This window comes from Pyxicephalus adspersus, chromosome 7, assembly GCF_032062135.1.
Source record: "Pyxicephalus adspersus chromosome 7, UCB_Pads_2.0, whole genome shotgun sequence".
Classification (NCBI taxonomy): Eukaryota; Metazoa; Chordata; class Amphibia; order Anura; family Pyxicephalidae; genus Pyxicephalus; species Pyxicephalus adspersus.
Window position 1 is genome coordinate 15,789,841 of NC_092864.1, and position 72,089 is coordinate 15,861,929.

At 40.7% G+C, this 72,089-nt stretch overlaps 2 protein-coding genes across 3 annotated transcripts in view; both read right to left on the reverse strand.

Moving 5' to 3' along the window:
- Nucleotides 1–3,831, reverse strand: part of TRAP1 (TNF receptor associated protein 1) — an 18,585-nt gene extending 14,754 nt beyond the window's left edge. Inside the window, exon 1 of the mRNA XM_072417605.1 lies at nucleotides 3,689–3,831. Within this exon, the coding sequence (XP_072273706.1) occupies nucleotides 3,689–3,782 (94 nt within the window). The 5' untranslated portion in view covers nucleotides 3,783–3,831. The remainder of the gene's footprint in view (nucleotides 1–3,688) is intronic.
- Nucleotides 3,832–19,188: 15,357 nt separating this feature from the next.
- Nucleotides 19,189–53,280, reverse strand: CREBBP (CREB binding protein). Of its 2 annotated transcripts, none has more exons than XM_072417608.1 (31): nucleotides 52,255–53,280; nucleotides 38,229–38,920; nucleotides 34,585–34,761; nucleotides 33,870–34,119; nucleotides 33,353–33,466; nucleotides 32,772–32,996; nucleotides 32,549–32,648; nucleotides 32,218–32,364; nucleotides 31,998–32,115; nucleotides 31,655–31,847; nucleotides 31,515–31,568; nucleotides 30,770–30,876; nucleotides 30,271–30,450; nucleotides 29,576–30,004; nucleotides 29,326–29,490; nucleotides 28,748–28,931; nucleotides 28,543–28,661; nucleotides 28,111–28,350; nucleotides 27,929–28,017; nucleotides 27,201–27,281; nucleotides 27,023–27,079; nucleotides 26,722–26,799; nucleotides 26,453–26,520; nucleotides 26,143–26,293; nucleotides 25,830–25,976; nucleotides 25,437–25,550; nucleotides 25,135–25,300; nucleotides 24,475–24,642; nucleotides 24,165–24,326; nucleotides 23,269–23,550; nucleotides 19,189–22,874 (listed from the first exon to the last, which is right to left on the reverse strand). In XM_072417608.1, the coding sequence occupies exons 1-31, from the start codon at nucleotides 52,340–52,342 to the stop codon at nucleotides 20,772–20,774; spliced, it is 7,248 nt and encodes a 2,415-aa protein (XP_072273709.1). In that variant the 5' UTR covers nucleotides 52,343–53,280; the 3' UTR covers nucleotides 19,189–20,771. The 2 variants fall into 2 exon arrangements, with proteins under 2 accessions (XP_072273709.1, XP_072273707.1); XM_072417606.1 differs by having other exon boundaries at nucleotides 29,576–30,007.
- Nucleotides 53,281–72,089: the final 18,809 nt, after the last annotated feature.

Here is a 72,089-nt window from a genome sequence, read left to right on the forward strand (position 1 = left end):
AGCCAACACAAAACAGCCAAACTAAAAGCTTAGGCAGCGGGTCAAACAATCTCTGATGATAAGAGGGTTACCAAATCTGAGATTTGTTAACCCTTTATTTTGTCATGCCTACATTATAAAGATATCTGCAGAAGCATCTCCTCCAAGAAACTGAGATTCCTCTATTTAGTTATTGTTAAATATTCCAAAAGCAAAACTGTTCATAGAGATTGCATTAAAGGGGAACTGAACTAAGAATCCACCATCACACCTGTCATTACTGCAGAAAGATACAGGTGATGTTCCTTCTGCAATAATCCCTCCTGCCTGTTGATCACTCTAAGTAAATGTCAAAAAACTGACATGCGCATGCGCAGCTTTAGTTGCCTGGATACCTGGTAATCCCGGCTTCCCCTGCTCATGCCGGGAATGAATAAAGATTGTCTACAGAAAGAGAAGAAAGGTGGCGCCCTGCAAGGGAACAGGGACAGATGAGTATCGTGGGTTCAGTTCTGCTTTAACGTCCACCTACAAATGTAGGAGAGGATAACTGGCCGGCATTTCTGCAGTTTGCGGATTTGTTTTTAGAGGTGGGACCAAACATGACTCAAGTTGCCATTTACAAATAAGAGCTGCCAAGGTATCAGTGCCAAGAACTACAAGCATTTTAAACAGGAACTGAATTCTAGAAGCTGTGCCCAAAAAAAGACATCAGAGGGCAGATGACTATTGTCAGTATTGCATGTTCTCTCTTTGGAGATGACCTTTCCCCAATTACTAATATACCTTACTATGATCTGCATCGCATCTCTGTTTGTTGTGGCCATCTTGGTGAAGGCAGAGATTTGCTTCCTCATATCAAAGCCTCCAGCAAAGACGGCAACGACAGTTTTCAACACAGTATTTGTTTTAAGCTGGGTGGGAAGAAATTGTAGGTGGGTGGCACCCCCCTGTATTGTGACCAAACTCTTCAGTAATCACCCAGAGACAGGCGGTGGTTACTGAAAAGTGCCGGGTGGTGCGCCTGGCTAAAAGGGTCTGGGGAGAACACTGAACAATTAGCAGCACTGTACTGACATCACCAAAACTACTAGGACGTGAAATGAGGATGCAGATATACAGCAACAGGCTAATGATCAGGGGTGCCTAAGCAATCCATACAATGGGGAACAACTTTCATATTAGGGCACAATTAACATTTTTAGATATTGCATATAACGTTGCAAACCTTTAAACTTTAGGCTCAGTCCCACTTTAACTACAGATAGGCCGCAATAATGAAAGCTCCACAACAAATAGTATACTGAAGGTAGCTCACACGATAGATGTTGTAACTCTCTGACCTTGTCCCGACTGGTGGGGTCAGCATGCCCAGTGAAGCAATATGTACAGATCAAATACCTAACGGGACAAATGTCTGCCTATCCAATGTACGCACACTTTTACAATTCACATTTAACATGTTAAGATAAAAATAACATTACCAACCTGCAACTCGATCTCTTTTATTAAACACTGAGCACCAGACTGACCTGTCTGCCATTACTACTTTACATTCTTGTTCCTTACAAACTGCCCAGTGGCAGCTGGAATTAATCCAAGTAGAGTTGGAAAGGGTTAAAAATAAATAGGTCAAATTAATTCTTAATAATTAGAGGCGATCCGTAAGATCCAATAAACTTAACTTTCATGCAAATCACATGCAAATTGGCTCAGTTTCAAGTTGGAGCAATTTGCATAAAATGGCATCTTTACCAATACCTGACACAGCAATGTAATGTTACTATGGTTCCCTAATTAAATAAAATCTAAAAATTATTAAAGTAATTGTGTAAAAGTAGTAAAACCCACTTTATTACAGGCACAATGGAGATTCAAACCCCTTTAGTGGGGATAAAAAAAAAGTGATAGAGAAACCCCAAATAATAATCAAGTTCCGCATTCAAAAATCAGCAGCAGGCAGGGCTTTTATTGTAAAAGTGGCAGACGATGTCTCTGTATTATAAAACATAACAGTGTCCCAGCATTACCCGGGGCCGGGACAGAATGATCTCACACACCTATTCACAGGAGTCATTCCAGCCAGAAAAGGACTGGAGGACGGTATGGTGCCCTTGATGGAGCGATAACAGGTGACAATAAGTGTAAATAAAACAACTTCAAACAATCAGGTAAGTTTATTTTATTGCAGCAGGGACATCACCTGTCCCTAAAAGCCCCAGCCTGGTCATGATTTTTACTTTCAAGCCCAAATGTAATCTTCTTTATAAAATATTCTGGGCAGAAAATTCCTATTGCTGCTCTGGACAGCATTGATCTCTGTACAACGGTTATGAGGGTACCTGAACTCCCATTGATATACAAACACAAATCCCAGCCATGGAGTCATGCTGCAATCTCTGTACTGTAGTAGGTCAGCCAGCTGATATCAGGTAGCACAGCATGCTGCAAACATCTGGAATCCAATATATAGCCGGCTGTGTATGGCAAGGCATGCTGAGACCCGTAGTACCAAGGCAAAAGTGGCACATGAGAGCGCCAGGTATCATTTCTCCTAGATTGTAAGCTCTTCAGGGCAGGGTCCTCTCCTCCTCCTGTGTCACTGTCTGTAATCTGCAACCCCTATTTAATGTACAGCACTACATAATATGTTGGTGCTATATAAATCCTGTTTATTATTAATAATAATAATATACAAGGAGATCGGATGAACCAGCCCTGGGGGTCACAAATCTTAACCACAACTTCTCTCCTTGTGCCAAAATCTCCACCCACCCTTTTCCTAGGTTCAGCAGCCCTCCTGATTAGCTAGGATAACAAACGGCCACAGATGATACACGGAGGTCATTGGTTGTGGGGTACACATGGGGCCTGTATGTACACAGGTGAGCTGCGGGCTCTGTCCATCATACCGCCATTATCATATTTCTGATTGGCTAGGATAACAAACGGGCACAGAAGTTACACTGAGGTCATTGGTTGTGGGCTACACATGAGGCCGCTGGCTCTGTCCATCATACCGCCATTATCATATTTCTGATTGGCTAGGATAATATACGGGCACAGAAGTTCACTGGTTGTGGGGTACACATGGGGCTGGTATACACACAGGTGAGCTGCGGGCGCTGTCCATCATACAGCCATTATCATATTTCTGATAAGCTCAGACTACAAATCCTGATTTCTACCATCCAATGAAAACGGAAAATAACAGTCACATGACTATAAAACAGCAGGCTGAGGAGGTGTCATGGTAACCGATTCTTCATCATGGCCCCATGCTTTATGCTGTCCATAGGGAATAAATGGGGGCAGTGGCTGGTGACCGGCCATTAAAACAACCCTGACACTGGGGGGCGCTATGTGTGACCTTCACCTTAGGCCGTTGTCATTGCTTTGTGACTTTGTAAACCTGTTAGAATGAGAGCACTGACACCTGCAGCAACAGGAGCGAGACTCACAGAGAGGGCTTCTCCCTGCTTACCTTATCATTAAACCCCCCAAGGTCAATATAAATACCCAGTCCTAGCTGGAGCCTGTAGAACTACAACCCCCAGCCTGTCATTGTGTCTCTGACACACAGCACACCATGGAGGACACTTAGATGACAGACCATGGACACCACGTGGGTGTCACAACCCGGCTCCCCTTCGTAAAAACTATATATATGACGTCATAACAGAGAAGGTCGTGACGTCAGGAGACTTACCGCTAGGGCTCCGCCCCGAGGCGAGGGGCACAGGCCGGCCCCAGGCTCTCAATGCCCGGCTTAGGTTTCCTCTCAGCAAAGCAGCAGCCGCCATGTTGCTTCTGTGCCTGTCACGTGACTGACGTGTATTGTGCGCGACGCCGGCGCAGTGATGATTTACCAGCTGTGGCAATGTCATTGGGGTGGTGGAGGGGAACTGCAGAGGACAACATGTACCCTGCTCACTGTCTGCCCCATTATAAGGCTGCTGTTATGTAACCAACATACTATGCATTGTAATCACAATAAAACCTGACTTGCTATGAAATTGCTGGGTGTGACAAGAATTAAACAGATTGGAGACCCAGTGTAATATAGGCAACCTCACAATATCTAATGTGTGGAGAAATTAAGAATTTATTGCTGTGTCCCCATTAGGGAGATTTAGGACCCCTTAAAGAGAAAGTAAACTGAAAAACACTGACAAAAAAAATCCACATACCTTCAATCCCGCAGCGCAGCCAGTCTGTACGGAGGTGTCTTCCATCTGGTCCCGGCATCCATCTCTGAGCCAACGCTCCGGGCACCGCCATCTTCGCCTCTTCTTCCTGGTTCTTCTTCCTATGTCACCTGACCTAGGTGATTGGGTGATGTAGGTTGGAAAAAAAACTTGCCAATCTCACTGCACATGCGTGAGATCGGCAATTTCTTTTTCCTTTTGACAAAAGAGCTACTTCTGCGCATGCCTCAGATGCTTGGGTATGCGCAGAAGCTTTGCGCTCCCATTCATTCTCAATTGCTTAGGCCAGGGCTCGGCAATCTTTTTGGACTACTAGGCCATTTCAGGAGGTCAAGAAGGCACACTAGGCCAGAAGAAACAAGGTGTCCAAGGAAAGGTTTTTTCCAACCGTGACTGCAAGGGAGCAGCCTCAGTCTTCCGCTCATCAGCGGTGTAGTATCTGTATGTGTGCGCGTGCATGGGATCAAAATGCCCCTTGAGATTCAACCGCTTGAAAGTGCTGTTGGTGTCGTTGAACACTAACACAGGGCTTTGTTGCCGCGTTGGGCGAAGAATAGTTCTCCAGTCCATTCGAGGTTGAAGACACAACGTTCGAGGTCAACCTTCCGGAGACTGGTAGCTGCGTGTTGCTTCTGCTCTTTAGGCATAGTAATTGGGGTTACTGTGCGGGAACTCGATGATATCGGGGAACTCGCGATAACACGACAATTCAATTAGGCCGGATCCAATAATAAATAATTAGGTGGGCATTAGGCCCGACTCGAATACTGGCTAGGATGTATCTGGCCTAAAGGCCAGAAATTGCCTACCTCGATCGAGAGTTAGGGGGCGGTGCTGCACCCTTTTTCTATTAAAAAAAAAAGAGTGTTGATTTAAAAAATAAACAGAATTTTTACTTTACATAAAAGGGTTGTCTACCCTTTTATGTAAAGTGAAATTTCTGAGTCTAGGTACGCTTTAAAATGGAAGGCAATTTACGTCACTCACCTCTCCGAGATTGCCGGGTTACCCTAGCAACCAAAGCTGGTGCTGCACATGGGCATCTCAGCTTTTTTACATTTTACTGGCATGTTCAGGCTGGTATGTTGGGGTATTGCTAAAAGGATATTGCCAGTCCCTTTCTGCAATACTCACCTGCCTGATCCTTTCTTTTTATATTGAAAAATTAACATTAATTTCCAACAATATAAGGGAGGTAAAAGCAATATTATTAAACAGGATATACATATACAAATAACATGAGTAGGTAATGTGAAATAGGTAAGTAAACCAAATACAACACATTTAAAAATCCTTGAGATTTGAAATAAAGAATGGAAACTTCCCTGTTGGACTGGACTTTTATTGCCTATCATGGCAAAGAGTTTGAAACTCTGGAAACTCTTATTGTCTCGAGAAGAGTGAATAGGTTCCTCCATCTCTGCTAACCGGTTAATTTACATTTACAGTGGGAATTGTAGTAGATTCCCAGAATCTCAGGACTGCCTGATCCTTTTTTTTTGTAAAGTGTATTTTTAGTTCCTTTTTACTGTCAACCACAGGGTCAGACATTCACTTTGTCATCCAGGTAAGGTTGCAGTGAATGAAAAGCATAGGTGCAGACAGAAGTGACTTTTTGCTTTCAGGAATTGCACTGTGCAACCTCAGCTATTTGCACAAATTGTTTTCAACTGCTCCCATTTGGTCCCATTCAGCCTCATCCATTGAAATTGTCCTTACCCTCCCTTGTTGGGAAATCCAAAAATCTGCCCCGGGTCATGATATGGCAGGAGATTGTACAAAGGGGGCACATGTCTGGGTGACACCTATGTAAGATGGAATTTTTCCCCAGTTAGGTGAGATCTCCACTAATTCCTCCTTATCTACCAGGTAGAGGATAAAAGAAAACCACAATTTACATATGCAACCAGGGTTGTGGGGTCAGAATTGGATAGTATTGTATACTGCATCCATATTCTTAATTTTGGCTTCTCCCTTGTATTACCCAACCTCGCACTGTGCAGGATCCGGTGATGTGTCTTCCTCCAACTGTACAAAAACAGTGCTGGTCTATTTGCACATGCGTCCGATTGAACACTTAATTTTTTTTTAATTAGGGGAAAGCCCCTCCAATCTCCGGCATGCACTGAAGGATGAAGTATGGATGAGGAAGTAGTGGTTTAATAATAGTTAGTGCTGAAGATGATAAGAGTGGGGTTAGAGACAAAAGATGAAGGAGAGGAGTGGGCAGGGATGAGAGTTGTTTGGAATGAGACTGTTAAAATGTTAAGTTGAGGCATGGGGTGGTGGGACTCCTGTATGTTCTGTAATATGACGCAAGTATCCCAGGAGTCAGGGGGATTACCCTTCAGTCTATACCACCGCAGCGGTAGACGCGGGGACCTTCAAAAAACATTTAAAAAAATCATTAAACAATAAAAAAATTTTAAAGAAAAACACATTTTCCTCATTGTGTAAAATGGATAGACACCCTATTACATAATTTTGAAAAATGTGACATAGTTACATAGTTAGTATAGTGACATAGGTTCGATTTAGGGTGGTTCTACACAGCTTTTTTTTTGTTTTTACTTTTTTTTGTTTTTTTCTACACCCCAACCTGGTAATTGGCTACTCCAACACCCAGCACTTCGTCATGGTGCATGAATAGGAAGGTCATGTGGTACCCATAACTTGTATACTAGAAGTATTGGGTCTGTCAAAATTGCTTGAGGAAGCAAAAAGATTGGCATGGAAGTAACGAGAAGAAGTATTATATAACATATAATATATTCCTTCAAATCCCTCCACAGTTCTTGTCCTACTTACCTTTCCGACCCGGTAAAAAAAAATACTTCCCTAGCCACTTTTTTCACTCCACCAATGACTTCCTCACTCATAACCTCATCACGCGCATGGCTCCAAGACTTTTCGAGAGCTGCCCCCACTCTCTGAAACTTTCTTCCTCGTCCTATTTAGCTTGCTCCTACTTTCTGCTCATTTAAAGAGCACTCAAAACCCATCTTTTCATACCTGCTTACCCATCTTCCATCTCCTTAACCCTCATCAATTACCCACCACTACATATCTCCCCACCTATTGTGTGATACTTCCTCTACCTCCTAGATTGTAAGCTCTTTGGGTTCTCTCCTCCTCCTGTGTCACTGTCTGTATCTGTCTGTCATTTGTAACCCCTATTTAATGTACAGCGCCGCGTAATATGTTGGCGCTATATAAATACTGTTTAATTATAATAATAATGGGATCATACATCATTACTGATAGAGTCAGAGCAGAAGCTAAGATTTTAACACAAAGCATTTTTTTTTTTGTTTTAAAATGCCAATAAAAAGAAGTTTCAAAGTTTGAAAGCATATCACTGGTAAATCCATGCGGTGTTTTAATAAAATACATAAAATATCAAGGGTATGACATTGCAAATGTCCTTCAAACCATTACAAACAATGTTTAGATTTGGATGTTGATCTCAAAATACCGTCTGTGAGTGGTCACCTTCAGTAAGGTATTGTCTCTGAACATTCCAATGCTTTCCACAGATTTGTTCCTCTGCTTTCTCAGGGGGGCAATATTTATTCTTTGGGGTTGTCTGGCCAGTTTATTAGGTACACTGAGCTAGTAGCGAGTTGGATCCCCTTTTGCCAGAACTGCTCTAATTCTTCATGGCATAGATTCAACTAGGTGCTGGAAATATTTACCAGGGATCTTGGTTCATATTGACACAAAAGAATCACACAGTGGCTGCAGATTTGTTGGCTGCACATCCATGATGTGAATCTCCACCACAGTCCAAAGGTGCTCTGTTGGATTGAGATCTGGATCATGGAGGCGATTTAAGTACAGCAAACTCGTAGCCATGTTCAGGAATCTGTTTTGAGATGATTTGAGCTTTGTGACGTGCATTTTCCTGCTGGAAGTAGCCATCAGAAGATGGGTATACTGTGGTCATAAAGGGATGGACGTGATCAATACATGGCAATGACAAGCATTAAACAATGCTCAGCTGGTACTAAGGCACCCAAAGTGTACCAATACCCCCCCCCCCCCATCCCCCACATCATTATACTGCCATTAAGACAACGAATGAAAGGAAAATGCCATCACCCCCAGCCTGAACTGTTGATAAAGAGCTGGATGAATCCCTACCTATATGTAGCATTCTTTTATTATTCTATGACTCTCAGGTATGTTGAAATTGTATGATTTTATTAGGGAAATTGCATCTGTGAGCTAACTTTGTAACATATATAAAAAAAAACAGTCCTCACTCCGAAACTTAAAGCGTACCTAAACTCAGAATTTTCACTTTACATAAAAAGGTAACAACCCTACTATGTAAAGTAAAAATTCTGTTTGTTTTTGTTATATTAACCACCTGAGCGTTACACTGATTTCTAGATTTCTGTTCCAAAAGCGTCACAGGTTTTCATTAAATTTTTTTTTTATTAGCACAGCGGGACCAGGTAAGTGGGGATTTTAGTGTAGGCGAAAAAATACGGGGTTATCCAAAAGAGCAAAAATATTTAGTGCGAGAAATTACGGGCTTAGCGGTTGGGGGGTTAAGTGCAACCCTCTCTTTTTTAAAAAAAAAAAACACAATGGTGCACCACCACCCCCTTAATTCCTAGTCGATCGAGAATAAATGGGAGTGCAGAGTGTCTTGGGCATGCGCAGAGGGAGTCCTTTCGTCAAAAGAGAAATAAAAGTGAGGATATCACACATGCACAGTAAGATCGGCAAGTTTTTTCCCTAACTACGTTAGCCAATATTGCACCTGTGTTGGGTGACATAAGAAGAACCCAGAAGAAAAGGAGAAGATGGCGGCGCTTGTCGCTCTGGCCCAAAGATGGATACCGGGAGGACGCGGGACTTGATGGAAGAAACCTCCGCACTAATCCACTGCTCTGTGGAATTGAAGGTAAGTGTATTTTTTTCTTTGTTTTGGGTAGGTTTTAGTTACTTCCCTTTAACTGGATAATGGTGAACGACAAACTCACCTGCACCTTAGCGGACATTCCCCATGCTTTCAAACCCCTGAATTGACTACTGCTCTTCTACACAAGGCCCTTCTGACGTGGACTATACATCCCCGCCTCCCCATACACCTACCCTCTTATTCCCTCTCTTGGTTCTATGTATGTTCTCCATTGTATATGACTTACATATGTTATACAATTGTTTTTCCAAACTATCCATGTTATTTTTGCACTGATCCCATTCCCCCATCCCCGAAATGTCGTTGAATAAAAAATTAAGTAAAAAAACAGTTCTCAGCGTTAAGAACACAACAACAGCAGCATTTTGGCAGTGAAGAAAGTGGTCCTAACATACTAGGGTACTGAAGAGGAAATAGATCTTCCAACATGGCTTGGCCTTAAGTGCTTGCTCAGATGGAGCATTACAATAACTCAACATGGTCCAAGGGAAGAGAGATCAAACATGGCTTCAGCTAGCCAGTTTGAAAATGAAATTCCAAAAATACAAATATATTAAAAGGTATTGAAAGTCCAAAAAGTAAGGGGTCATTTGCAAGGTGAAGGTCTGGAATGTGGAAATTGTGACCAGATGGGGCACCCAATTACTGCAGTGGGTTGCAATTAGTTGGCCTGGTGGAATTCATGTCGAAGCAGTGGACTGTTGGCTGCAGCCATCTGCTGCTTAATCAGTTGCTGAAGTTCTAATGCCCGCTGAATACTTGAGCTCAATCTGTGCTTTGCCTTGGCCAACCCATCTGCTAATTGTTTTCCCATAACCCTTGACTGAGGGTATCATCTTGCCAAAATGCCCACAGGAGGCAAACCTGATGGCTTGCTTTGTGATACAACAATAAAAGGTCGAATCATAGTCACATTGGGGAGAAAGGTGAGGTAATGCCTTTCCTCCTCTTGGAAAAGGTTGAGGAGCAGGCTGAGGCATCTCCAAGGTCCTGGTTATCTATAAAAGTGCACCAGGACTTGTAAGCAAAGAAAAGACAAGTTCCCCTCTTCCTAGATTGTAAGCTCTTTGGGGCAGGGTCCTCTCCTCCTTCTGTGTCACTGTCTGTATCTGTCTGTCATTTGCAACCCGTATTTAATGTTCAGCTCTGCGTAATATGCTGGTGCTATATAAATCCTGTTTATTATTAATATTAATAAATAGGTGCCAAGTCTATTGATGCCACAACTTTTGTTTGATATCAATTCAAGATCCTAGCAATGCTTGACATGGTAACAGCATAATGCCATCACCTGCTTGTGGACCAGGAAGACTCTTTTGGTATTGGATATTTTTTGACACCTTGTAACAACCTTTTTTGCATAATAGTGGCAAGCAGTTTTTTAGGGTATTGATAGGATTGTAAGAGTGATAGCATGCAGCACTGGAAGCTCAGGTGGTGGGACTCCTGAGGACTGTTGGACTGAGTTGCAGTAACATTAATGGAGAATGTTGGGGTCATACGACCTGCAAAGTCTATGGGGTACTAGTTTCCTATCCAATCTGTGCCTGATTAGAAGGGACTGTACCACTGTAAGAACTATGTATGTTCTAGGGGTTTTTCATTTGCCTACTGATTTTAAAAATGTCCACCTTTCTGATTATTATTATTACACAGTATTTATATAGTGCCATCATTTTACTCAGCACTGTACAAAGTCCATAGTCATGTCACTAACTGTCCCTCAAAGGAGCTCACAATCTAATGTCCCTACCATAGTCATATGTCAATAATACAATCTAAGGTAATTTTTTTTTTTTTAGGGAGAAGCCAATTAACCTTACTGCATGTTTTTGGGAGGAAACCCACACAGACACAGGGAGAACCTGCAAACTCCATGCAGATAATGTCCTGGCTGGGAATCGAACCTCGGACTTACCGCTGCAAAGGCCAGGGTGCTAATCCCTGAGCCACCGTGCTGCCCATATTCTGATCTCCGGAAGTTGGAAGATATGGGCAGGGCCTCCAGTTCCAGCAAAAATCAAGCTCCTTGTAATTGGGACCAGTACAGAATTACCTTTTGTCCCTGCCTTAATGTCGGCCCTGGATTTGGCTATGCCGGGAACAGGAGTTAAATAAGCACACGGAAGCTGTTGTGTAACTGTGGATGTGTTTATGTCATATGCCATCTTATCAGTTGGTCCTTCTGTATTGGATGCAGGATCTGCGGGTGCTGCTGGCACTTAATTTTTGTGTGGAGACAGAACATTTCTAGGCACTTGTCCACCTGGCATGGTACCATCAGAGCACAATGAGCATGTTACGACCATCTTGCATTTTTATTGCTGTTAAGATGTTGACTCCTTTCATTTTCTGCTATAATAGCTTTCTTCTGGTCAGCATGTACCAATACCTGAATGTAGTGCTGGATGGTCAAAGGATAAAATTCATGAGGGCTCTTGGACCTGGGGGACCTAATACGGCCATACCATCCTGAGAAGTTTGTGGAGCAGACAGGTAAATTTGACAAATGGCTGCCATTTCTGAACAATGTCCATATTTTGTTTGTATTCTTCCCTGCTCTTCCCTATCCAGTTACATGATTCAGAAAAGTCCCAGCCAAGCTTCCAGCCCTTTCCCCACCCTCTCCATGCTTCTCTGATGTTATTTGTGCAACACTGAAGGTATTTATCCATTCCATTCCTGGTTTTATGTGCTCAGATTATTTCTTCCATTAAAGTAACATAAACTGACTTTTTAGATATGTTTTATCGTTGTTTTTTGTACAATAAAAGCAACGCAAACATGGGGTGGAGTTTTACTTTTTTTTTTACTTGCTCTTTGTTTTATTAAGGTATTCATGACTTTTTAACCCTTTAGACCTCATTCACACAATAACTCATTTGGTGTTGTGCATTTTACATGATGCACGGACACCTGAGCTGGGTTCTATTGTGATTTTGACCCTTTTCATTGCATTGAACAAAGCAGCATGCAGAAACAAACACAATATTGCATACAATGAAAACATCAGGCATTGTTTCAATGGTTGATGCTCCAATGTTGCAGATACTACAGCTGCATACACACGTGCAATAATTATTGTTGGAAACGTATGACCTACGACTGTTCGTCTGATAAGTGTTAACAAAAAAAGTCCACAAGGATGCAAACGAACAAGGAAAGTAGCTGGAAACGAACAACCGCTCGGGAAGATCTGGTTGGGTGAGGATCGTTTTCTATCTATTCTGTGTACAGTCAGACAGTGATCATGAATGGTTCTGAGCATGCGCGATCAACGAACGTTCATTGCACGGTGCTTCACTGTGTGTATATGTATTTATGTATAGTATATATGCATAAGTATACCTTGTGTGTGTATGTTTATATATAAATATTATGCATAAGCATAACTTGTGTGTGTATGTATATATATATATATATATATATATATATATATATATATATTCCTCTGGTACACGTACCTCACTTCCCTGGTACACGTGACGCAACGTTCAAAGGATTGCATCCAGCGTTTGTACACTATCTTTGAACGATCGTATCGGTACAACATGTACAGAATCGGGCACTATACGATCGTTCACAAAATTTAATTAATAACTTGTTAATGATCATTGATCGTTCCTTTTCAAACGATAGGAATTGCAGGTGTGTACCTAGCCTAAGAAATGCACATTGTATTGCACTGTTGTCTGGCTCCAATCCCCTTGCTCTGGTGCCAACTCTTTTAGATTTTTTCCTCACTTTCTGTTGTTCATGCTGATGAACAGTGAGACAAATCAAGAGGGCAAATCTCTCCAACGCAAACACGAAAAGCAATGAAACCTTAAGACGACTTACACCTTACAACATTTTATCCAAAACCTGAAAAGAATTTCGCTATTACAACTTTAATGCATAGCTGCCTATTCCTGGGTGGTGTTCCTACAGCTCACCATCCAAATTGCCATTTGTAAAGTGTTTCCTTCCTGCACACCCCTGGCTATAATAACAGTCACATGACTCCAGGAACGTCCCCATCCCCCCATGCAGCTCTTAAGGTAGTCTTTTCTTTTCTGCTGCTGCCCTGGAGGCATTTATCCATTCTTCTGCTTTTAAGCTACGTACACACTTCCAATTATTATCGTTGTTAAACGAACGACGAACGATCCTGCACGATATCTACCAACGATCGTATAGCACCGATCTTGTACATACAGATAACGACACGATCGTTCGTAGATATTGTACACACAATAGATACGATCGTTTGAGCGATAGAGGGAGTGACGTGCACGACAGGAAGTGAACGAACGATCGTACACACGAACGATGGTCAACGATCGTCGTCCAATCCGATCCGCCGGTCCGGTCGTTCGTTTCCAACGACTTTCCTCGTTCGTCGGCGTCGTTGGTTACTTTTTTTACGAACGATTTTTGCCCAATCGATCGTTCGTCGTTCATTTTGAGCGATAAAAATTGGAAGTGTGTACGCAGCTTTAGTCTTTTTACTTGTCTCCTTATCTGTTTAAATGTCCAGTAGCAACACAAAAAAATAATTTTCATTGTGCCCAGGGCTGCATGTCTAAAAAATGATTCCACAACTGGGCTTTACAGTTTATTATTAGGTATGATAGGAAATAGAAGGTACACACAGATATACCTGAGAAAGACACGGACAGGGCTAAAACAAAGTTTGGCAATTTAAGTCCACAAAGGCACATGGTCTTTTCTTTTACAAAGGATAAAATGTATGGGGTGCGTGAATTTGTTATTGCAAGGCCTCGAAAGGGCTTAAATTAGGAAAAAGTACAGGAATTGTGGAGATGGTTTTTGTTCCAAAGTTTGCTTTAAAGAGACCAACAGAACCGTGCTTAGTGGTTAGCTTTCTGGCCTTTGCAGTGCTAGGTCCTAAGTTTTATGCTCGGCCAGGACACTATCTGGATGGAGTTTATATTGTCTCTCCTTGTTTTGCGTGCGTTTCCTCTTACATTTCAAAATCATGCAGTTAGGTTATTTGGCTTCCCCCATAATTGACCTTAGACTGTATTAAAGACATATGATAGAGGTAGGTACATTAGATTGTGAGCCTTTGAGGGACAGACTAGTGACATGACTACCGACTTTATAAAGCGCAGCACCAGCGCTATATAAATACTGAATATAAATTTTTGGCATTTTTATTACCTATTAAAGCTTAGTTTGTGTAGACATCCCAAAACCCTGGGGCTGCTTGGATGTGATGTCAGAGGTCCCAACAGACCCGGAGTAGGTATTCTACAACAAGGTTTATCAGCCAGGGTTCCTTCAGAGTTTGGTTGGGATTCCTTAAGCAAAAAAAGATTTATTATTATTTCACACAGTATTTATATAGTGCCAACATATTACACAGCATTGTACAAGGTTATAGCTATGTCACTAGCTGTCCCTCAAAGGAGCTCACAATCTAAAGTCCCTACCATAGTCATATGTCATTAATACAGTCTAAGGTCAATTTTTTGGGGGGAAGCCAATTAACCTTACTGCATGTTTTTGGAATATGGGAGGAAACCCACATAAACATGGGGAGAACCTGCAAACTCCATGCAGATAGTGTCCTGGCCGAGATTCGAACCTGTGACCCAGTGCTGCAAAGGCCAGAGTGCTAACCACTGAGCCACCATGCTGCCCAATAATCAATTCAACTGTCTATAGGGGTGACAAATCTTTAAGTTACCTGAGGAATTCTTCTAACCACCTAAGGTACCATGACCCGGGCATATCATAAATATTGGCAGGGGTCTCTATCCCCCAGTGCAGCTCTTAAGGTTGTCTTTTCTGATGCTGCCATGAAGGCATTTATCCCTTCCTGTTTTTATTCTTTTCTATGAAAATAAGACTATGTACACACATCAAATGATTCTCATCTGATAATCGCCTCACCTTGATATCAAACAAGAGTCTGGCATGTGTACAGGACATGTCATCTGTGCGGATCCATGAACAACAGATGAGGAGCGATCGTAAAGAGAGTGAAGGGGAGAGAGCGCAGCGGGGTGCTGCTCTGTCATTCTCTTCCCTCCCCTCTTCATAGAGCAGAACAGCGCTCATTCATGCATCATGCAGTCTTCTGTCATTGAAAGGCATCATGAAAGATTACACATGTGTACGTAGCCTAACCTTACTTTTTTCATGTGTCTCCATTTGTTTATATGTCCAAAAGCAACACAAAAAATGTAACATTGTCTCCTGACTTGCATGAGTACCTTCATTCCACTTCTGGCTGATTGGACAGGAATGAAAATACTTTGCACAAAAGATGTCATCCTTACTAACTGCAATAACCCCAGCTTCCCCTTTCAGCAGCATTATTTCTTTTGTAAATCCATAGCAGGTGCTTTGGAAAGAGGGGGAGTTGGTAAAGTGGTTTTAAATGAATGAGGGAAGTGCTTTTAATGTAGTGGATAAAATAATAATAGCTATCTTGCTGAGGTGGGTACAGAACCTGTTTATAGATTATAAACAGGCCAAGGTGCAAGAGGAAGGAAAAGTGAAATCTGCTACCCCCCAGCATGCAATGTGACTGACCATACAGCTCCTTCTGGAAAAAGTGAGTACATTAATTTGTCACTTGGGATTTTAGGGAGCATATATAGTTTAAAGGGCTTGGGGCTTCAGATTTATTCACTGATGGAACACGTTTTAATGACCAGCACTACAGAAATGGACATGACTATGGACTTTGTAAAGCATTGTGTAATATGTCAGTATTAATACAAGTATATTAGTACAAGTTAATATTAAGTCAATATTAAAGTGGTGGATTGGGACCGGCTCTTAGCTTTACTACTTTCCTACTCCCCAATCTAGATGGGGTGGTACAGGGTAGCAAAAGGCTAAGTAAGACCAAATACCTATAACAGATAACCAAAGGACTTTTTTTTTTTTTACAAATAAAGCCATAACTGGATTTTATAGCTTTTTTTTTAGGTATGATAAGAAATAAAAAAATACACAGATGTATCTAAGAAAGACATGGAAAGGGCAGATACTATGTTTAGTAATTTCACTCCACAAAGGCACATGGTCTTTTTACACTCGAGGGTTGAGTAAATATCTAGTGGAAAAACAGGTATTGTTATTGCTTCGGCTTAACGTTGGAAATAGTTCAGGTTGTACAGAGGTGTGTTTTTTGTCCCAATGTTTGCTTAAGTCACCAACATTTTTATTACCTGTAAAAAAACAATTTTATGTAGACATCCAAAAGCCCTGAGACTGTTGCTGGTAACGCCATTGTGGATGTGATGTTAGAACCCACAGCAGACCTGGAGTATTTACTCTACAGCCTGGGTTACTGGTTTCAGAGTTTGGTAGAAGTTCGTTAAAAAATAAACAATTTGTGATTCGCAGGTCAGTTACCATTAATGATCTTTTTGGCCATGTGTAAGGGTGCCATTCTTTCCAGCTCTATAGTATTCCCATTTAGTGTTCCCTCCTAAAGTTCCGCAGTTACATAAAACAAGGGATGCAAACGAACCTGACCAGAAGTTATATAAACCCAAAACAGGAGACAGCTTGACGTGCAAGTAAGCAGAGGGGGTGTGCCAAGTAACTAGTCAGTTTTAAACGAAAGTTTACCACATTTCAGGTAAATAAATTTTTTTTTTAAAGGGAAAAAAACTGAAATGAAAATCATTGATGTTTCTCTGCTTTTACCTGTAATCTTTTACAATAGAGATTTTACCACACCATAGCTAGGAATGGTCACCCCTCACTGTGTTAACAATATTTATATAGCACCAATACATTACACAGTGCTGTACATTAACTAGGGGTTGCAAATGACGGACAGACATGGGAGGAGCAGCCCTGCCCAGTATGACCATTATTATGGTGCTGTGACAAGGTATAACTAAGAATATTAAAGGGTCTTTACTGAAGAGACCACCCTGGAAGTTTTGTGAAGTGAGCATACATTCACCCAGTCATAATACACCCATATAAACCATACATACATCCCTCCCAGTCATTCAATACAACCACCACACAGCCACCAGGGTCAATATTTAAGAATAGCCAGTCCACCTTTTAATAGTTAGAGATTCATGAAGTTCTCAAATGGCACTGCGGGTGATAATATTTAGAACCTTTTATCACATCAAGTCAAACCGGCGGGTTATTTTGTTATTTAGAACCTTTTATCACATCAAGTCAAACCGATCCAGCATTTTATAGAGGACAACTTGACAGCACGCTTTCCAAAACCATGTTGATGCATGGACCACACTTATATATCGATAGTGATAGTGTTTACTGTTCTGTTACCAATCAGCACTTGTAATTAACTCTTTAAGTTGTCTAAAACAGTTCACAGTTTTATAAAGATGCCAACACTTGTGGTATCTGATTCTAATTACTCAGTCATTTGCCACTACATATAGTTCCTCAAAGTGCTGTATTGGAGTGGACCATCAGCAAACAAAATATTGTTTTAGGAAACACAAAAGAGGATAAGGACCAGACTGTACTGTAAGGGAAGATCAAGCCTATGAACGTGGGGTGGTTGTGTTTTGATGGGACAGTAAAACAAATACCTGGATGATGAAAAAAGCCAGTTTAAGGCTTTGTTCACATGAAGCACTGTGTCACAGAAAACGCTGCATGCATTTTATCAGTTTCTGGATAATGTAACTTATTAGAATGGACATAAGGACACATTGTCATATGTGTTATATAAATATTTGAAATGCATAGCCACTAAAGACTGCTTTAAGGCACTCATTAATAAGGAACAGTTGTGCTACAACAAAGTATTCCCTAATAAAGAAGTCAGCATGCTAAGGCTGCAAACCCCATTAAACTAAACCAAAACTCTATTATGTTGTAGCATACCAGTCCTGTTGTGCTAATGGAATACATTTACAGGTACCTATTCTTGGAAATAAGCCTAAAAGGCAATTTTAGTTTAGCTAACAGAACAAGAAACCATTTCCAGGTAGTTTCTGTACTTTCTAGAAACCTTTACTTGAAATACTGAAAACTAGTGATGTCACCATATATAAGGACTGGTAGGCCAACTTTTATTTATGGGTCTAGATATCTTTTAGAGTATATATGCACTGAATATCTAGCACAGGGCTGCTTTCATCTCAATGCTCCGTAGAGTGTAAGGAAATGCTGCATGGGGGATAACAAATTAGGGGTTATGCATTACCATATCAATAAATAGGAATATAAGTATGTGGGTTACTCTAAATATCTTGATGAAACCTTAATCTGGCCAAAGACAACACATAATATCTAAGCAACTGTAAAAAAAAAATCTTTTGTTTCAGAAACTCTTGCCAAGGGCAGTATTTCACAGTTTTAATTGTTCGTCCATCTGATTGTATACGCTGTTAATATGGCCTTGCCACTCCTCAAATCATAAAGCTCTCTCTTCTCTACGGAGCACTTCCATAGTTTGTGTATTTTTAGAGAATTGCCTGGAGTTCAGTTTTATCATCAATCTAAACCCCTGAACATAAATGTAATATATTTTCAATCACCAGATGTCATGGCTGCATTAGTTTCCTTTTTAAAAGACATTTTTCTTCCTCTTCCATGCTTCTGACAATTACTTTCCACCCAAGAGTGACAATGCTCACCCTACACCAGTGCTATCCAAATACAGATCTGGATTTCTGTATCAGTCATTTTCTGAGTTTGTAAATCACACCCTAACTAAATTTTCATTAATTTAACGTGAAGATCATGGCAACTAGAGTGAATTAGTTCTGCCCTAGGCTGACCACAAACACCTCCCGTTTGCCCCTGCGTTCTCACAAAGGACAAATCACTTAAATTTCACTTCAGTGCACAAAAAGTGTCATGGAGAATGCATTACTAACGAGATAAACAGGTATTTACACAAAATGGTCTGAAAAGAAAGTAAATGCAGCCACCAAACCTAAAGGACTAGTAATATGCATATATTACATTTCTGTTATTGGGCCTATGTTTACTTCAAATGACATTTTTCAGATCGATAAGACATCATTGTCATTCCTAAATATTCACGGCAAAAAGCCCTAAATGATCTAGGGGCTGTAAGAATGAACTACATTGTAAAAATTTCAGTAATTTATATCAATTTTAAGCAATACTTTATATACAGTTAAAAAAAAAAAAAACATGCATAGTCCAGCATACAATGTTGAAAACAGCATTTTTCCATAACAAAACAAACGGGAAAAAGGAAAAAAAAAAAAAAATGAAAAAACCCAGAACACTGAAGTTTTAATACCATGTACACTTTTACTCAGCATGAAAATAGCTGCTGTCAGACAGTATTCCCACCCCTTCCCTGCCAGAGGGGGTCAAAGGAGGAGAATAACTCGCCCCCCTCTGACAGCAAAGTGGTTAACAATGTCATATCATTTAAGAAAAGCTCCCAGACGTTCTACCGGTCTGTACAATGATTCAGTCTCAGATTTTCTCTCTCCTTGGTGCCTCTTATTTATATTGGGGGGGGGGGGCATGATTTACACTTTTGATTGCTTGTATTATAAACAAAAAAAAATTGATTTCGTAGTTTTTCTTTTTATAAGCAGTTCCAGCGTTTGGTGGGAGCCTTTTTTCTTCCGTTTTCACACCCCCAACCATTAAAAAATACAAATAAGAGGGGTGTGTGGGAGGGCGGGATATTTCAACAAGATGGCAAAAATCAAATTGCACAGGTTCTCCCTCTGGCTTCTGTGAAAATTCTCTGTACAACGAGGGATCTGTCTGGTGGGTTTTGGTGGAAGAGCTTTCTTGCTGCCTGGGATTTTTATTCGATCTTTTTTTATATAAAGGAGAAGAAAAAAAATATATATAACCATGGGGATGACGGTTTCTATACAGCATCCTTCCCCCGAAACCCTCTGTCTTTACAAATGTCTTATGGAAATGCCTCTTCTTGGGTTTGAAGAGGATGATGTAGTTACAAGTGGTAAAAAGGACCCCAAACCTCCTCCCCTAGTTTTTGTTTCAGGCTCTGTAGCTGCAGGAGAGGAAAAAAAAATAAAATAAACCCGGTAAGACAGTCCTTGTAGATGAAGAGAAAAAAAAAAAAAATAACTGCACACATATGAGCGTATTTGATGAGTTCACCCCTTCCCTGTCAGACGCAAAACTGCACCAGTCTGCCAGAGAAGGAAGCAGCAGTCCTCACTGAGCACAGAAGAAGGGATTGACCCTCAAACAAAGGTCAGCCTGCTGTGTTTTGTGAGGCCGGGCAATAATTTATAACAGCCCAAGGGAAGGGAGGTGTCTAAATTTGGCCGCCTGAATAAAAAAAAAAAAAATTCCCAAAAAAACAAAAGCATTGAACGTCAGAGCAGCCACTGACAATGCTAGAGAAGGGTGAAGGCGATGCTCAGCAGCGCTTATGCCAACCTCTCCGACAGTGTAGGGTTTAAATCTGGCAAATGGGTGGTGGTCTCAGTCCAGACTGAGGCCCTGTGTCCCTGATGTGCAGACCAGCAATGAGTACGCAAACAAAGAAAATATTAAAATAAACGTTCATGGTAAGGTGGAAGGAATGGGAGGGATAGATATTTATATATTTATATTTATATATAACAAAAGGGGGCAGGGGGCAGATGGAGTTAAAGAGAACCCCTTTCCCTCCACCACTGTAGTTCTCCAGTTCACTGCCGGTTCTGTGGATGCTACAATCCCTCAACAAATTTTTCCAAGGTGTCCCCTGAAGTATCTCCAACAAGAGACAAGTCATTTGTGAGGGCGCCACGGTTGGGAGGGTTGAGTTGGGGAAGCATGGCGCTCTGATCAGGGTTTCCCAGATGACCCTGGTCTAAGGAGGTGCCCATAGAAGCTGCCAAGCCTGGGTGAGGCGATCCTGTCTGTGGAGACACATGGTGAGGAGAGGGCTGAGGCTGTACGCGGGGGGAAGGACTGGAATGTGGAGGTTGTGACTGGGGGCGGGGTGACTGGACGGGGGCAGGTGAGCGCACCTGGTTGCTTAGGGAAGTTGCAATTTGTTGGCCTGGGGGAAGATGTGTAGAAGGCGGTTGGCCTGTCAAAAGATGTTGCTGAGGACTCATAGGGTTAGGCTGCCCAGAAGAAGCCATCTGCTGCTTGAGCTGCTGTTGAAGTCGTAATGCCTGCTGGATGCTTGGTGGTGTTCCGTCTGTGCCTAGTCCTGGCTGTCCCATCTGCTGGATTTGTCCCATTGCCGCACTTGGTATGGGAAGATGTTGTTGCATACGCTGCTGCTGCAAAGCTTGTGACTGTGGGTATCCTGCTGGCGGCTGCTGAAATTGCCCATGGGCTGGCATTCCACCTGCCATGCCCGCAGTGCCTTGCTGCTGCTGCTGTTGTTGCTGCTGCATTATCTGCCGCCGAAGCATTTCTCGATATTGTGGGTTCATGTTTGCTAAGCTGGTATTGTGAGCTGAATTCATGAGGTTGATGCCTTGGTTCTGCGGGCTCATACCTGGCTGTTGTTGAGGGACATTGGGCCTTTGCACCCCGACCTGCATGGGGCTCATACTCGGCAGGCCAGGTTGTGGATGCATACCAGGCTGCTGAGGAGGCGGTTGGGGTGCTTGTTGTGGCTGCATTCCAGGCTGGTTAGCCACATATTTGGCAGTTCTTTGCTTTATAAAAGCAGCCATTAGCTGAGGGTTTGATTTCAAGATGTTGAGCACTTGTTGTTGCTGCTGAGGAGAGCTGGGAGATTTTAGGGTGCGCAGAAGATCTTGGAGAGCATTGGGTGATATGTTACGAGCCTGCTGCTGGGGAACTCCTTGCAATCGAGGGCCCGCTACAGCTTGCTGGGCTGCAGTCATTTGGATCACTGGACGTTGGATATTCTGCTGCATTGAACTCTGCTGAGGCATTGGAGCCGTGGACCACTGTCCTGGCTGCATGCCTTGCATCATAGGAGGAGGAGCAATTGGACCTGGGCGTGGCACATTCATACTCATTTGCGGTAATGGATTAACAGGTCCCACTGTTGGATTTACCATGCCTGGACGCACACCGGTCATTCCATCTATGTTAACCCGATAGAGTTGCTGTTGCAGTGCCTCCTGCTCTATCTGTCGAGCAGCTGCAACAGCAGCTGGTGGGGGCTGAGTAGGCTGAGCAGGAGGAACCACAGGAAGTGTACTCGTAGGCTTGCCCTGTGATGCCACATTGGGAGGCTGAGTCCTAGCCACATTGGGGAAGCCTGGCGAGGCCATACCACCTGGAGAAGGTTGAGGAGCAGGCTGAGGTGTCTGTGGGGTGCTGGGTTGTTGCGTTGGTGTGCCAGGTGTCGCAGGAGTCGGGGAAGGCAAAGACTGTTGCGGAACTGTACGCGTGTTCATAGTGGCCATACGCCGCCTCATCAGCTGGGCCTGCTGTAGCCGATGCTGGATCTGCTGCTGTCGCAACTTCTGTTTGATGTTGAGACAGAACGGTACAGGGCACTTGTTCTCCTGGCAGTGCTTTGCATGATAACAGCATAATGCAATAAGCTGCTTGCAAACTGGACAACCTCCATTTGTTTTGCGCTTGCATCCTTTTGTATGCTGCACAACCCTTTTCATCTTCTGGCATGAAGGCAGCGAGCAGTTGGCATTGCGGCACTGGCAGGCGTGTACCAGTGACTGGATGCAGCGCTGGATGCTCAGCCGGCGAGACTCCTGAGGGCTCTTGGACTGCGCTTCTCCTTGACTGTTGCTCTCGTCGTCTAGTCCCAGGCCCCACTTCACCATCTTGTGCTCATGGCTCTTGGTGTTGTAGCAGTTCACACAAAGATCATAATCCTGAAAACAAGAGGATATTATTTGCATACCATACTACTAGAGATACAGGAAATCCAACACAGTTTAAAGTTTTAAATATAAAAGCTGAAGAAAACAAATATTCAGAATGAACAGGCTGCATTTAATCACACACTACAGTAGCTCATTTACTGTATAATTTACTTTGTCTAATATCTTCCTGCTGTCTACCCATTTTCTCTCCACCAGGATCATCTGCTATTTGGCCATAAAAAGGCAAACAAGCAGTATACCAAGATAAACAACCCATTGATGTGGAGAGCTTTCTAAATAGTGCAAAACAAAAAATAGATTTGTAGGATTTTTAGTCAACCCTATTTCAGCTAATTAGTTTAATTGAACATACGAAAGGATACAAAAGTCCAGGAACACTTACCTCACAGACAGTACAATGCCAGCGTGTCTCCACGTGGTGCTTGCATTCATTGCAGGTGTAGACAAACCGGTCTTGGCCTTGTGTGTGCAGTTCCACCAACATGCATAGCGTGGACCATTTGGAGCGACGTAACGAGGAGAACTCCCAGTGCTTATCCCGAGCAAGGGTGAGAAACGCATCTCGCCCATCCATCAAATCACAGCTCAACAAAGGGTCTGGATCCACAATAGGTGGAAGGGAGTTGATCATTGGGCCCGCATAAAAGTGGATCACAAAAAATACCTACCAAAAAAAAAAAAAAAACAAACGAAACACATTTAACAGAGAAAACCAACACACAGATATAAAAATCAATGTAGAGAGATTTGTTTGGCAGAAGGAATATCTTTTAGATGTGGATAAATGATTTAAATTTTTTTGTTTTGTTTCCCTAAAGTGCAAAATTTTGATCATAGTACATGTCCAAAAACACTTGTGTGTTTACTTGAAGTAGATATCCATGAAAATTGAAATAACAGATCACTTTCCCAAGATTAAAAAACACAGATATTCCTAAGGCCCATTGCATTTTTGTTATCCTGTAAACCTAAGAATCACAATACACCTTCTGCTTAAAATTTAGCTTAGAAGCTTTTTATGGCGTATGCAGTGGAATAATTACTTATCTTGTTCCTGGTATTAAATATAAAATGAAATAATATGGACCAGCATGTGTATTGTGTCTTATCTTCTACAAGGTCCATACTCCTACAGAGATCCATGATGGGTATTTATCCATATAGTACATGTATCGTTTTACTTAGTGTCCAGCTGCCCAAGATTGTGTACCCAGTGCTCTTCTTGCAAATCAAAATCTGGACATACCTGCTCTTAACTAAACAATTGGATCTTCTTACCTCTTTATGTTTCTCCATGGTGGCATACAGTTTTTGGCTCAGATCATTACACACGTTGGGCATGCTGGTTTTCTTCTTGTTGGCTCGGCTCATGCTGCTCTTATTCTTGTTGGTTTTCTTGTTGTTTTTCTTTTTGGCGTTCTTGCTATCACCTTGGCAGCCCTAAAAATAAGTCAAACCAAAGTCAGCTTGAGTGCCCCAAATGCTGCAACCTTTAACCTGGATGTCCCCCAAATAGTTTTTGTGGGCTCCCCTAGGATTATTAGAAAAAGCAAAACTTTGGTTAGCATTAAAAGCAATGTAAACTCACCTCGGTGGTCTCACAAGCTGCTGTGCTCTCTTCCTTTTTTCTCTCCTCTTCCTCCTGCTCCAGTTCCTTGATGCTTTCTTCCAGCACATTAGGCCAAAAGTCACCTTCAAAATATGGAAGCTCCTTGGCACTTGTTAGTCTGTCCTCAGTTGCTTGTTTAAATATGTCCTGCACAGAGAGACAATTAGAAATGTTAGTCATACTTGACTTTTAATTTACTAATCCAATGCTTTTAAAGTACTTGTTTTAAAAGTAAGATTTACCCCCGAAAACTGCCCTTTCTCCTCTAGAGAGTGTCAGATTGTTTTTTTTCTCTTCTGCCATATTCCTATAACACTAAATCAGTCCTTTTTCAATGTGATATCACCAGTCTACTTGTCTCACGAGACCTTTCCCTATGTACTGTGTGTAGCCTGGTTGAAGATTCAACATGGTAAAGTAAGAATGTGGAGATAGGTAGGGTTCTGTAGTTTAGTAGAAGGAAACACCATAATGACTTACAATTCTGCTTGGAATTTTAGTACAGCAGGGCAGCTTTACCAGCTGATCGTCAGATTCTTCTGTATTTGCAGACTTTTAAGGGGATAAAACATGGGCAAAGGCGAATGTACTGCACATGCATTTTTATTCATTCTATACATACACAAAATATTTACTTACTTTGTAATCATGAATTATGCGCTCTGCAAAAGCTTTGTCCAGCATCTTCTTGTACCATTCCTGTAAACGTTTGGGTTTGGGAATCTTCTGATCAGGTGGGTGGCAGTGAAAGATGTAGTCATCTCCTTCACTTGGCGGGCAGGCCCAAATGTGTCCCGTCACATAGCTAAATGGGATATTCAAAGATCTATATTATCTTTATTCTATTAAATATCTAAATGAGTAGCTGGTTATTCAATTTTACATACAGACAAGATTTCATCTAATAAGTTCTATATAAAGATACAAGAACAGACACTTACCCAAGCTTCTTCACATATTCCAAGTACCCAATAAGAATCTCATGATAAACTGCTGTACGGAGGCTTCGCGGTCGGAAGAAGTGAATACTGTCCAGATATGAAATATATACACGTCTGCAGAAAGACAGATTCAAATGTTACAAAGCATATTATGGTGGAATACAACAGATAATGTAGATTAAATAACATCAAAAGCAATGAGGTACAAATTCAACAAATTTTTTTTTTTTTTTTGCCAGCCTTGATACTATTACTACAAATATTAGTAAAGTGTATGGCCTTTCTGCAATAGGAAGAACAGATTGTGCACATCACAAAAATGTAAGGATCCAGAAAGTTATTTGGCATTTTATTCAGCTATACTATGGGCCAGTTTAACAGAAATATACATACCTGGTATTAGGAAGAGGACAATCTGATCCGTATTCTTGAACGTGCATACCAAAGAAGCACACATCTACTCCATCAATCTCCTCAAAGGCAAAAAGTGCCTTTGTGCGGTATGGAAAAGATTCTGGCATCTCACCCGTGTCAACAAACCTGATAAAAAAAAAAAAAAAAAGATTAGAAGATAACTATCAAGGCAAACACTCCAGAAGCATTTACTGACATAACATAGAAGAGTAGCAAAGTACTGCAGTAATCTCAGTCAGTGCTTAATAGCAATATTCACATTTCATAAATATAGTTCTGGGCCGACACATACCTGGATTTCATGCCAGGCTTGACCTCCACCGTCTTATCAGAACTGGCCACCACCCTGACTGACACCTCTCCAGATTCAGGGTGGTTCTGCCGCCTCAGAAACTTGTTCACGCGGTCTTCAAGGTGATTTCCTAGTCGGGTTGTTTGAAGCCCTGGAGAGAAAAAAAAAATTAAAGTTAGAAAGCTTGAAACAAGATAACACACACAAGTTCTAGGGCCAAAAGGTCCAACTAAAGAACACAACAGCAAACTTTAGCAAGCAAAGATCAGCAAGCTAAAGATGTGAAAAGATGAAAAAAAGAGCTACTCACTCTTTGCACAGAATTTATTTTCTTTACGAGTCCGTCCAGTTTTCTTCAAACAGTTATCACACACAAATCTATGAGAAAAAAAAGAAGCCAATTGTTTTTTCTGTATTTGCAATCCTTTTGTGAGATAAAACGAGAAGCAGAGACAGTAGAAAAACAGCAAGGATTTAAAGCTGAACTGCAGCCTTATGTTCTATTTTACAGATGCCTCGCCTGTAAATAAAATTTACTGTTTCCATTACACAATATAAGAATAGAAGAGAAAAATTTACCCAGATGGCCATATGATATCATAATGAAGCACACAGATCTGATGCATTTTCCTTCCGCACTCTTTGCAGTCCACAAACCTGGTATAGACAAAGTACAATACGTTAATGTACCTCAGAAACTTTTAAATAGTTTTATCATTGACTCCACTCCATAAAGTGGCAAGTGGGTGTAGATGTACACTTAATGCATAGATGACCAAAAGCCTAAATGATTAAACAGAAAACATAAAATAAACTTTAGCTCAGGGTTAACATAACACAGAACTAATTGCCAAAGACAGTCAAAAGACACGTTACTTACGGCTCAGGGTCCAGCATGTCATTTTTCTTTTTCTCAAACTGATCTTTAGAGATTGTTCTATGTAAAGAAAAAGTATTATTAAATATACAATATTTATTTACAAACCAAATCCTGAAAAAAACTAAACAGGCTGGCTTAGATAAACTGCATTAATAGGCTTAGAGGGGGGGACACTTACGTTTGAGGCTGGGAAGGATCTTCGCCTAACATCACATTATCCCCTTGAATCTCTGTGAAGCACTTTTCACAGAAGTGATACCTGAGGTAATAAGAAAAAGAATGTTAACACATGCACATTTTAAAGGCAAGTATTATGCAAATTTCCAATCAAATCGTGCATAGTGAATGACTAGTCTGAGACTTTGCATTACTTTAGGTGCAGCAGGTTCTCCTATGTGTCTGCATAAACACATCACCAGATTCTATAGTAGATAAAATATGCCAGTCACTCTGTTACCAACATACCAGAACACACACAGTATATTTTTACGTTTATATTACCTGGGCTATAAAAATCAGTCTGTCTGTCCTTGGGAAGCTTTTCACTCTAAAAAATTCAGGTTCCTTAACTACTACCTATCAATAAAAATTATTTACTAGCCTACAAAAACCTGGTGAGTCCAACAGACTTCGAGGAAGTCAGCATACTCAGAAACACATTTTGGATTGGACAACACTTTCATCAAAATTATTTTAGCTTTAAAAAGTTAAACACGGAAGCAAAGCAGTGAAAGTATTGTAACCAAGCTTTAATCCTTATGGCCTTTGCCCCTGGCCTTATTCACCACTCCATAGCCAATGATTTAGGTGATATTCCTTTTTCATATTTTATGTTATTTAAACACAGAATTATATTTAAACCCTGTTCAGATGTTTTGACATGTGTATATAAACACTGATGGTTACCTGTTCTGATAGCTGTAGTAGGCAGCATCACGAGGGATGGTACACAGCTGCTTCCCATAACAGCATAATGTCTGCGGTGAAAACTCAAACTGGCAACAGAAACAAATGTAAAATAAGTTCAAGTCAACTCGGTCTTCAGTACATTCAAACAAAACATGCATTAAAGTGTATCTGGGTCTTACTTTTCGGCCACAGCAGTAACCAAGGGACTGCATAACAGGATCGATCTCCTGCTCAAACACCTCTGCAAGCTTGGTGCAGTACTTGTAAACCCGGGAGGTCTTGCGGTTATATAACCAGGCATTGTTAAACATCAGCCATACATCATCCACATACTGCCAAGGCTCTTGGTATTGCCCAGTGTCAAGTTTCCTCTTGATGGTGGATAAGTCCATGGGGTTTTTCACAATATCAAAGTAATCCTGAAATACATGGAGAAATCTGCCATCAGCATACTGTAATCCTAGATGAAAGACATGATGGACTCTAGGGACATCTACAGGTAAAAAGAAAGCACTACCCTGCAAAGCCACAAAAACATCACAAAAGGCATGCAACTAAATGCTACACAGCTATCACTTTTTAAAACCCTATTAAAGATATGATCTACTCACAGGGATTCCCAGTAGCTGTGGATCAACAGGCTGTCTAAAAGGAAGAGACTCTGGATCTTGTCGATATAGCGCTTCTAAAGTGGGCATCAGGGCCTGACGCAGCTCTTCTGGCTTAAATACTAAAAAAAAAGAAAATATGTCAGATGCTACTGCAATTCTAATGATCGATTATTTTGAGATACAAGGAAACCAAGCAATAACTTACTCTTCTTGCGTGGCTGAGAAGGTGAAGTGGATGGAGGGGTATTAGTGTTGCTGGTGTTCTCCTCCTCCTCTTTAACCTCAGTTTTCACCTCTGGCTTCTTTTCCTCAACCTCCATTGCTTCTGCTTTTACCTCTGTACCCTCAGATGGGGCTTCTTTTACTGGTGCAGGAGCCTCCTCTTCAGGCTGCACCAAAACAGATAAAGAAGTGCATTAAGTGACAAGCGGCCAATGGGTCAATATCAAAGAAGATCATGTTCCACACAAATTGCACAACAACTAATTATGATATGTTGCAATATCTTCTACTAGACTTGCTACAAAACATACATGTAAAATTGCAACAATGTATGAAACATTGTGTATACCCATTACACTGTAGCAGGTCACACTAAGTGCATGTCATAGCAAGCAGATATCAACACTGACAAAAGTTAAAATGATCCAAGGGAATACTCACAGAACAGTTTATTTAAACAATTCTACTCAAGCAAATGATAACATTAGAATATTTTATTAACACTTGCTGAATACAAAGGCAAACTATGTCAAAAAATGATGCACTGTTTCCACTATTCACCTCAGGTTTGGGCTCTGGCACTGGTTCACAAGGCTCTGGTTCCTCCATCTTGATCTCTTGTTTGACCTCTATCATTGGATGATCAGGGGCTGACTGGTTGTCAGTGCTGGCCACTGAAGCAGGTGTGGGCACCCGGTTGTCAACACTTGCGGCAGGCTGAGATAACTAGATTTGAAAAAATATTTTTTTGTTATTTATTGTTAACCATCCTGGCGCATTAAGAATCACAGCTAATAACAAATTAACTTACTGGAGTGCCAGGGGCCACTGCATGCACTGATGCTGGCTGCAGAGGAGCTGGTTGTGGTGTCGGAACAGACTGACTAGTAACAGGAGTGGGAGGCTGCGGAGTGAGCTGAGCCTGAGCAGCTGCTTGTACAGTTGGGGTGCTCTGCGTCTGCATAGCATTGGGGACGGAGCCAGGTGTGGGTGCTGGTGTCTGTCCAGCTGGGGGCAGCGGAGTGGAAGGCTGTGCAGGTGCTGCTGGCTGTGGTGGGGTCATGCCAGTCGGTGTTGGATGCTGGACAGGAGGCATGCCAGCAGCTGAGGCATTGACTGCAGGTGGTGTCTGATGGAGGGGAGACTGGGAAAGAGCTGGCCTTGGAAGCTGGCTTGTTTGCGGACCCAACATATTCATGGAGTTGCTGATTGGCAAAGATGCGGCAGGAGCCTGTCCCTGCTGCTTAGGGAAAAAAAAATGCATATTTGTTATATCCCACATTAAAACACTGCTAAAGTATTATACTTCATGCACACACATTACATTAATCTCTGCACCATAAAAGGAGGAGCCTACAACTACATCTATACCAACCCTACACTCTAGGCGCCACAAAAATAAATCAATGCTAGGAACTATACAAAGGTCTTAAAACACAGCTGACAAATATCCATTCCATCACTAACTATTATTCCTTCTCAAATAAAACTAAGAAATTTCCTTACTTGCGATACGGCCGCCGCTGCTCCTGTCTGTCCGAGGGCCACTCCTAATCCTCCAGAATTGGTTTGGAACTGTCCTTGTTGCAAAAATTGATTCTGAGTCTGTGCTGGACCCATCAAATTATTGGCATGGGTTCCCATCATGCTTTGAGGCTGGGACATACGTGAGGGAGACATCGCCATCTACAGAAAAATAACCAACAGCTCTTTCAAAATAGAATTCTGCAAGCTGAAATATTTAGTGTGGTCAATCATGCTACCAACCCATGTATTTTAGCAAAATTCTTTCAAATCTTTGTGACAATGTCTAAGACTGAATCAAAACGTCAATGTCTGCACTGTTTAACCTTGGAGCCAGAAGTCATTTTTTAATAAGACAAGAGATCCAAAAGCATGAGAACAGACTAACATGAGAACAGACCACCACCTTTTTTACCAGTCCATAAGGATCTACTGGGTGCTAGTCTAAGCTACTGTATGATATTCTGAAAGGGGTACTCACAGCTGGCACTGAGCTCATGTTGTTCATCTGCGTAGGGTGGTTGAGAGGGGATACCGCACGAGGTCCCATTGGGCCAGAAGGAAGCATACTGTTGAACTGGTTCATTCCTGTGTTTGAAAAGAGAAAAAAATATGTAAAAAATATAAACATTTCGCACAGAGATTTGATGGTAAGGATGTTGTGTGTCATAGTGAAGATGCGCAAACATGCCCCCCAAGCCATCTCTCTTACAGCATCATCCTAGGCTATCACTTCTGTCACCCACTCATACTGAAAATTAGCGTTTAAAACTTTGGGATAAGCTGATGTTGTTTAAATACAAGAGGAGTATATACATTTGTTAAATCTTTGCTGTATCTGGCCCCCTCCAGAAGTTTTGTGCAGGCAGCCTGTGCTGGATGGACCTCTTGGGTCCCTCTCAAAGCTCTGCTTTCTGCATAGGCTATAAGAAACAGCAATGTCACTGCTACTTTACAAGATAATATTTGTGTTTTCAAAGACGACTGTTGATCATAGAGTGGGTTTATATCTCTTTTGTTAAACATACATTTAAAATAATTCTAAAAATGGAAATTATTGTGTCTCAAGTCCAACTTTAATTTAGCAGCTACCAAAAGTCAGCAAATTCCCATTGCCTAAACCAAATTTCTACAGCCAAGAAACAAGGGTTAATCAAGGCTAAACTTGTAAATGCCTTCTTTTTCAATATAGAAAAAACAAAAAAAAAAAAAAAACACATATATACCTGGAGGTATTGGCACTCTATTCATAGACACCGAAGACATCTGAAGAGGGCCATCTAAAAAGGTAAGAGAATGGTAAATACAGAACTTATTAAGAAGAACTCCACTTCCAATGTAACATCTTTAACCACGTTCTACTTACTGGCTGGTCGGACAGTCTGTGCTTGGCCCAGTGCAGCAGCCGCAGCCTGTGGAAGAGCGGGTGCCTGTGTTCCAGATGTCTGTAAGGCTTGATTTCCCATAATCCCTTGTTTTTGAAGACGTGATCTTCGCTTCTCCTCCAGTTCCTTTTGGATTTTGTATATTTTCTCTGCCAGTAAATGGTAGTACTCATCCTGGATGAAAGGAAATTAGAATGAGGTGAGTAGATCCATACATAAGCTAAAAGCTCAAGTTAAATATTGTTACACTTTCATCATGCCTTACATTCAACTTCTTGGTCATATTACATTTCTGTACATTGATCTCCCCTGGATAATACATACCCTGCTGTTCGCAGACTCATACATGTCACCCTCAACTTTCCTGGCGTAGGCTACAAGGTTTTCCATGCGCCGATCTTTAAGGGCTGCTGGGTCAGGAGTAGGGAAGATCGCTTGTACGCTATGGTGAAAAAAATATAAATGTATTTAGCATAAACACTCTAAAATAGCATAATACTTTGATACAACTGCCCATGTAACCTTTCCCTTGCGATTTACTTACAGTTTGTGGACAAGATGGTTTCGGAGATCCTGAGTCACATGTTCATGCCAAGCTTTTCTCACCCCTGTTGTAGAAGGTGGTGCTGCTGTAGGCATGGTACCCAAGTTACCAACACTGCTGGGGTTGGTGCCATCGTTTAGTAAAGAACTGTAATAATGGGAAATTATTATAATAGTAATAATGGTGCTTTTTTACATTACCATTTAAGTGGAAAACATTTTCATCCTTCCCCCTGATAGGTATGCAGCATATAATTCACAGTTACCCAGAAGAGCATCTCACATCATTTTACAACATTCAAACTGCATGTTAACAAAACCTCATAACTTACTTTGTGTTTGCCAGAGCAGTGGGAAGAGCAGCTTCACTAATCAAGTTGGCTTGTTGATCGGCAGCCATTCCACCAGCTGAAAGATTCATTTGAGTACCACCTATAATGTTAAACAGAATATTACACATAACATAGGATTTACATGAAACCTTGTCATTTATAAAGATGGCCAAGGTTCTACATCTGCCAGTAAACATCCGCTGACTACCAACCAAGTACTCACCCAGTGTATTGAGGCCACGGATCTGCTGATGAACTTGAGTCTGTGTTGGTTGCTGCCCAGGGCCCTGAGACTGGTTACCATAAGGAAGCCCCAGTGCAGCATACGCCCTTTGCATGGAGCTAGGATCGATAGGATTGGGACTACTTAATGATGGAGCAGTCTGCTGGGCACCACCTACTGTCCCGATTGTGTTCTGCACCCCACTGGACGGGGAACCTAGAAGAGCTGTAAAAGAATAGATTATAAGTACATGTGTAGACAATAGAGACAAACAGTATAATGAAAACACCATGCTACTAAAACTGATAGTTCTTGAATTCAAACATGCTCACTTAATCTTGCTAAAAAAATGGACAAGGGACCAGCAGGTTTCAGATACCAACTGAACCATAAATGAAGACCTGAAACTGAAATTGAAGGTGTCAGGAGCCATGCACTTCTGCTGCCCAATACTTAAAAGACCTAAACTGCATGTGACTAATATTTTATCTGCAACTGACTCCTGGCAATTGCTCCATACTAAACTAAGGTTTTACAGTCCTAAAAACACATTTTGCAATGATAACGTAAAAGACACTTACGCTGCTGGTTCCTTTTGTCGCTTGCATTCTTTAAAGGTAGGCATACAGGACAGTCATGCCGCGTACAATTTTTCCAGTGAGAGATTATCTGTCTTGAGGAAGCGCAATGAGCAACTGTAGGAGAAAAATATTACACATTTGCTAAGCAGATAGGCAATATATGAAGTTCGATTACTACATGAAATAAAAGATATGTAAGAGACCCCAAAACAATAGTTTTGTTATTATTATTAGCGTTATTGTGCTTTGAAATCTCAGGCTAACGAACCTGAAATTGATGCATATTACAAATAGTGAGCAGTTAGTTGTAAAATTATTATGTCAATCATAAAACAGCATTCACTTTAGAAAGCAAAAATGCAAACACTACAGTACATAAAGTGATGCCACATTCTTCAGCCAGTAACAACCAACCAGTCTAACCTAATACTTATCAAAACAAAAGAAAACGAAAAATAGATGCACAGGTGCCAAGGAAGAAGTAAAGTTGTAATAAAGGGTTTTTCAGGTAACATACCTTGACAGGCTTTCCCAGCCTGGCAGTGCGTCATGTGATTCAGTACGTTCTTCATGGTACGGCAGTGGGGAAGTGCACAATTCTGCATTTCGCCATTTGACTGTTCTCGTCGCTGACACTTATGTGCATGGAGCAACAACACCAGCTGCTGCTGAATGAGTTTGCGTTTTTCTGGGTCGGCAGTGGGCCCAGTTCCCATTGATGGAGTTGCACCTATGCCGACTTGCTGAACTTGTCCTTGTAAGGGAGACTAAAAAAAAATTAAAAAAATTAAAAATCATAGAACAGATTTTAGACAGCTGGGCACTGCATGTGTATTTTCCTTTTGCAATCATTTTAAATTACAGTGACTGATTTGACTGAAGTCAATGTCACATTCAGAATGTTATAAAAATTCCTTTAAATATCTATTAGGCCACAAAAGCCATTTTTCACTGTCTGTACATAGTTTGCCACACGCGTGCAGTGCAGCAAACAGATGAGAGGAGTTAGGATATTTTGGTGTCTGGATAAAGAACGGAAGTTAAATCAAATGACTGATGACATAAGACCCTAATGGAAAGCGCAGTCCTCAAATACAGGGTACACTATAGCCAGACACACTTTTATATTGTAACAAGAGCTCTGGAACATCAGTTTTAAAAAATCCCCCTCCATTCAGAAAACAAATAATAGATTCATCTCCATTCAGAAAACAAAACATAAAAACCTTTACCATGCTGGTCACATTAGCGACAGGTGAGCTCTTCATATCTGAGGGGAAGGGAGGAAGGCTGTTGGCCATGCCAGGCTTGGTGGGAAGCTGAGAATTTACTCCCTGGGCTCGAATTTGTTGTCCAGGGCCTGGGTTAAAAGTTTGTCCAAAAGGGCTGTTGTTCCCTTGAAGTCCCATCTGTAGGAGGAAGATTATACACAACAATTATAAGAAATGAAATGAGAACAGTAGTATATAATAAACTCAAAATAGTTTTAAGCCCAAACACACCAGAGTATAAAACTAAATACTATGCTATCAATCTACTTCCAATGCACACTGATAAAGTGGCTCCAAAACTGACCACCAAAAGAACTAGAAGTTTGGCCATGACTTGTATTAGGACTGTGGCAACACAGATAACATGTATTGTCATTCAATTGGAATACTTTAACACCCTAATGCATGTAGGATTTTAGACAAGTCGGGGTGCGTTAACACAACACACATTAGTGCATTGATAAAAACGCATTTTAACTAACACATAAGAATTAAAGGGGCCTTAAATTAAGTTACTTTAAGAAAGCATTGGAGCTAGACAAAGTTATTAAACAGGGAAAAGGATATCTAAAGATAGAAATTGTTCTGACTTCCATTTAAATTGATTTCACTTGGTTACAGATGCCAACATTAGCAGTTTTCAGTAGTTATTAGTTACAGGTATTCAAAATAGAAAAGAAAAATAATATATATTTATGTACAGATATAACTACAAAGACAGCCTTGGACCATTGGTGATCTTTCCCAGCAGCAGTAGGAAGGAATGAGCACCGCACAGACAGCACAGGGTAGGGAGGATGATTGGAAAATGTTCGGCTGCATCCTCCTGTGTAGGAATCGGTAGCCGTCCTTAGCGGTGGTTATTCAGAGATTGTTCAGGTTAGATCAGCGAGTGATGCTGGAGAGACAAATGTACAGACGCTTGTGGTCGGGTAACAATCTACCATCTGTACTTACACCTGCTGCATTGGATTCTTACTCATCAGCAACATTGAACCTTTCATCCAGTTTTTATAATCCACCACCTATGTGATGATGCCGGTACAATCATGTTTATAACACTTTGTGATAATAAATAAATAAAATGTGACATTGTCCAATGCTGCCGAGTTTTGTTTCATTACTAACTTGTCAAGCAGACTTTTGGCTAATGCACAAGGACAAAATTGCAACTGGAAAAGAATAAGTATGAGAACGCTACAGTATATAACGGGACATAAACCTGATGCCAAAATCACATTCAAGTATTCCATAATGATTTAGTAATTGATAGTTTTTGGAAGAATTTATTTGGGAGCAACAAACCTTCAAGGCAGTAACATTCTGAATGTGTTTTTTTTTTAAAAAAAAAACCCAATTAACAATGCTGCAGCAAGGGTGGTTAATGATGATTCTGTAACATGGGGGGTAGGTACACAGGTCAGACAGAGATCAGTTCACCCTTTTTTTCTTAACCAAGCAGCCAAAAACAAACGTGTTCTTTAAAAGTTTTAAGTGTTTTAACACTTAAAACTTTTAAAGAAAACTTTGGTTACCCTATTGGAATGAAAAACTAATATGACTTCCGACCATCAAGTTAAATAAGCAGTGAGCAGGCTTTTAAACAACCTTTAAACAGTGCTGAAGCCCAATAGCAGCTTGTTAAAAATGACAGCATTACTTCCTTGAAGACCTTTCAGACCTCCTTTACCTTTTTCAGTTTTGCTATGTTTGCAAACTTTTGCACATTTTGAATCCCGGTGAAAGCATTGCAAATGCCTGAATATTGATTTCCTATGGAGTAGATGTACCATGCATAATAAAAACTAGAAAACCTGTCCTAAATCTGAGCCATTCATAGAATATGAAGGTGAAACAAATGGAATCCACTGGCACAGACTAAGTTCTGTCTTTTTTAATAGTTGAAGCTTATCTCTGAGAATCCAATGTTCTCCCTTTATATCTACCTTCTGCCTATACCTAGGTACTTGGCATTCTATAATCAACATGCTGCAAAATGTTGGTGTCTAAAGAAACTCCTTGCTTGACTATTAATTATGGACTAAAAACAATGGTGTACATAGAATTATTCTGGTTATAAACCGCAGCCTTAGTGAGTGATCGCAGGGCAAGAGGAGACTAGGAAAATGATTTCATTCGTTTGCTACAAAGTGATGACATTTTCCAAAGGCTCTCCAGACCCAGGATCAGATATACCTGAATCAAGGGATGCTTTTTAAATGACAAACCTACTGTTACTGTATATTGTCAGGAATTTATTTGCACAAACATGTGCGGCCACACACACACAGGTCCATTTTAAAACTACAGACTCAAGAGTTGTCAATGCCTACCTGGACAAATATGCCTTCTGACATCCCTGGCTGCATGCTAGTTTTAGGTCCGTGACTTACAAAGAAAGGTGGACAGGATCCAGAAAACAGCCCTAAAAGTTGACAACCATCCCTATAATACCCTGACAAACAACACCTATGTCTCCATCCCTAGAATACCTTGTAGTTTGTATATTTAAAACATAGAACTTTCTATCTGATCACTTGCAGGGCATCAAAATGAACTGTGTGAAAAAGCAAAAACCAGACAAGTACTTTGAAGAAATAATAAAAAGCTTGTACAAGTAAATCTTTTACCTTTTGCCATACATCTGCTCTGTTCTGCAGCACGAATGCCTACTTTGATATAAAGCTAGCACCTCTATTGCCATTTAATAAATTCAAAGAGTATAAAGGGGGCAGATTGCACAAATACAACACTAATGGTAATATGCTACACACAACGAAACTCAAATTAAAAAAAAAAAAAAAAAAAGAAGAAGTAGTAAAGACTTCACCAGTGAAGTACAAAACATATCACAGTTACTAAATGGCAAAACACACAAAGCAACCACTTCAAAGCAATCTCAGCTCTAGTAACCGAGACAAAAAACCCACAAGAATACAGCAATGAGACTGTGAAATTTGGCCCTTTCTGTAGCTGTAGTAGGCAATTTAACCATTGGGATAATATTGGCGCTATCTGCCAGGCTTTACCCATAACCATGACTAATAGAGGCACTGGTCCTTATATTAATGAGAAATGACAAAAGGGCACCAAGTACATTTCTGCTGGCTCGAGCCAATAAAACGGTAAGGGGTCACTTACGCTGAATGCAAATCCTGTAAAAGAGGTGGCAATGCTTATCTTTTAGGTGGGCCCGATGTTAAAACGCCTCCCTGACCAGTAGAGGTATTTGACCCTTTGAGTATGAATAATATCTGCTCCCCTGCAGCTAGCTTTGGTTCATTTTGCTTGCCTGTACATTACTACAGAATGAATGAGCCAGCGGGAGGAACCAAAATATGAAGCAAGGGTAGCGTGTTTTCAACCCACCCCAAGTGCCAAATACCCGCAGGGAGCAGAGAAGCAAATTGGCTAGATGACAAAAACAGGTGAACTCTGACAAATCTTATTACATATGCAAGAAAAACCAAACTATGGTATTAGGATGTGACTGAAAAATTAATAAATACTATACATTTGATATTGGAGACCTTTATTTCTTTGTCATCTTTAAACGGTAAATGCGGTTTAATGTTATAAGAACAAAGTAATTGGGCTGCACATACCTTTGTCATGGGTCCTGTCTGGGCAGTGGTCATGCCTGTATGGGGTGGCATAGCCGTCGCCCCTTGTGTCAACGTTTCAGCAAGGGCACTGGCAGGGGTGGTCTGTAAAGTTGAAGTATTATACTGCAGGCCTGCTCCCCGACCTCGGCTTCCGGATCCCAGAGAGCCATTGAGGACTTGTCCCTGTGCAGGCTGGGCTTGGCTCATTAGTGCATGCCCAGAATTGTTATTCATCAGTGCTTGGTGGCCTTGGTTAAAGTTGGAGTTGATGCAAATTCCTGCAGAGGCCTGTGGGGCAGCCGGGCTGCCGGCCACCATGCCGACTTGTTTTTGCGACTGGGATGTAGGTACAGACGAACCAGGCGTGCCAGTAGCTGGTTTATTTAATCCAGAGGGTGGCGTGCCAGGTAGTCCCTGGTTGAGCGGGCTCTTGTTAAGGCCGCCGAGGTTGCAGAGGCCTGGGCTGTTTTGCTGACCCTGGCCTCCCATGCTTTGTTGCACAGGGCTGCCCGAACCTCCTCCTCTTCCCATGCCTGCGCCCAGTCCTGTACTTCCTCCACGAAGGAGATCGGACAGCTGCTTGTTTTGGGAAGCTGCATCTTGTCCCAGCCCTCCACCTGTGCCCAAGAGGTTCAAATCTCCATTGGGAATTAGCTCATCAGGAAGGTCATTTTCCAAGTCAAAGAAGATATCTGGAAAGGTAAGAAAACAAAAAGTTAACATGCGAATACTATGAGGCTGATTTACTAAAAGTTACAGTTTTAAGTAATGAAAGGCTTGCATTAACCCAAGTGAAATAAATGTTTATAATGTAATCTGCATCTAACCCACGCTGCACAATATTGGGAACTTGGAAGTTCCCATTAAAAAAAAAATCTATTAAGTAGCCCATCTTTTGATAAACAATTAAAAAATCGCCCTGTAAGTACATTGATAGAGGTTGGTGAGATTTTATTTGATAGGGAAAAGAAAGCTGAGAACAAACTCCGTTTGGACAAAGACTCCTCTGCCGAGTGGACAGAAGCCCAGTAACATGTAATAGGCCTCAGTGGTTACTAATACTAGGGTTGAGGGCTAATGTTGTGTATATTAAAGCGATTAGTGCTAAATGCAATATCCTTTCATCATAACACGAGATTGTAAGTACTACATGCCTAATCCTAACCCCAAACCCGACATTAAGAACCACAAGAGTGTGGTAAGCTTGCAGTACTATTCTTCCAACACTGAGAAAACATCGCAGATAGGGAAGACAAGCCTGGACATTTACACTGCCTAAAGCAAAAAAAAGGAATACAACATCAGCACTGGAGATTGTGCCAAAGCTTTGGTCGTTTATAGGTCACAAAAGAACATTATAGTAACAGCATGCCAATAACTACCTATTTCAGAGAGAAGCCACCGAAATCTGTTGTCCAAGCTGCACTACAATAGCACCAGTGGGACTTTTACTGCCCACACACAATCTTTCTAGGTCTAGAAACTAAAATGTAGTATAAAACAAGGTCTGACTAAATATAAAATGAATGGATTAAACAATTTTGGTAAATCCAAAGGCGATTGTACAGGTTGTAACATGAGAAGCTTTATTTAGACCTCATCTCTTAAGAGTCTGCAGCAATACAATGAATTGCTTCAACCAGTTAGCTGAAGCTGCACGATCAATTGTCAAATCATAGCAAAGTGTGCACTACACAGAATGAGTTGACCCAAACTTGAAATGTAACCGTCTTACTTTTACTATTGGCAGATTTAAGCAGGTGGTTATTGCAGTAAGGGACAGACGATGTCACTTCTGCAATAACTGTTCTTACATGTCTAATCGCTGCACAGATGTCAAATTTTGCCGAGCTGCACATGTGCATGGTTACCAGGAAAACAGGGCAATCCCAGCTTCCCTTGCACATGCCGGGAGTAAATGAACTTCTGTGCACCTAAGCAGGAGTTTCTTCATCCTGGCACGGGCAATCAAGATGTTAGAAGATCACCTTTGGGAAGTGAAGAAAGATGCCAGAGCCCCGCGATGGAGCAGGGATAGGGGAGTAATGGGTTTAGTTTAGTTCCCCTTTAATACAAAGGCAACTGAACCATAATAGGCACTAAATCAAAAAAAGGGATGCTGCATTGTAAACACAAAATAAAAAAGCACACTTATATGGAGTAGAAAGCACCAAGACATGCATACAGATATTGCCAGTTTTTCCAATATGCAGGTTTACTTTACACTAAGAAGTAAAATTAAATCTTTGCATGTTATCTGCAGCCTATAGAAACCAACAGTCCAATATCTAATAATTAGGACTGCCATTACCATGCAGTGGTCTTTAACTGAAAAACCCACTGGTCTGTTGTCTTTTACTGTACTAAAACCAGAAGTTGTTTAGGACCTGTAGGCATTCTAATATGTACACGTCCATTTACATACCAATTGTAACAAAAGAGGGTGTCTCCTATACAATGATGTTCCTGTGCAGCATGCAATACACAGATATGCCATTACACAATAGACTTAACCCAGTCCATTCCACAGGAGTTCTGCACCCCTGGGGGAGGGAAGGAGCACGGGAGTTACAAGTTAACCACAAAAAGTTATTCGAGTATAGTATATCTGTTCACTTCCTCAGCTGCCATTAAATCATCAGGTTTTGTAAGAACCAGACAAGATGACCTCAGGAAACTCACAAAAGGTGAAGCAGGGATAAGCCAAGATCATTTCATGTAGAATTCTCTCGCTGTATATTCCTTGGCAGCGCACGCATAGAAACAAAAGAACTTATGGCTGCCCATTATTTTTGTGTGGAAAAAAAAAAGTAAAGGCAACTTTTCATTACAACAAAATGAGGGAAAAGTTCTTAGCGATATTTAATTTTTTCTCCCTGGTTAAATCTAATTAAAAAAGGAATCATTTAGGTAAATCTGTGGGCCAATTTAAACTACTACTTGTTTCAGGTTTCTTCCTAAAATCCTTCCCAACGATTTACAAAGCTTTAGACAACCCCTCAACCTTCATATGCCAGTGCTGGATGTAGTATTAGTTTGATAAAGCACAGTCATTGAAAATGGGGCATATAGTCCAAGTTCTTCTTGAAATTTTGGGGTGTATTTTTACTCTAATCTTTGTACCCATATTTTAATATTTTTCAGATTAGTGCTGGAATCCAGTAATAACGAAAATTTCCTACAATAAAGACCAATCATTTCTGCTCCCACCTTGTGAAGACTGACTGGTCTTCCATCTGCCCAATAAATATTGGTAAAAAAAATCAAGTTTGTGCGCAATTACAACTTGAGTAACCCTGGGGAAAATAAATGTAAAATTCGTTTTGAGGTTCACCTGTTGGGTGAGCAATTTGTGGCTCCAAATATATGTAACACCAATGATGTCTTGGGCTATCTGTAAAGCTGCGTACACACGTCAGATTTTTCTTGCCGATAATCGGCATCTGCCAGATATCGGGTGAGAATCTGGCGTCTGTACAGTCGGCGTCGTTCATCGTCCGTGGATTCACGAACGACGAGCGATCCTAATGCAAGGGAAAGAGGAGAGCGTGCAGCAGGGTGCTGCACCGTCGCTCTCCCCCTCCCCTCTCCATAGAGCAGAACCGTGCTGTATGTACAGCACTTGTTCATGCATCGTGTAGTCCTTTGTCGTTGGAAAGGATCGAGAAAGATCCTTTCCAACGACAAAAATTGCACGTGTGTACACAGCTTAAGGGTGACATTCTTCCCATTGACCATTCCACCAATGTGATATGTGGATAATATTACTGTTAGGAGTTCCCTGAATACGTGGAAGTTTTAATGTACAGCTCTGCATAATATGTTGGCGCTATATAAATCCTGTTTAGTAATAATAATAATAGGTTATTTCAAAGGTTCCCTAAATTAAGATCAAGAGGCTGAGAGTTACACCATCCAAAAACTCTAAATGGATTGATTCTGTCTGGCCAGGTCACCAATTACTAAAGCTTATAGTCCCATGGTTTTCCTTCCACTGTTACAACTTCTAGTTAATTCCAATGAAAAAGTGGACCTACTAACCTGTTTTAAACCAATTTCACCATTGGCTTTTCTGAGTTGTAAAAGAAGTAGATGATTCAAGGTTCCACTGCAGACCATTCTTCATGGACCAACCCCAAAAAGTCAGAGCAACAAAGTGAAACTGAATGGCGATAAACAAGCTTTTCTGCCTACAAGAAAGTAGCAGGCATCTTGTGAATCTGGTTTTTAGCAGATTTTTAAAATGGCAGGACAGGGCAATGCTAAGCCTTTGCTCTTGTGGTCGCTAAAACATGACATTCCAATATGGAAGAAACATCCAAAAACTTTAATAGTTATATTTGGGTCTATGAGTAGACAACTTTCCCCAGTTCTTAATCAAAACATGTCTATTTCCACTTGCTGAACTCTCCTCAATGTCAGGAGGAAATCCTGAATGCCCAGACAAAAAGTTAGAATCAAATACTTTGGACCTATGTATGGGCTGATGTCTATTCAATAATTCTTATCTTACAATTCTGAAGCCAAACATACAATAACCATAAGTCAAAAACCTGGAAACCAGATGACATTTTTGCAGGCATTTGTTATTGGATTATTCAACTTAATTTAAATCAGTCAGTGATCTCCCCGGCTCCTTTTAGCTGGGCGCACCACCCGGCACTTTTCAGTAACCACACGGCTGTTTTTGGGTAGTTACTGAAAAGTTGGGTCACAATACAGGGTCTGCCACCCACCTATAATTTCTTCCCACCCAGCTTAAAAACATTTTCCATGGTAAATGAACGTGTTAACTGCTCGAGAGTGGTGTTACATTTGGCTTTTTTGGTCCCCATCGGTCCCCATCCAAGAATTACAAAGGTTGAAGTGATGGCTGTGCATCAAAAATGCAAAAACGTCCCAAACACAGTGCTATCGCGGATAAAGAGAATGGAGATGGTGCCACTCAATAATGACAACAAAGTAGCCATTGCTTCTTACGCATTGAACGATTTAAAGGTCCAAACCCCCAATGTCATATGACTACAACCCACCTAAATCTCTACAGGCCGCATCATTTGCTATAGAAAGAACAGGAAGATGACATAGCTATCGTTAGAAGATTGTATGTTATTTTCAAATCAAATTCTACAGTCATTCATGGAAGAACAAAACTTAGAAGAACATAGTGACAGATCCTTATCCATTGGAGAATCTCCAAGTCGTGTATAGACAAAAAATGTATTGGGTCATTTTTGGAGTAGATTGGGTTGGAGTAGAGAGCAAAATGTGATTTAAGGAATCTATAAGGGGCTCATGATCAGATGAGTAATTGCCAATTTTACAGTGTATTTGTGTACAAATACACAAAGTTTTAAGTGAGTGTTTAATACATTTATTGGGGTGATGCTACTAGATTACTGTTGACAACTCCTTTGGGATAATGGTAACCTGGGGTGTAAGAAAGTCACCAAACCTTATTGGTAAGTCAATCATCTTATGTGAAGCAAACTACTTTCACAGAAGTCTAAGAAACCACACTGCAACATTTGGCCCTGGAGAAGAGGAAATTGATGCATTTTTTTTTCAAAGCTAAAGTTGCAATGGACAGTGGTTTAAATTTTCAATTTAAATGTATCAACTGGACACAAACCTTATACTGATCCGATGTTAAATTGTTTGTCATGATGATGTATATTTGGATATATGTATCTGCTGATTACATACACAAGCACTCTTCCTGCTTTTCAGTGCTGCACAAAGGTTTTACTTTACAGGTTATTCCCTCACAATACAAGTCCGCCAGCCCACCGACATGCTTTAAACAATGCACTTCCTGTGCAACTCAAACATTTATGCAGAATCATGATAGTGGTTAAACTACTCTGCTTATAGTATTTAATTAAGTAATTATTAGCATTTATTTAAATAACAAAAAAAATGGAAATCAGGGATGATTAAAATGAAACAATGTACTTTTAGGCAAACAGAAGCAGGAATATTTACTATATGGCCACCCATTCATACCAGCCTGGCTAACAAAGTCAGCCAAAGATCCTATCTAGGAAGAAAAGAAAAAAAAAAAAAAAAAAGATCGCCCTGAGAGGGAATGGCGAGTATCACAGATTTAGATAAGCTGTTATAAAGAAGTTTCTAATTTTTTAGGCAGCCATAAGGAAATCTTTTCCAGTTACAAACACAAAGGTCGCCATTGCAGAGTCTACAAAAGCAGCTCTCTTCCTGGCACAGCGACTCTCTTGATTCGATATTTTCAGTTATTGACTCAAATGAAGGACAAACTTTTTTTTTTTTAAAGCTCCATTTAGTAAAGTTCTAAACCAGCGGTTTAGCCTACGTATCTTACTTCTGTGCATTGTGCTTTCCAACAGAACAGCATGCTGGGCCTTCCTTACACTGAAATAGTGGGGCTGCCCTAAGGCAATGCATACATTAATGCAATGTGTACCGGCATTTTCGGACAGTCTGCGATGGCAGCCCCTATATAACAAGGTTTACACAATCAATCCTTTAAAGTTTCGCTCCTACCAGCACTGTTGCAATAAAGCAAGCATTTAATCTCAGCAACGCACACCACATGCACTGGTGCGCCGCTTTGCCATTATTTCCTAATAGCACCCCAGATGCACCTTTCCGGTTTGTGTAGAATACACTGCTTTGCGTTATGCTTTTAAAAGCACAGCATGCTCGATCTTCTGTGTATTGGGCAGCTCAATGAAACGAATGGGCTGCAATACAGAAACATATCAAGCTCATGAAAAGGTACAATTTTATTTTATATTCACAATGAATAAGCTGAGCACCAATCAGCAGCTGGACCATAGATTGCCTGAACATAGTTTACTTTGCCATTTTGTAAATATGTGCAATTAAATGGAGGCTTTGCCTGGCTTACACATTCCACTGTATGTGGACTACGAGGAAGGGGCTGCTGACATTTTATGCTTCTGAGATTTTAAATAGCAGAGTTCTGCAATAAACTCTAACAAGCGCAGTCTCAGTGTGGGATCTCTGCCGGCAGATCCTTGCCGTCCTATGAACAGAGGCAGGCGAGGCTGACATGTGGCACAGGGACAATCCACAACACAGCCGGTGAGTGCAAAGCCTCCACAGAACTAGGCTGTGTATTCTCCAGCTCTGTTAAGTTCACTGTGCAGTTCTGGGAACAAAGCTGCCGGCTGAAAGTCGATCCTTTTTCTCAATGGACCATACAAAATTGTAACCCTCGCAGTGTCTGAAAACCCAGCGCAGACACATGGGCCGTCAACACAAGCCACCCAAAATCAAGAGTTCAAATCTACAAGCAGCTGAATGACCCCATTCAAAAGTGAAACTTATTGCCAGTCAAATGACAGTTTCTGCTAAACACCTTCAGTGTAAAAATACAATAAATTGCATCAGACACCAGTTACTAATCACATTAAATAATAAATGATCACAAGGTCTAATAATAAAACTAAGCAACAAAATCACAGAGAAGGCGCCCAGTTATGAGATGTATTTGCTTTCTTACAATGTTATAAGTGTTCAACCTATACAAAAATGTTTTAGGCTGGATGGGGAAAAATTGTAGATGGGTGGCAGCCTCTATATTGTGCCCCAATTTTTCAAACATAGCCGGGTGGTGCGCACGGATAAAAGGGGCCGGGGAGGACACTGGTTTTGTAGCCAATCACCATGTCCAAAAATAAGCACCAAATGTCTTGAGGAGATCCCAGGGCCACCATCTCCCCCGTCAGCACAAGATAAATACTTGTATACAATTACATACCTGACAATAAGAACTGATATTTGGTGCAAATATTCAACCAGACAGGAGAACTGAATATGTCCCCCCATCAGCTCAATTGTCCTGTAGTAGCTGAGCATATATTCACATCCCAGTTTTTACAGATTCTGCGGGTATGAACTACTAAAAGCTACAAAGAAACAAATCACGGCTTGTGATTCAGTGACAGTTTGAAACAGGGAACTTGCATGAGGCGGGCAGACCATTATCAAGCATGGCACTGAAAGCAAAGCCAGATACACCAGGAAATGTGGTTATTACTTACTAGAGCGATAAGCCTGATACACAACAGTCAGTGGTCTATAGTATTGCCTATTAAATATAAGTAATACACACAAAAAAGAACTCTACGGTTAAAGCTACACAGATTTTTTTTTTTTAGTAGGTCAATATTGCAATTAACAAAGTTCTTGCTAATCATGTGGCTCCCTGCGACGTGAACCAAACATTAAGCAGAGAGTATTATTACAGACTCACACAATGGTTACATAAAGCATGCTGAAGAGTAAAGCTATGTACACACGTACAATAATTGTTCGAAAGAATCTTTCATGATCCTTTCCAAGGACAAATTACTGCCCGATGCATGATTGAGTGTTATACATACAGTGCTGTTCTGCTCTATGGAGAGGGGAGTGGGGAAAACGACAGAGCGGCACCCCACTGTGCTCTCTCCGCTTTACTTCTATTACGATGGTTCACCATTCGTGGATCCACCAGGGCGGTCACTAGGACAATGAGCGCTGTACACATGCCAGATATCAGCTCTGAGCCGAATATCGGCAGAGAATCATTGCACGTGTGTACATAGCCTAGGCCGTTGGTTCCAAGTGTTGTAGAGAAATTGCTGGTGAATGCCGGGAAGCAATGAAAGGACAACATTAACTGCCATACCCAGATCGATTTTTCATCTAATCAACTGACAGATATGGATAGATGTGCAAAAGCATCAACCAATTCACCAACAAGTATCTGCTGACCTTGATGGAAAAACCACTACTGTACTGGTTACATTTTGTGATGGTTTGTATGGCCCAAAATGAGTTGCATCAGAATAAATATAAGCAGAACAATTTAATCTCTAGAAAATCACCCAGCCAGTTTGACAGAAATTGGTAGTAAAGGACTGAAATCGTTACAGAAACCAATTATCCACCAGATCAAAATCTTGAAATATTTAGTGCATGAAACAATTGGATCCATACATGTGCTCCAATGAATACCCCCAAACTGTTCCTCATTTGCTACCAATCACAGCAGGGATGAGGTATCCATATCAATTTAGTAAAATAAAAAATAAAATTGCTCACATATTGCATAGCTGTTGGCAAAACTGAATATAAACTAAGTGCTCAAAATCATACTTCATATAACCAATTCATCATTGCAGACAAAACACACGGTAGTATGGTCTCTATATATATATTTGCACAGGTTTGCACAACATGCTGTTAAAATTTGTGCTCGACATGTTAACATCTCAATGGTGCTGGCTGATATTTGATTGTCTAGTCCAAGCCAACAGAAGCAGAATAACTTGATGATGTAAAAACCAAATAAATCAGAAAGTGATAAGTGTAGAAATTAACAGATCACCATTTAAAGTGGGCAAACAATTCAGAAACTTCTGCCTACTTATAAAGCCTCTCAGCAACTTTTCACTTGTTCTTGGAGACGGCAACCTAGCTTAATATATTCGGTCATTCTATAAGATTTTCTGCCTATGTTTTGGAGATATAATTTACAAAAACACCTACACCAGGTATAATTATTTACCATAGTGAAGAGAAATAAAGTAGTATAATATTCAACTCGGCTTTATGGCCACCTGCAAATTTACACAGATATGAGCAGATTGTGGCTGGAATGAACTGTAATGTACAGCACTGTGTAGTATGTTGGCACTATATAAATCCTGTTTAATATTATTAATAATAATAATAATATTTAATAATAATAATAAATACTGCTAGAAAATAAACTAGTAATAACTCTATGACAGCTTTCCCTATAGCAATGCTACTTTCTTTGCAAACTTCTATTCTCCCATACAATCATGAATAGGACTTCTACACCGAGGACTAACAAGTGTAAAAGGTTGGGACATTGTAGAACAAATTACTATTACCTTCTCTGTACTAAGGGTAGTCACACTCCATGCTGCTTTGTTACACCCCCCTCTAAACTTTTCATCCATTTGGTTGTAAACGAAGGCAAATATGTGTCCGTCCATCTTAAGAAATGTAAACTAACAGAGCAACTTTACAGCTGCTGGCAATAATAGTGAACAGGGGCAACAAAATCTTAAAAATCCTGGCACGGTCAGCTTGCAAAAGAAAATGCAATGTAAATGTCAAAAACAGAACCTGTAGTAAAAAAAAAAAAAATCTAATTTAAAGTGCAGCCGCTGCATGCGTTTGTGCTTTTTGCTACACATTTATCTTCCATACTAGTCATAACTTATAAATGTTTTGTCCTGATATCAGCATGGTTCATTATTAAGATCACAAAATGACAATTACATAGCTATGCATATACCGAATGTTAGTTTTTTCAATCCCTAAGCATGCCTATATATGTTCGTTCTTTTGAAAAGTCCTTAGCTATATCATAGCAACATTCCCATTTCTATAGGCAAATCCCATTTGTGTTGTCCTCACAACCCAAAACAATGCTCTTCCAGTAAACACTGCATGTTGCTAAAGGCCAAATCTATTGTATAAATCACTTATCCCTGTAAACAAATGCCTCACTTTATAGCTCACTCTTCTACTCCAGCCCAAATTCAAAGCACCGTTTGCTATTGTTTGTACTCCTGCATTGTGTTTCCCCTTATTCCATGGCTTTGTGAAGTGACTGTCCAGCCTGCCTGAGCAGCCATTTCACTTCCCGAGCTCCCTTCACACATCCAAACTGTCTATTTGCATCCCTACCACTTTCAGTGCTCGTGCTCAACAATGCCTAGCGATGGTACGTGCAGCATCCCGATGTCAGTGCCAGCACTCCTGCAGCACTACGTTTCCCACTTTCCTAGCCTTGTGTCTGTGTGTCGGACACGGAAGATGCTGCTGCACGGATACCCAATTCCAACACTGAACATCTGACCTTACGACGGGATTATTATTTACACTACGGGAGCGGCGGACGCTTCTCTGGTCTATTATTACTTATGAGCACAAATCCAGCATTTTTATTAAATGAGACATTGGACTCTTTAAAGGGATTTTAATATTGGTCATGTGAACTTTTGACTACCAAAAAATCAGCTCGACAAAAGTTTCTAACTTTCCTTTGAATAAGTGCTTGAAATACTTGAACTTCAGGAAATCAGAAAAGGAGATCTTGAACTAAAAACTTAACTAAAATTACTTGCAAGATGTGAATGAAGCTAGCGATATGAGCGCATCGATAGATTAACGCAGGCGATGTAAAGCAGTGCAACTGTCCTATACGTTATTGTGATAAGTGCATGGACCATAAAGTTTTACATTTACATTATATGACCCCAAAATATCTATACAGTAGGAGCAGAAAAATGCCAACCATGGCTGCAACAAACTCACATCTTACATCATTACAGTGCAACTTTTTTATCTATTCACATTTTACATCACTGACATATAGGCGTGCAAAGCATACTTCTCCATACACATATTATTAATGAACACGCACACCACCACAATGACATTACACACATCACATCAAGCTGACCTGCACTTACAAATGATTGGCATCACACAAATACCATGCAGCATGCTTTTACAGCGAACATGTTATACATACAGTACAATATTATGGAGCTTTGCACTTACAATTTAACTATGCAAACTATGCAATGTGTAATAAAGCTTTGCACTACACAGATATGAACAGGTTGTGGTAAGAATGAACTGTAAATACTGCAGGAAAATAAACTAAGTGATAACTCTATGGCAGCTTTCCCTATAGCAATGCTACTTTCGTAGAAACTTCTATTATCCAATATAATCATGAATAGGACTTCTACACCGAGGACTAATAAGTGTAAAAGGTTGGGACATTGTGGAACAAATCACTAATACACGAGTTCTCTGTACTATGAGTAGTCACTCTCCATGCTGCTTTGTGACACCCCCTCTAAACTATTCATCCATTTAGTTGTAAACGAAGGCAAATATGTTTACAAAATCATACATATACCACCCAATGCTAAACTGGGCACCCCGGGCAATCAAATGTAACATGTCTACATGGCTGGTGTGCGATGTGTGTTAATCTATCATAGAAATATGTGTGCCAATACGTGTACACTTTAGTATTATATTAGTAATATTTGTAATACGCGTATACTTTAGTATTATATTAGTAATATTTGTAATACATGTATACTTTAGTATTATATTAGTAATATTTTTAATACGTGTATACTTTAGTATTAAATTATAAATATTTGTAATACGTGTACACTTTAGTATTATATTAGTAATATTTGTAATACATATATACTTTGGTATATTATTAATATTTGTAATACGTGTATACTTTAGTATTATATTTGTGTTATATGTGTAATACATCTATACTTGATTATATTAGTAATACTTGTAATAGGGCTACACTAGTATTATATTTGTAATATGAATTTATTATATGTTCTATTATATAACAGGGATATATGAGTTTATATTAAGGTGTATCTTTACATAAAGATACAGGGGCAGTTTATGCTGCAGCCTCACAATAACAAAAGAGAAAAAGATTATAAAATTATTAAAATTATAAAATTAAAAGATTATGACCTTAGACCTCACCTTCCAGTGTACAAATCAAGTTAACAGACCTGATAATAGAATCCCTGGGAAGCTGAGAATCTCAAATTCATCTTCCTGCAACATTTGGGGTCCTCAGTTTTCCTGGGATCTTACGCTAAGGGGCCGGCAATATCACCGGCACCTATAGAAATCGACTAAAAAATAGGGTGTAAGATATGTACGGCGCTGCAAAATATGTTGGCACTATATAAATCCTGTTTAAAAATATTACCACCGCTCTTCCCAAACCCTTTTAGCCGGGCGCACCACCCGACACCTTTCAGTAAGCACGCGGCTCTTTTTGGGTGCTTACTGATGAGTTCAATACAGGGGCTGCCACCCACCTACAATTTCTTCCCACCCGGCTTAAAAAAAATTCCTGGTTTATACACTGCTAATGTGCAGATATTTAACATTTATGTGGGGGGTTGGGTGGCTGCATCATAAAAAAGCAAAGTCCGCTTTGTGCTACATGACATGACCTATTATTTGAAATGGCCGCAATATAGAAAAAACATTGATATATCGCATCCCTATTTACTTGTACAGCACTGAATGATATGTTGGTGCTATAAAAATGCTGTTTATTATCAATAAAAATTTTAATACTATGATGTAGAATTCTATATGAAGTCAGAAATGTAATGCTGTGAGTGAATATGAAATTGGGCATCAGAACTATGATTGATACGTGATCTAACCAACATTAAGAACATGATGTTCTGCAACACGCTGCAAATATCTATAATAAATTAACACTTACAGATCATTGCATCCAGGGGAGGAGAATTTTTAGTCATAAAACCAATGCATTGATACTGAATAGTGCATCAGACAGAATTATGGATCGGACCAGAACAAGACTTCTGCTGTCACTTGTATGAGCCATGATACAGGCTACACATTATTAAACAGGATTTATATAGTGCCAACATATTACACAGCCCTGTACATTCATCTAGCCGTCCATGGAAATGACAATTTTATATATCACATGTATAACTATTCCTATAAAACCGCCGGTCCACGTTTGTCAAACTATGTCAGCAGAATGTAAGATCCCATAGCAAAACATAGTGGTGGAATGAATTAATATATTTATGTTCTTTTATACATTGTCCCATTGCCATATAATACAAATATAACTTCCCGAGTCAATATTTCACTTTCATCATTCAATATGAATACAAAGTGAAATATAAATGAAATGAAATAATGTTTGGTGTTGTGATTGTATGCATGTTTCTCTATGGAATATGCAGACATTGCTTTGCAATATTGCAGGCTGGGTATGTGTACCCCCCTGGCATGGCGGGACCTGTGTACCCCCCTGGCATGGCGGGACCTGTGTACCCCCCTGGCATGGCTGGGCATGTGTCCTCCGGGTGATGCCGGCCATACACACAGCTTCCATCATTATATCTCGGGGCCCTCCCGCCTCCCGGCCTACCTGTGCTGTCCGCGCTGGCAGAGAAGCCAGGCGAGCTGAGTTTGGGTCTCTTCCGGTTTGGCGGCCCGTCCAGCAGGTTCTCGGCCATCTTCTCCCCTTTTCTGATCGGTCACCGAAGACAGACGAGGCTCCCTCCCCGGAGGAGGAGCAGCGAGAGTGTAAGGAGGGGAGGAGAGAAGCCCCGGCCCTGCCACCACCTCCCGGTACTACCTGACAAGAGCTCAGAGGCCCCCCGAGTCCGGCATGCCTGGAGGAGGGGGACCCGCGGGCCGAGCCCCCCGAGCCTACACACTAACCGGATCCCTAAAACTCTGCACCCCCCCTCACCGGTATGCGACCCGGGCTCTGGTCACCTGCAGCGCCCCCGATCTGTCAGCCAGGCAACAATCAGTGCACGGGGGGCTCACACACCCCAAATCTGCCCCTCTAATGGAGGAATCACTAATACCCCCCTAATCACTAATAACCCCCTAGCCCCGCCAGGTGATCGGTGCACCCCAAATTCTGCCCCTCCTCTAATCACAGCACCCCCAATATTCCTCAGCACTGTCACCCCCAAAATCTACTAGCCGGGTCACCCCAAAAGTAACGTCACCCCCAAAAATGGGCCCGAGTCGCCGTGACGTGTGAAAGTCACCGGGGGAAATTTGGGGTAACAGCCCCCCTAAAATAAGTGCGGGGTGTCAGGCGAAGGTAGGCCCCGGGGGAGATGGAGGTTGCGTCAGGCCTCGATCCCAGCCCCCCTCCGTTCCGTCGCTGCCGGTTCCTTCTCCGCCCGCCCACGCAACCGTGCGGCCGCTTCCTCCTCCTCCGGGAGGGGAGGGAAAACAATGAACTGCCACACGGGGGGCCCGGGGATTACAGAACAAACAGCAGCCTCCTCCGGGGGTGGCGGGGAGAGCGAGCCGCCCCCCCCTGCCTTTCGAATGCCGGCAGCCCGTCTCTCTCTTCCTCGGCTGGACCCCGGAGATCTCCGGCGCTGACCGAGCCGCGACAAGATGGCGGCTGTTGATTCCTCAATTAAAAAAAAAAGTTTTTTTTTTTTTTTCCTCCTCTCTCCTACGACGGCGGGAGGAGGGGCGGAGCCACGCAGTACGCACAGCACGCACGGGAGAGGAGGGGGGTGGTCACACGTACAGGCTGTGCAGAATGAAGCTGAAAGGAGCGGGTGGAGGGGAAGCGCACGTAGCCTGCTGGTCGGGGGGGGGGGGGGGGCACGCCTGTAGGGAGTGGTAGGACACGCCCATGGATGGATGGCCGCGCCCGCTGACGTAGGGTTTGGCCACGCCCAGGGGCTCTGGCTAAAAGGTGGGAGATGTAGCGGAGGAATCCTCCTGTGGAAGGTGATGGGAGCCGCTGTACTGCTGGGCTGTGTGTACACAGGAGCAATGTGTATCCTATAATAATATACAATGCAGGTGTACAAATCTGATAGAATACAGCTACAAAGATGGAAGTCATCATACACAATCCCTATACACAGGTGCACCGACCACAAAAAGTATAATACACACACATATATATATATATATATATATATATATATATATATACACACACACACACACACACATATATATGTATTTCATTACTACTCATGGATGTCTAACCAATTCCAGAAACTCAACCTGGATAAAAACAGAACTCATTATCATCCCCCCTCAAATACCAAATCTCCCCCTGACATATTCCTAACAGTTATAACACTGTTATTCGGCCCTCCCCTCAGGCACGTTGTCTTGGCGTCACCTATGATTCTGCCCTGTCATTTACCCCCCATATCCAGAACATTTCCAGGTCCTGTCACTTTCACCTGTGCAACATCTCCAAATTCCGCCCTACCTGTCCCCAGAGACCACCAAACTCCTTGTACATGCTGCAATCATTTCTCGTCTGGACTACTGTACTCCTCCTGGTACTCCACTAACCTGACTCTCTCCTCTACAATCTATTATGAACGCTGCAGCCAGACTCATCCATCCTGCCAACTGCTCCTCTTCTGCTGCATCTCTTTGTAGTTCTCTTCATTGGCTTCCATTTCACCTTGGAATCAAATGTAAGCTCCTGTGCTTTGCCTTCAAATCCCTCCACAGTTCATGTCTCACTTACTTTTCTGACCTGAAAGAAAAATACTCCCCTATCCGCTCTCTTTGCTCCACCAATGACTTACTAATGACTTCCTCACTCATAACCTCATCACATGCACGGCTTTAAGACTTTTCTAGAGCTGCCCTGACTTTCTGGAATGGTGTCGTCCAATTCAGCTTGCTCCTACTTTCTGCTCATGTAAAAGAGCGCTCAAAACCCATCTTTTCAAACTTGCCTACCCATCTTCTTTCTCCTAAACCATAACCATTTCCCATCACTCCAAATCTCCCCTCCTATTGTGTGACACTGTCCCCACCTCCTGGATTGTAAGCTCTTCGGGGCAGGGTCCTCTCTTCCTGTGTCACTATCTGTATTTGTCTGTCATTTGCAACCCCTATTTAATGTACAGCGCAATATGTTGGCGCAATATAAATACTGTTTAATAATAGTGCATCATGTCTATATTACAAGTACAGGTAAAATTAAAGCCAGAATGGCTTGCAGACAGATGAGATTTTTCTGTGTGTGTGTGGTTCTCTTCTTCATCAATAAAAGATAAAATAGTAATCAAACACAGAACCATGTGTATCAGATCCAGAGAACTGGCTTTTATGTTGGTCAGTTATCCTATTGTTTAGTCTTTATTAACTTGGGTTCCATGAACAATCAGCAACACTTTTGGATAAATGACCGCTGACGTCAAAAGATTTTTGCAGATATTTGTAAAAGGGGTGTACTTGTAAACTATTTCATATGTAAGGGGCATTCTTCCCACTGGCTGCCCATGTAAGGAGCTCCAGTGTATTGAAAAAGTATTGTAATGGATGTCATTCCCCCAATGATCACCAATGTACAGAGGAACCCTACTGATGATACGTGATGTAGGGGAGTCCATCTACATGTTCCACCAATGTAGGGGAGCTCTTCTACATAGACCACAATAAAAGGTAAGGGTAACTCTTCTACATACACGGCCATTGTTGGGGGAGCTTTTCCACATGTAAGGGGTCCTAGTACATAGACCACCACCAATGTAAGGGAAGCTCTTCCACATAGACCACTACCAATGTAAGGGGAGCTCTTCCACATAGACCACTACCAATGTAAGGGGAGCGCTTCCACATAGACCACTACCAATGTAAAGGAAGCTCTTCCATATAGACCACTACCAATGTAAGGCGAGCTCTTCAACATAGACCACCACCAATGTAAGGGGGTCCTTGTACATAGACCCGCACCAATGTAGATGATCTCTTCCACATAGACCAACACCAATGTGAGGGGAGCTAATCCACATAAACCAACACTAATGTAAGGGGGTCCTTGTACATAGAACAGCACAAATGTAAGGGAAGCTCTTCCACATAGACCACTACCAGTGTAAGGGGAGCTCTTACACATAGACCACTACCAATGTAAGGGTGTCCTTGTACATAAACCAGCACCAATGTAGGGGAAGTCTTCTACATAGACCACTACAAAATGTGAGGGGAACTGTTCTACATACACCACCACAAATGTAAGAGGAGCTCTTCTACATAGACCATCGCCAATGTATGTGAAGCACTTCTACAGAGATTCCCACCAATGTAAGGGGAGCTCTTCCACATAGACCACCAATGTAAGGGGGTCCTTGTACATAGACCAGCACCAATGTAAGAGGGGCTGTTCCACATAGACCACCACCAATGTAAGGGGAGCTCTTCCACAGAGACCACCACCAATGTAAGGGGAGCTATTCCACATAGACCACCACCAATGTAAAGGGAGCTCTTCCACACAGACCACCACCAATGTAAGGGGAGAGCTGTTCCACATAGACCACCACCAATGTAAGGGGGTCCTTGTACATAGACCACCACCAATGTAAGTGGAGCTCTTCCATATAGACCAGCACCAATGTAGGTGAGCTCTTCCACACAAACCACTACCAATGTAAGGGGGTCATTGTACATAAACAAGCACCAATGTAAGGGGAGCACTTCTTTATAGACCACCACAAAATAAAGGGGCGGCTCTTCTACATAGACCACCACCAATGTAAGGGGAACTCTTCTATATAGACCAACAACAATGTAAGGGGAGCTCTTCCACATAGACCAACACCAATGTAAGGGGAGCGCTTCAACCCAGACCAGCACCAATGTAAGGAGGTCCTTGTAAATAGACCAGCACCAATGTAAGGGGGTCCTTGTAAATAGACCACCACCAAAGTAAGGGGAGCTCTTCTATATAGACCGCCACCAATGTTTGAGGGTCCTTGAACATAGACCTTTACCAATGTAAGGGAAGCTCTTCCACATAGACCACCACCAATATAAAGGGATCTCCTCCACATAGACCACCACCAATGTAAGGGGAGCTCTACATAGACCAGCACCAATGTAAGATGGGCTCTTCCACATAGACCGCCACCAATGTAAGGGGGTCCTTATAAATAGACCAGCACCAATGCAAGGGGAGCTCTTTCACATAGACCTCCATCAATTTAAGGGTGTTCTTTTACATAGACCAGCACCAATGTAAGGGGAGCTCTTCCATATAGACCAGCACCAATGTAGGTGAGCTCTTCCACACAGACCACTACCAATGTAGGGAGGTCCTTGTACATAAACAAGCACCAAAGTAGGGGAGCTCTTCTTTATAGACCACCACAAAATATAAGGGGGGCTCTTCTACATAGACCACCACCAATGTAAGGGGAACTCTTCTATATAGACCACCACCAATGTAAGGGGAGCTCTTCCACATAGACCACCACCAATGTAAGGGAAGCTCGTCCACATAGACCACCACCAATGTAAGGGGAGCGCTTCAACCCAGACAAGCACCAATGTAAGGGGGACCTTGAAATTAGACCAGCACCAATGTAAGGGGGTCCTTGTAAATAGACCAGCACCAATGTAAGGGGGTCCTTGTAAATAAACCACCACCAATGTAAGGGGAGCTCTTCTATATAGATCGCCACCAATGTTCGAGGGTCCTTGAACATAGACCATCCCCAATGTAAGGGAAGCTTTTCCACATAGACCACCACCATTGTAAATGGAGCTCCTCCACAGACAACCACCAATGTAAGGGGGTCTTTATATATAGACCACCACCAATGTAAGGGGAGCTCTACATAGACCAGCACCAATGTAAGATGGGCTCTTCCACAAAGACCACCATCAATGTAAGGGGAGCTCTTCCACATAGACTATCACCAATGGAAAGGGGTCCTTGGTAATAAACCAGCACAGATGTAAGGGGAGCTCTTCTATATAGATCACCACCAATGTTCGAGGGTCCTTGAAGATAGACCACCACCAATGTAAAGGGAGCTCCTCCACATAGACAACCACCAATGTAAGGGGGTCCTTATAAATAGACCAGCACCAATGCAAGGGGAGCTCTTCCACATAGACCTCCATCAATTTAAGGGTGTTCTTTTACATAGACCACCACCAATATAGGGGGAGCTCTACATAGTCTAGCACCAATGTAAGAGGGGCTCTTCCACATATACCACCACCAATGTAAGGTGAGCTCTTCCACATAGACCACCACCAATATAAGGTGAGCTATTCTACATAGACCACCACCAATGTAAGGGGAGCTCTTCCACATAGACCACCACCAATGTAAGTGGGTCCTTGTACATAGACCAACACAAATGTAAGGGGAGCTCTTCCACATGGTCCAGCACTAATGTAAGGAGAGCTCTTCAACATAGACCAGCACCCAATGTAAGGGGGTCCTTGTACATAGACCAGAGCCAATGTAAGGGGAGGGCTTCAACATAGACCAGCACCAATGTAAGGGGGTCCTTGTACATAAACCAGCATCAATATAAGGGGAGCTCTTCTACAGAGACCACCACCAATGTAAGGGGAGCTCTTCTACAGAGACCTCAACAAATGCAAGGGGAGCTCTTCTACAGAGACCACCACCAATGTAAGGGGAGCTCTTCTACAGAGACCACCACCAATGTAAGGGGGCTCTTCCACAGAGACCACCACCAATGTAAGGGGATCTCTTCCACATAGACCACCACCAATGTTAGGGGAACTCTTCCACATAGACCACTACTAATGTAAGGGGATCTCTTCCATAAGGGGATCTCTTCCACATAGACCGCCACCAATGTAAAGGGAGGTCACCCACACTGACTACCACCAATGTAAGGGGAGCTCTTCTACATGGACCACCAATGTAAGCGGGTCCTTCTGCAGTGACCACCAATTTAAGGAAGCTTTATTTACTGACCAATAATGTAGGAAAGTATTTCTCCAATCACCAATGTAGGATAGGGCCTTCACCAATGACCAACAATATAAGAAAGCTTTTTTCTTAATAACAATGTATAGGGGCACTTTTCCATAGACCACCAATGTAATAAAGCATTTCTGACCACCAATATGAGGGGGTCATTCTCTACTGGCCATTGGCCACCAACGTAAGGAATCATTTTTGACTACTACATTGAGGTAACATTACAATTTTTACCTTTTTTGGACATTATTTTAATTTTATTAAAAAATTTGTTATTGAAGAGGAACCCTCTGGAATCTCATGCTGCAGCTGATCCCATACAACCTTGATTTTGCTAAATCAGTCTTCTCTTTTGAACTTACCTAAATAGACTTACCTTTCTGTTGTACACCCCCATAGTCCCTGTAGCCATCACTTTTCTGAGGCTGCCCTGACTCTCTGGAATGGTCTTCATCGTCCTATTCAGCTTGCTCCTACTTTCTGCTCATTTAAAAGAGCACTCAAAACCCATCTTTTCAAACTTTCTTACCCGTTTTCCTCGGTCTCCTAAACCGTCACTATTCCCACCACCCCAAATCTCCCCTCCCATTTTGTGATACCTCCCCCACCTCCTAGATTGTAAGCGCTTCGGGCAGGGACCTCTCTTTGTGTGTCACTATCTGTATTTGTCTGTAATTTGCAACCCCTATTTCATGTACAGAGCTGCATAATATGTTGGCGCTATATAAATGCCGTTTAATAATAGAGCATCATGTCTATAGTACAAGTACAGGTAAAATTAAAGCCAGAATGGCTTGCAGACGGATGGGATCTTTCTGGTGTGTGTGGTTCTCTTCTTCATCAATAAAAGAAAAAATAGTAATCAAAGACAGAACCATGTGTATCAGATTCAGAGAATTAGCCTTTATGTTGGTCAGTTATCCTATTGTTTAGTCTTTATTAACTTGGGTTCCATGAACAATCAGCTAAACTTTTGGATACATGACTGCTGACGTCAAAGATTTTTGCAGATAATAAATAAATATGAAATAGACCACCAATGTAAGGGGAGCTCCTCTACATAAACCACCACCAATGTAAGGGGAGCTCTTCTACAAAGACCAGAAATGTAAGGGAACTCTTCTAAATAGAGCACCACCAATGTAAGAGGGTCCTTGTACATAGACCAGCACCAATGTGAGGGGAGCTCATCTACATAGGCCACCACCAATGTAAAGAAGGGCCTTCTACAGAGACCAGCACCAATGTAAGGAAGGGCCTTCCACAGAGACCAGCACCAATGTAAGGGGAGCTCTTCCACATAGACCACCACCAAAGTAAGGGGAGCACTTCTTAATAGACCACCACAAAATGTAAGGGAATCTCCTCTACATAGACCAACACAAAATGTAAGGGGAGCTCTTCAATAGAGACCACCACCAATGTAAGGGGAGCTCTTCTACATAGACATCACCAGTGTAAGGGGGTCCTTGTACATAGACCACCACCAATGTAAGGGGAGCTCTTAAACATAGACCATCACCAATGTAAAGGGGTCCTTTTTTACATCCTGTATCATACCATTGCCAGTATTTCAAGGTAAGGTGTTAAGGGATATTTCTCTGCCCCTGACAGCAAGACCAATGACTGCAAACTGGCTCTCACATACGGTACAGAATTGGCAAATTGGTTGGGTATCCCTGGTCTAATGCTGTACCCAGCACCCTCCTTGCATTCTTCCCTGTTTCCTGATTTAACTTTCAAATTGCTATTAGTATTATAACAGAAGTGGTATGATTTTACGTTGTCACTGATACATACTGTAAGTACCTCCTCCAATTTTTGTGCCCCCTAACCAGTTGACTGAAAATGTTTGCAATGCAATTAGGCTTGCCTTAGGAAATGAACTAAATGCTTTAACATTAGAAACAAATAATTTCAATTAATTTACCCCTAGATTTACCACACAATCGACTAAGTACTTATAATAAATACAGTACTGGGGCTGCCATTGTTGACCTCCTTGTATGTGATACTTGCATTCCTGGATGTGTCTAGCATTAAAACCCAATTGATTTCTATGCTAAACACACTGCAATAAAATCAGCTGCTGCCAGGGTACATACGTCTCTATGTAGGAAAAACTTTTGTACATTTAGAAAATTAAAAAAACAAACCTGGCCCTGCTCTTTGCACCTCTCAGCATACCTTTAGGTCACTTACACAGCCGCAGCCCTCAATGAGCAATAGATGGGAGTAAAAGGAAGGAGAACCATACCTGACTTTTTCTGAAACAAAGGAAAGATTTTCATGGTTTCCACATTCCAGGTTTCCACCAAAGCCCTATCCAGGTGTAATCACATAAAGGTTAACCACTCCATGCTTCTTAACCCATTCAAGCCCAGGTAAATATTCTACAATCCTAATAATCCTAGATAATCACAATATTCTCTAAATAAGTGCTGCTCTTAATACGCTAAATTTGAAAATAAATTGTCTAGGCCTAAACAATAACATATCTTACATAAATAGTTTTCTATTAATTTTTAATGTAGTTTTATTGCAATTACTGTGGACATAGATATCCATTCTCTGATACTAAAACACCAGTTTTGTTTAAAAATTGACTGTGCTTCTTCCCAAAAAAGGTGCAGCTTCAGGTACAAAATTTTGAAAAAAAAATGTCAACTTTTAGGACAAAAAAGCAAAATGCAGCATTTAGTTTACTAATTTGGAAATGAATTGTCAGATGTTGTGCCTACAAACACATTTTTTTTATTTAATTTAAATAATGTATTTTTTAAATTAACAAAGCATAGCTTTTTCTTACCATTGTAGATATTGATTATTGATTGATTGATTGATTTAATTATTTATTGTTTATTAAAAATAAAAAGAAATAGGAAGCAATTGTTACACCATTATTGGAGAACTATGTTAAAAAAAACATCCATAAACATACAATTCACAATGCTGAAAGTATAAAAATAAAATGGCATCTCCTGAGCATAAAATTGTAACATATCTTGTAAATTAAAACCTCTATCTCTTCACAAAAAAATGCAGATTTTAGTACACTCTGTTTGATGTTTACTGTTAGCTGCTAGGACTTAGATAACAAGGTATTTTGTGAAAAATATCCTAAAGGCAATTTGGCAATTGCTATGAATAAACTCAATTTTCATGAGTGGACAATTGTTTTTTTTAATTATGCTAATTGTCATGAATGCATAAATTTACATTACGGAATTTGGGAGTTAATTGCAAAGTGTTCATCGTGAAATTTATGGAGGCTGGGGCTGGGGGGGAAGGGGGGTCAGGGTTAAAATGTGAAAACATGTCCCAGGTAAAAAAAAGTGTTAATTATTTCTTTTGTTAAATTAAAGTATAGTCAGGTAGTCACTTAGCACATTTTTAAGTTCATTTCAGTTTATTGCAAAGTCACTGAACATATAGTCTGGTAGGGAAATGGGGTCAGCGGTATGTCCCAAGTATTTTTTTTTTCCAAAACTGCTCCCTTACCAAGAAATTCGTTGAAGAAACTATTTTTTTGCTGCCTTGAAAGTTTTCTGTTTTTTATTGTTAGTATAATTTTTAGATTATATATATGTACTGTAGTCAGCTTTCTTTGGTTCCATTCCTGGTACATTTTGCTTCACCTATCATCCAGTAGTAGAGCTCCTGTACATTGTGTAGGCAGTGTGCCAGCATCATGGCTGCCATATTTTTCATTTTCTTTTGTGTGTATAGTTTATCCAAAATAAGTGTCATAAAGTGTAGGCTCTTTTACATCCTGTATCATACCATTGCCAGTATTTCAAGGTAAGGTGTTAAGGGATATTTCTCTGCCCCTGACAGCAAGACCAATGACTGCAAACTTGCTCTCACATACGGTACAGAATCGGCAAATTGCCCCTGCCATATGGTATTTCACCTATTGAGGTTTGGGGGAAATGTACAAAGGGTGAAGCTTTTACCGAGTCTCTAACACAAAAGTTTTACTTCTCTTCTTCACTTCCTTGCTGTCAATTAAGGGGGCACCATCATTTGTAATAATGGAGCCAATACCCACACTCCCTGCTTTTTCTTGTTTCAATTTTGATCATGCAAATATTTATAAAAACATTGCCAAGTCTGCAAAATGGCTCAGGCTTGAGCATTCAGATATCACCTCTGCGGCTCCTAAATCTAAATGTGCCCACAACATTAGGTAAAAGGGGTCAATATGCAAGCCAGGCTTTGTGGATTTGGGGTTATTTACCCATAATCGTGACACCCACCCAGTCTTAAAGGTTTGTCAGGTGCTGGGTCTCTCTAAAACATATTTGTTGAATGGCATAATCATGCCAGCTTTCAAATCTTGGTTGTTAAAGTGTCTCGTTAATTTTCATAATTAATCATTTTTTTTTTTATTACAAGTCCGGATTCGTGTGGTTTTGGCTAACAGAAAAAAAGGTCAGGCACTTGTAATGCAAGCCTCAGTGCTCAAAAAAATCTTGGCCACCCCCTTTATTTAGTTGTCATTGGTGATTAGTTGTCATACCTGATTGAAGTCTCCATGCATACTTATTGTATGTAGTATAAATAAGTACTAATCTGCTGTTTTTGTCTCTGTTCCCTCATCTCAACATTCACCCCACCTAAATCCTCCCTAGCATAACATTTTACCATTGCACCAACACCAATGGACTATGCCATCACCTCTATAAGACTTCATAATGTCCCCTACCATGACTATGCATCTTAACTTTACAAAGTAGTATTAGCATATGGGGAAACAACTCTCCGTATTACATTAAATAGTGGTAAGTATAATAAATGTATTTTTTACAATCCCTGGTATGGGTATAATTTAGTCAGGAGGTTCGGTACCAGTCTTTGGCAACAAAATAACATGAATACTATTTAAGCTATTTAATTGAACTTATTGATTATGTGGAGCACAAGAGATGGGGTGGTTACCTGGGTGGTTCACAGCCTAAATTATCATCATTCAACCTAATAATAATAATAATAATAATAATAAACAGTATTTATTTAGTGTCAACATATTACGCAGTGCTGTACAATAAATAGGTGTGGCAAATGACAGGCAGGTACAGTGACACAGGAGGAGAGGACTCTGCCCAGAGGAGCTTACAATCTAGGAGGTGGGGGAAGTATTACACAATAGGAGGGAGATATGGAGTGGTGGATAAATAGTGAGGATTTTAAAAGTTGGGGCAGCTCTAGAAAAGTCTTGAAGTCGTGTGTGAGGAGGTTATGAGTGAGGAAGTAATTAGTAGGTCATTGGTCATCGCTTCTCGGCCTTTTGGCTATAATCAAGTGTAGTACCTAATCCTTCCAGTGATCAGGGTGGAAAGGCACTGGCATTCCTGGCAAGAATGCAGTGCACGAGTACCTCTGTTAAGGACGGTCTACCTTTGGTGTAGCTCTGTAAGGGGCCGCCCTATGCAAATCTGCCGGCCTTGTCTACCGGAGAAAGCGCATAAGGCCTGCCCTGATAAGGAGCTCCCATAGGTTTGACTGACCCGCTGGTTGGGGCAGGGAAAGCTTGGCCTTACCAATCGGTCTGACAAGCTGTCCGAATCTCGCTTCAGTGTCGTACCCCTGGAGTGGCGACCCGGGGGCACCTTAAAATCACTGGGTTTGGGACCCCACTTGATTTTTTGGAGCACAGTCACGTCACTGCTTATATTTTGATTCGGCACATCGCCTTTTTCTGCATTAGCTGAGGCTAGTGCAGATGGGCAATTTTTAAAACTGTTGCCCTGTGTGTTATGCACAGAGCACATTTATTTTTAAATGTTTTTTATGTTTTGTCACTGTCACTGGTGTGGTATTTGTGTGCCACTTTTTGATAGAGGGTGCTATTCCCTATTGGGCTAGCCCTGACGTCTTGGGGAGTGCCTTGGCCTAAAAACCAGGCGCTCTCCCTCAGTGGGAGTCTCTCTTCGGGAGAGCTCCCAGCTTAGTATCTTGTGGGACCTGCCTCAGCGGTCCCAGAGAGAAAAAGCCCCTCTCTGGCTTCGGTCAGGGGGGCAAGTGTGTCCATTCCGGTTTCGGCCGGGTGGGCTTAGTATCCAGCCCTTGTCTGGAGCTTTGCTTTGGAGGGTCTGGAGAAAAGCGTGGCCCTTCCTCTTTAAAGGAGGGTTTTCCAAATAGTACCCCAGTGCACGTTTTTTGTGTGGTGTTTTTGCACATACACTTTTTTACCGTACACAGGGTGTGTTTTAGCACCGATCACGAGATTTGATAAAAAAAATTAGTAGGTCATTGGGGGAGAGAAGAGAGCGGCTAGGGAAGTATTTTTCTATCAGCTCAGAAAGGTAAGTGGGACAAGAACTGTGGAGGGATTTGAAGGCAAAGCACAGGAGCTCTGTCCAGGTTTGTGGATCTTACATCTCTACTATCCTAACTACTTTTAGAGACATTTTCTGATGTGGAGATTTCCATTTTATTGGGAGGACTAGTTTGGCAGCATTCACTACATGGAAAAGAACAGATATGGCATTATTTTTAAGATATGGTTCTATTTTAGGTTAGGTTCCCTCTATTACTTGAATGTAAGGTTGAGAGCTGTGCAGTGACAGAATGTGACCAGGCTGCAGTGTTTGGTGACTTTATAATGCTTATAAATGCTCATAAATGCATACAAACACTTCCATTAAAAATATTAAAAGCATGTTTATAGATATTTAGGAGTATTTCACAATATTTAGAAGTGTATTCTCCTCTTCTCTCATCTTTACCTTCTTCTTCTGTAAATTGGCCCGGTTTGTAAAGGTCTGGATAAACACAAAAGAGCTTTTCCAGGCATTTAAAAAATTCTTCAAGAACCAGTGCCACAAAAATCAGTTGCTATTAGTTATAATAAAATTAGATATATTTTTATTCCTGGACCAGATCCATTCCAGGTTTGTTGAATCACCCAGGTTCTTTGACAATAGTCTATATTCTCCAGTCTTGGAGAGCTTTATTAAATCGGGCACAATGTATAGGTAATATTTTTTTTAGTTTGGGTTACAGAAAGGAAGGGTTATTTTTTGCTGTCTCTGGAAATTTCCCTTCACTATCTGTATGACAAATACAACAGGAAAAAAATGAGAATGTTTTTTGCCTGGATTTAATATAGAAAAAAGATTCAAGATTTGATTTGAACTTTTAAGGCATCAAATAAGCAAACATTCCAAATTACTATAAAGCAATACATTTTTTCAACACACATTTAGATGTACATTTACAATGTCAAATTATTTCACAACTTACAACTCTTTGTCTTAAAAAAGATTGTTCTCAACGCGTTTCACAGCTTTAAACAGTTCACTTCTTCAGGACATTATTCTGCTTCTTCAAGACATTACAATCCATAAAAAAAAATCATTTGTTCATACACACAAAACTCATCTCTCCCTCGAGTCCAATAGTCCCAATAGCATGCAGGACCAATTTTAAGAAATGAGGAAACTACAGGGGACAAGACCACACCGCCATCACAGATGTGAATTGGTCTTGCTTGCTATTGGGACTGGAAGGACTCGAGGGAGGGATGAATGAACTGATTTCTTCTAAATATCTCTGAAGCAAACTTTTTTCAGTTGCACTTTTTTAGCAGCTTGGTAAATTTGCTTGAGAATAAAAAAAAAGGTTTTTTTTATTCTTTTAATTTGTATTTTATTATAGAGAAGTTTTGTATATTCTATTTAGCATTTGCATTTGTCTTATTTCTGTATTTGATTATATTTGTTTCAGGATCCCTCAAAAGGCCACTCCACCTAAATTTCATTTTCCCCGTTGACCTTCAAAGTGTTTCTTTACAATGGAAAATGTTATGTGGAAAAACTAACAATTTACCTCAAAATGATATTTTAAAAAGTTTGGATCTCTACATCAAGTATTATGAAATCCCTGAAATTTTGAAAACTTAGGGTCCATTCACATGTAAGCATGTGCCTGAATAGGCTGCCAAGCACAATAAAAAAAAATTTGACCTGCACTATTTTTGGGAAATTAATGCGCTATAGTGCACATTGCCCTTGAGCCATAAGTGTGTTGGGGTACCAATAAGAAAGGCACCGCATAGCACAGTTCTTGGTATTTACATTACCACAGTATTGCAGGGACATGCACATTATTGTGTAAGCACTTTCAGGCAGGGTCCTGCCCTCCTCCCGTGTTACTGTCTGTATCTGTTTGTCATTTGCAACCCAGCGCAACGTAATATGTTGGTGCTATATAAATACAGTTTAATAAAAAATTATACACATGTAAATGTATATGTATATGGGCTCTAAATGTGTTATTGAAAGATTGATGATGATGAGATCTGTGACCTGGGTATCTCAGGAGGCTCTGCACTCCAGTTCTGAGAAGGGGAGGGGCTTGATTTTTTTTTTTTAAATAAAAAATAAGTTCCTTTTCCTTAAAGCGTACCCAAACACAACATTTTTACTTTACATTATAGGGTAGACAACTCTTTTAACCTCCCAAGCGGTAACCCCGAGTCACACTCGGGTAGGTAAACCTATGGAAGGTAATAGTAAACAAAGCCTTATATAATCCGCCGGGGATCTCTGTGTTTTTTCTTCCTCCGGCCAGCTTCTGCACCCGATAAGTCACTGGGGAGTTCCCGGTGACGTCTGTGCGTATGTACATTGCCGGTGGGGCGGGGTGGAAAATTCAAAAACCATTTGTATTCCATTCAATACAAAATAACTGTATTGAATGCAATACATTGGATTTATATGTGTAAAATCAGTACATTGTTTTCAAGAACATTTATTTTACAGTATATATAATAGTATGAGTGTAATATGTATTTTTTTATTTAAAAAAAACTAAAAAACTAAAAAAAAAAATTTAAATATATGGATTTTTTTAATTTATTCAATGTATTATTTTTACATGATTTAATGTTTCAAACTTTATTATACTCATACTATTATAATATACTGTAAAATAAATTTTCATGAAAATCAATGTACTGCTTTTAGACATATAAAACCGGAAAGAAATGAACCGCTAGGGAGGTTAAGGGCAACAACCTTTTTCTTAAAAAAAAAAGGGTGCAGCACCCCCCCTTTATCTCTGGGAGGCTCAGGCTGCTCCTTCTGCATATGCCAGATTTCATAAATGCGCAGAAGGGGCATTGTTTGCATCAAGGGGAAAGGGATGCGGATCTCGTGCATGCGCAGCGAGATCGGCTCTCCTTTTTTCCCCTTCACAGCGGCTAAGTCAGAAGAAGACAGAAGAGAAGACAGAAGATGGCAGCACCCGGTGACGCACGAAGAGGAATTCCAGGACGACGCAGGACCAGATCATGGGAAAGACCAGCACCATCGAGGGATCTGCAGGATTAATTATTAAGGTAAGTGTAATTATTTTATTTTTAGTTTAGTTCAGCTTTAAAAAAAAGGGTTGTCTCAAAATTTGTAATGATAGGTCCACTTTAACACCTATTGAAGTGTACATCAATGCAGCACATTAGAGTGAACCAAAACATAACATACACTGTTTGCTTTATCTTGGCATTGGGCAACACAGCTCATTTAAATCCAATTCTACTAAAATATAAATGAGCCCTTATTTATCTCATAAAGAAAACTCCCAAAAATATTTATGCCACGTCCCATTATCACATGGTCAAAACAAAAAAAGCTATGTATTTGGGACTTTTAAGGCAAAATCACCATTAAAAATCACAATTTTTTTATTTAAATTTTATAAATAGTCCCTTAGTCAATTCACAAATTAAATCACCCATGTTTTTTATAAAAACAAATATATAATTTTCGTTATGAGCTAAAGAAATAAGTTTTCAGGATTTATATATTTAATGGAAACTATTTTTTTTTTGTACTTGGATTTAGAAATGCTTCAATGCTAAAAATAAATAAAAAACATTTGTGTAGTATCTATCCTTTCGGATTAAAGTACTAATGAGAAAGTTAATAGGATGAAATGACGAATGTGGTTAAGTAAGCTCTTACAGCTTAGTGAAATTATTTTAACACCTTTAGACCTCAAATGTCAGGGGACATCCATGTCTAACAGGGCTGTTTTTGGCCATTATATTGTTACCTAAACTGTTACTGGATGACATGTATAGTGTTATCAATGTTTTTTTAGTTGTTGTAGTTGTTGTTCCTCTTTTTAAAGTGAAAGGGATCCACAATATAAAATCCAAATAATTTTTATAAAAATCTTGTTAAAATGTATGTGCATGGAGCAGATGTATTTTTTTATATTATACTTGTAGGTATTGCATTGCAATTATACACTATAGTTGCTTTGCCCATTTATCAACTTACTGTATATTGTTACATTATTTTTCTTTCAAACATCGGGAGCTTTAAAGCAACCCAAATTACTACAAAACTTATTCCCAGACATAAAGTTTGGTGAGAACAGATCGTCAGAAAGAGAAACATTAGCATGCGCGACTGTTTAAGATTCTTGATGGCAATTCTTTCATTGATCCAGTTTAAGGTGAATAATTGTTGAAGTGCTTGATTCTTCGAAGAAGATATGCAGATAACAAACGTTTATCGGTATTAAGGACTTGGCTATCTCATCACTACCTGACCAGACATTGGGCTACTTGGCTGCCGTCTCCTGGTGTTGGACTCCTGGTCAATTTTTTGAGGGGATTACACATGATTGGGGCTGATCATTTATGAACTATCATTCAATTTATGCTCCTGAGGAAGTGGTTGAAATCCACGAAACGCCTCAAGCAGAGCAAAGTAAGAAAGCACAAATTAATGGCTGTTGTTCCCTTCATTTCTTTTTTAACAAAATGATGTTTCTTTTACAGTTTATAAGTGTTTACTGGTAATAAAAATGTTATTACTTTTTTAAAAAATTGATTTGTAGTAATTTGGATTGCCTAAAAAGTCCCGATGTTCAAAAGTAATGATATTTAACTTTATGTTATTTATGGGGATGTGGCAATAGATAAATTGATCATACAAGAAACTATCAAATTTTTCTTACTGTATATTGTGTTTAATATACTGAGTATATTCAGTAAATGCGAAGATCAGGAAGGAATCTGTTTTGTTAAAGAGTTTAGATAAGTGTTTCTCAACCAGGAGTCCATGGAACCTTTGGGTTCCTCCAGAAGTTGATAGGGGTTCCATGAGCAATTGCAATAGAAGGGGCTCCTTGAAGACCTGAAAGTTATTTCAAGGGTCCCCTTATTATTATTATTAATAATTAATAATAATAATAATATTATTATTAATAATAATAAACAGGATTTTTATAGCGCCAACATATTACGCAACGCTGTACATTAAATAGGGGTTGGAAATGACCGATACAGATGGTGACACAGGTGGAGGAGAGGACCCTGCTTCGAAGAACTTACAATCTAGGAGGTGGGGGAAGTATCACACAATAGGAGGGGAGAAAAAAGGTTGCTAAAAGCTGACTTGTTTAGCTGGTGGCCTAGCCATGTGCCACATATGTAATGTATCCATTAAAAGCAACGCATAGCCCAAGAGACTGATATTTTGCTTTAATTGTTTTGTGTGAATGTGTAATTCATCCCATACACACTCAGCAAGCTCTGATCATGTCCAACACAGAGCCAACACAAGCATTAGATCCAAATGAAGTAGTGAATGAGCTGAGTATCAGTGATCGGGATGTGAGCTTTCAAGAAAACCTGTCACTTTGTCTGAAATGGGAGATGAGGAATTTCCTTTGAATACAATAACTCTATTTTTCTCTTAAAATGTCCCTTTAAATGGTCTGTCCAGCACAGGCAGGCAGCTTCTTTTTCTCTGTTGCTGAGGTAACAGAATACCATACATTGATCTTACTTTAAAATCACCAGAAATTACTGCTAGCTAATTTTGTTTTATTTTTTATGCTTTTATGCTCACCTTGGAATCCAGGATACTTAAACTGACACACACACACACACACTGGCACATTTGGGGGTAAATAGCTGGCACCAATAAGCAACTGATTAGGTCCATAGAAAAAGTTAACATTTTACCTGTCGGATATTATGAGAATAAATAAAGCCTTAGGAACAGGTATATAGACAGATAGGTGTAGTACTTATAACCAGGGCTGGGATGAAGAAGAGGCAGTAGGCACTGCCTTGGACCCTGGAGGGGGTCCAAGCTGGGGCAAGAGCGTCATCTTCCCTGGCACCGCCTGGCAGTCTCCTGCACTATGCAGGACCGAACTGTAAAATGTACCAGTCAACTGCTCTGTATTAGGAATGCACCTGATAAACAAAGAACAGCAAACACGTATCACACTAAGACTAAGGTTGGCCTTTCCTAATCATAACAATGTGAATAATTAAGCACCCCAAAACTTTTTTGGAGAGTGATAGAAATCCTTTTTTGAAGACTTTCGTAGGTAATGTGGCTTTTCAGAAGCTGAATGTGTCTCAGGGTGGTCTTCTGCTTAACCACCTAAAAGTAATGGAAATACTTTCTATCTGCATTGTAAGTTATTTGGGTCCTTTTTTCCTGTGTCACTGTCTGTATTTGTCTGTCATTTGCAACCCCTATTTAATGTACAGCACTGCATAATATGTTGGCGCTATAGAAATCCTGTTTATTATTATTAATAAAATTAAAATTATTAATAATTAGAAACCATTTCCAAAGTGCTTGAAAGTGTTTTGAAGGACAGCAGATGACCCATGATTTTTAGAGACACTCATCAATATGATTCATATCATTCCAATACCTCCTACTCACCACTTCCAGGTACAAAGTGCTTTAAATTTGGTGTCCAGGTGATTTACTGTGCAGTTGTCAATGGAATTAACCTGTTCCATTGGTTATATTGAGAAAACATTATTTGGTTTAATGTACAGGACTTGAGCTTTGCATTTATTTATGAATGAAAGTTGCTGTTGTAGGGAGTACCTAGCAATTCTGTATGGTGGCCCAACCACTTTGAAGCTCTAACCTTCTTACTCCCACTTTACCATCTTTACCTGTGGTGCCAAAGTACCTTGTACTAGGTAGTGCTAAAAACTCCCTTCTTTATAGTCTTACTTTTACTTTCCTGTGCAATCCAATAGCACCAAAGATATCCCCTGTGAGTGGATTCTCCATCCTCTTCCTGTAAATTTCAATTTTTTAACACAGCTGATCTCAGAAATCCCCATCTCTGCTCTACAATATCAATCCATGTCTATGGGGGACCACTTGTGAGATGGTGTATGGCCTTACTCCACATCACAAGTAGTCTTAGCTCTGTAAGAGTTGCATATATATTTTTATATATCTATATAGATATAAATATTATGTCACCGTACAGTGGTAAAATAAATCCTTTAAAGAACAATCATTGTAGCGGGGAACTCGCTAGTTACCTGCTTGCTGCATCACTAAATATATACAATAGTTCCTTTTCTTGCAAGTAATATTTTTCCCCCACCATAGTGAACATATTAATATACAATTGTATGCACTCACATTCTCACTAAAAGTGAACCTAAACTCAAAAATAATGATTTTATTTTGGAAAAACTCCTG

Bases quoted from the DNA above. Each gene is read 5' to 3' on its own strand.
- CREBBP (XM_072417606.1), bottom strand. From the start codon at position 52,342: ATGGCCGAGAACCTGCTGGACGGGCCGCCAAACCGGAAGAGACCCAAA. The intron at 32,997-33,352 runs GTAAGTGTCTTT...ATTCTTTTACAG, and splicing joins CGACAAAAGGAACCAGCAGC to CTCTTCTAGGTTCCCCGTCC. The intron at 22,875-23,268 runs GTAAGTGTTCCT...TCTTGTTTTCAG, and splicing joins GGCATTGTACTGTCTGTGAG to GATTATGATCTTTGTGTGAA.